Source organism: Mytilus edulis, chromosome 11 (genome assembly GCF_963676685.1).
Source record: "Mytilus edulis chromosome 11, xbMytEdul2.2, whole genome shotgun sequence".
NCBI lineage: Eukaryota > Metazoa > Mollusca > Bivalvia > Mytilida > Mytilidae > Mytilus > Mytilus edulis.
The window spans coordinates 71,815,667-71,887,755 of NC_092354.1; the positions used below are offsets into that span (position 1 = coordinate 71,815,667).

At 32.7% G+C, this 72,089-nt stretch overlaps 7 protein-coding genes across 9 annotated transcripts; 5 read left to right on the plus strand and 2 right to left on the minus strand.

Annotated features, from left to right (window-relative positions):
- Positions 1 to 3,153: 3,153 nt before the first annotated feature.
- LOC139494975 (very low-density lipoprotein receptor-like) lies at positions 3,154 to 6,522 on the minus strand. Its single transcript, XM_071283097.1, has 4 exons — positions 6,243 to 6,522; positions 4,891 to 5,040; positions 4,191 to 4,304; positions 3,154 to 3,492 (listed from the first exon to the last, which is right to left on the minus strand). The coding sequence occupies exons 1-4, from the start codon at positions 6,313 to 6,315 to the stop codon at positions 3,353 to 3,355; spliced, it is 477 nt and encodes a 158-aa protein (XP_071139198.1). The 5' UTR covers positions 6,316 to 6,522; the 3' UTR covers positions 3,154 to 3,352.
- A 1,035-nt stretch (positions 6,523 to 7,557) lies between these two features.
- LOC139496193 (very low-density lipoprotein receptor-like) lies at positions 7,558 to 12,961 on the plus strand. 2 transcript variants are annotated; one of them, XM_071284660.1, is made up of 5 exons: positions 7,558 to 7,705; positions 8,224 to 8,364; positions 9,445 to 9,588; positions 10,262 to 10,396; positions 12,787 to 12,961. In XM_071284660.1, the coding sequence occupies exons 1-5, from the start codon at positions 7,612 to 7,614 to the stop codon at positions 12,909 to 12,911; spliced, it is 639 nt and encodes a 212-aa protein (XP_071140761.1). In that variant the 5' UTR covers positions 7,558 to 7,611; the 3' UTR covers positions 12,912 to 12,961. The 2 variants fall into 2 exon arrangements, with proteins under 2 accessions (XP_071140761.1, XP_071140762.1); XM_071284661.1 differs by lacking the exons at positions 7,558 to 7,705; positions 8,224 to 8,364 and adding an exon at positions 8,710 to 8,847.
- A 1,142-nt stretch (positions 12,962 to 14,103) lies between these two features.
- On the minus strand, positions 14,104 to 16,925 carry LOC139496195 (very low-density lipoprotein receptor-like). The gene is made up of 4 exons (XM_071284662.1): positions 16,699 to 16,925; positions 15,679 to 15,828; positions 15,065 to 15,178; positions 14,104 to 14,368 (listed from the first exon to the last, which is right to left on the minus strand). The coding sequence occupies exons 1-4, from the start codon at positions 16,769 to 16,771 to the stop codon at positions 14,229 to 14,231; spliced, it is 477 nt and encodes a 158-aa protein (XP_071140763.1). The 5' UTR covers positions 16,772 to 16,925; the 3' UTR covers positions 14,104 to 14,228.
- A 1,799-nt stretch (positions 16,926 to 18,724) lies between these two features.
- Positions 18,725 to 35,352, plus strand: LOC139496196 (fibrinogen C domain-containing protein 1-like). The gene is made up of 7 exons (XM_071284663.1): positions 18,725 to 19,187; positions 21,848 to 21,916; positions 23,167 to 23,321; positions 31,239 to 31,335; positions 31,727 to 31,891; positions 33,606 to 33,841; positions 34,442 to 35,352. Exons 1-6 carry the CDS (start codon positions 18,830 to 18,832, stop codon positions 33,839 to 33,841), a joined length of 1,080 nt encoding a protein of 359 aa, XP_071140764.1. The 5' UTR covers positions 18,725 to 18,829; the 3' UTR covers positions 34,442 to 35,352.
- A 3,328-nt stretch (positions 35,353 to 38,680) lies between these two features.
- Positions 38,681 to 39,052, plus strand: LOC139494561 (uncharacterized). Its single transcript, XM_071282721.1, has one exon. The coding sequence runs from the start codon at positions 38,681 to 38,683 to the stop codon at positions 39,050 to 39,052; it is 372 nt and encodes a 123-aa protein (XP_071138822.1).
- Positions 39,053 to 40,757: 1,705 nt separating this feature from the next.
- Positions 40,758 to 42,128, plus strand: LOC139494562 (DNA-directed RNA polymerase subunit beta-like). The gene has a single exon (XM_071282722.1). It carries the CDS (start codon positions 40,758 to 40,760, stop codon positions 42,126 to 42,128), a length of 1,371 nt encoding a protein of 456 aa, XP_071138823.1.
- Positions 42,129 to 54,028: 11,900 nt separating this feature from the next.
- LOC139496216 (sulfotransferase 1B1-like) lies at positions 54,029 to 67,531 on the plus strand. 2 transcript variants are annotated; one of them, XM_071284692.1, is made up of 6 exons: positions 54,029 to 54,146; positions 56,355 to 56,529; positions 59,055 to 59,375; positions 60,639 to 60,742; positions 61,029 to 61,203; positions 66,749 to 67,531. In XM_071284692.1, the coding sequence occupies exons 2-6, from the start codon at positions 56,355 to 56,357 to the stop codon at positions 66,898 to 66,900; spliced, it is 927 nt and encodes a 308-aa protein (XP_071140793.1). In that variant the 5' UTR covers positions 54,029 to 54,146; the 3' UTR covers positions 66,901 to 67,531. The 2 variants fall into 2 exon arrangements, with proteins under 2 accessions (XP_071140793.1, XP_071140794.1); XM_071284693.1 differs by lacking the exon at positions 54,029 to 54,146 and adding an exon at positions 54,560 to 55,010.
- Positions 67,532 to 72,089: the final 4,558 nt, after the last annotated feature.

Consider the following 72,089-nt stretch of genomic DNA (forward strand, 5'->3'; position numbering starts at 1 on the left):
CAGTTTTTGATTTGCTGAAAAATATGTAAATTTTGCTGGAACTTTTTTTGACGATATTCTGTTGAGGTGCATGGCATATGGCTTATGTGTTATACTGCTTGTAACGACATATAACATATGGGCCTCTATCTAGCAGAGTGACTTTCTGTATCGCTGGTTGAAATCCCAAAAGAAAAAGAAACACCAATAAAAAAAGACGTGTAGTATTTGCCCATGAGACAGCCACCTACGCATAGTATTCTTCAACAAACGCGTGCTTATTCATTCTGTTTTGTTCTTGATTCTTGATTGTGTATAGTACCTTACGATAAACTATCGGAATATATAATTGACGCCCGACAAGCAAAAACGACCCTTATGGCAAAAATTATGAATTATCAGATTTTTTATTAACTAAACAGAAAATACTTATGCCAACTCAATGTAAAAAAATTGAAAACGATCGGTGAAAAATTAGTTAAGAAATTTCAATTTTGGTAACACATGTGTTCTAACGTAAAATTCAACGTAACGTTGGAATCATACACTTTGACGTCGATTTAAGTTTGCAGCAATTTACTACTTTACTTTTCTCCTGGTACTTGACAAAATGTAGCCTGATAATCCTTCCTAGCATATGGACGTTTTTGTTTTAATATAGATGTTCCTACCTAACACGTGCAGTTCTGGCTGCAGGAATAACTACAGGACGAGCCAACTTATCGAACTATTATAAAGGACGATGAAGAGTATCTATTTCTTTTTTTTTTTCTTTTTTTTTTTGTAAAATTAATTTCTGATTTATCATGAGCAACGATGAAATAATGGTACTTTCTGATACCATAGAATAGGTTTAATCAAAACAGATAAAATTGGTTTCTAATCTCTCCATTGCTAAGTAGTTTCATCGTTCTCTTGCTTACAATATTAACCGACTTATCTTATTGATGATGATTTTTGGAAGAATTCTGCCACATGCAATACAGTATCACAGTTTGATCGTCAATATTTTCTTTAGCTTGACAAAATCTACCAAACGTTTAGTATGACCAAAGGCTTATTTTTCTAATATTGTCCAGTTACATGTAGCACACACAAAGCAAGATAGTCAGTCATATACCGATTTTTTTTCTCCTACAATAACAGAACAATAAAGACTTTCATTTGTTGGATTTCAAATATAAAAGAATTCTTTTTATTTTGGTAGCGGTTTCAGTGTTATCTTAAATGTAATAAAACAAAAACACACTGAAGTGTGAACTCCTGATTCTTCCAGGGCACTATCTGTTTTTCATGGGGTTCGTGTTGCTCAATATTTAAATTTCTGTGTTATTTTTTGTTTCACTCGTTTGATTTTAAGACATGGTCATCTGAGTTTTCTGTTTATGATTTATGATTTCACGTGTGGTGTCTGTTTGTATTTATTTGATATTAAGGATCAACTTGACTAATTTTTACTCTTATTTGATATTTCTAAGGTTCAGTTTGAATCAATTCACATTGCCAGTTAAAACAGTTTGGCCATTCAAAATCAAATTGACAATAAAATTAGAAATGAAATATTGATTAAAGGAGCTTAATGTGGGAATTTGTCGTGGAAGGTCAGTGTTTTGAACATTTAATCTAAAGGAGCGGAATATATTTTGCCAATAGGGCGTTACAGCCGATTCTATTGAGTGTGAAGGCAAAGGTAATATCTTTGGTTAGCTTGATTCGCAGCTAGCTTAACCGTGAAGTCATTTTTAATTCAGGTAAACTACACTTCTTTAAAAGTAGACTCATCCGACATGTAACCAATCTATCTGTCTGTAAGACCAGGCTACTCCGAAAGGATGGTCGTATACCTTAGCTAACCAAAGATATTACCTTTGCCTACACACTCAATGGAATCGGCTGTAATTAATTTAATTGTTTCAAATTTTTCATATCGGGGTCTTTTATAGCCGATGATACGGTATGTTTTATCTCAATGTTGAAGGCCTATAACTACGACCTGGGACTATTGTAATAGTATAAGAGTCCCATCTACGACACACATCAGAATATATAAATGCAAATATTATGTGCGGACAGCAAAGCGACCAGACATTTGTCCATTATGTTCAGTGGACACATCTAGTCTATAGATGCTCCGTGTTGAAGACCGTACTTTGACCTATAAGGGTTTCGTTTTTAAAATTATGACATGGATGGTGAGTTTTTTCATTGGCACTCATACTCATCTTCTTACATCTACATCCAGTTCCATTTGTCTGAAATGCTGATACATATGTGTCAAAACCCGACTATTTTGATTCACAAGAAGATAACACAACCTGAGGTTCAGAGTCATGTCTGTTATGAGGTACTGTTTGTGGTAAACCATGCAGACTAGAATAATTTTTCAAATATTGTACCAATGAAAATGTATTTTTTGGACGTCTATTAAAATTTTGATATTTTCTTGGTATTTCTTTTACTGTTGATGTGTTTAATCAAAGATTTTAAACGGGACTCTCGAATACTATAGGTTACAGAAATGTATCTCGACAAACTTACCTGTCGTCGAAAGTTTATGTAAAATTTTGTTCGCTTTCGCTCTCCGTATCTAGAACGGGATTTATCTACGCCGTTTTATTTTAATTTACCCAATAAATACATATCTTTGCCTTCTTTGAATAGTTCATTTCTACATGTATTATCTTCAATGTTATCGTTAAATGAGAACTGCAGCTGCAATTTCATTCGTTTCAGATATATTTCTTGCAATAAATATATATGCATGTCAATGTTTACAAAACGAACTAAAATGCACGTAAAAATAAAAATAAAAGTGATTTAAACGAAAAATAACATTTGAAAACTTTATCAAATAACATTAAAAATAATAATATATAATAAAAAAACTAACATTAATAGTAAGCTCAAAGTACATAAGATATATCTTGTTGGTCTTCACTCTAATATCGGTTGCTGAACCTGATTGATTTATATAAAATCGAAAGGTCTTTCGTTAAAAGATTTTAAGTTAGTTGTAATCAATCCAGTTGAAATCTTTTGGCTCTATTGACTAGTCATCAATCCAACAAGAACAGTACACAAACCATTACCAAAAACAAAATACCAAAAAAGCAAGTGCTGCTGTAATGGTATACACCAATTGCCAATCGCAAAATATAAATCAATACTTAAAGCAGAACTAGCTATATTTATTTTTTCGTGGTATTATTCACATCATGTATAATGGTATGAATATGATAATGCTATAATTATCCAAATAATATATAAGAACATTTACTAATACAAACTTAAAAAAATGCAAGTAGTTGTACTTCCAAATCAATGTATTTTAAGACAGTGTTCTTCAATGATATAAGTATTCATTAAAGCATCTTCATGAATTTGCGCATTCTTCTTCATCTGACTGATCACCAGTCCCGCAATCAAACTCTTCATCACATTTCCATTTCAATATTATACACCTTCCACTTGCTGTACACCGGAAGTGATTATCTGGATCAAGATCACAGTAGTCTGCAAATATGAAAAATAAAACTATAAAATATAACATACTTAATGCTATAACGATTTATGGATAAAGGACTTAATGGTCGGCAATGATCATACCAAAACAAACAAGTTCCCACAGCGTTCAACTACCAACACTGCGGGTGGTATGAGTGCCAATGAGACAACTCTCCATCCAAATAACAATTTATAAAAGTAAACCAGTTTGCTATACCATGACTATCGATGTTGCAGTAACGTATTCGACTTGGTACAATAATTAGAATCATAATTGCGGTCATCCAGTAATAAACTTAAAATTTATAAATATTTTTTAGAAATGAAAATAGATAACATGAATAAGTTACAAAACGTTTGTACCCGAAACGAATTTTGGGATTAAGATTCAACAGGAATGTTTCACAAAGTTTAAACCAATTATATGTAACTAAATAAATGCTCCAGAGGGTAAGCAGATCCTGCTCTACCTGTGTCACAGATCGCACTGTACATGTTCAAACAAACAAAATCCCAGTAATGAATCGATTTCGTTAATGTCACAGTCGGGAGATGATAACAATTTCGAGTAGATAAAAGAGCACACAATGATACATGAGCTATGATAGATTCACACTTTCGTTTAAAAAATCAAGTTTTTATATTTGAGTAATATTTTATTTGTTAACACTATTAAACTAAAGATATATTGTTAACTTATACCTTACCTTTGCCTTCACATTGGATCTCGTCAGAGTTATCAGAGCAGTCTGGAACTCCATCACACAACCATCTTTGAGGAATGCACCTCCCACATTCACACCTAAATCCGGAGCATTGACCTATAGATGATAAATGGATGAATAATGTTTGCCATTGCTTTAATATAGAAAAACATGTTTTATAAAGTAACTACATTATTACTAAACTTTCTTATTTTAAACACAATCTCAAAATATTTAATACTAATGAAATTTCGAATACGAATTATATAAACCATCTCTGTGGTTGATCCAAGGTATCGGGTCGGGCAATTGGTTCCGGGAGTTAGATCAACCTTTTATTTTAAAATCAATTTTGGATGGGGACATTTGGTTTTAGAATTGCGGGATTTGGCACTGGATCTTTTATGTTTGGTAATACATATCTATCAGTTCCCCGTAGAGTATATTTTAGACAAGTTTCCTTTTGACCAAAAACAATAGTCTGTAACTAACATTACAATTTAAACTAAATGCAGAAGATAGTAGGAAAGAACATTATAGATGTCAAAGGATTGGTACATGAACCGGCTAATGTATTTGGTCTACACAATCAAGAATAAAGTTCCTCTAGAAAGTTTAAAGAAGCAACTAAATAATCAGTACGCACGATATACCATCCCTACTAAATTATATAGAGTATATCATTATTAATAAACAAAATTACCACAGAGATGCCTATTGTCCTCGTCTGAAGTATCATCTAAGCCGCAGTCTTTATCACCGTCACATCGCCAACTCGATGGTATACATCTACAGTTTGTGCATTGAAAATATCCACTTGGACATGATGTACATATCGTTTCGTCTGTTATGTCTGCAAACATATACATACAGTTGTTTTATTTTAAATTCTTACCTCTGCTGCCCCATCAACTTTCGAACATATATTCAATATATCAGTGATAAAAATTATTAAGAGGAACTCAAAAACAAATATGTCAATAGACAGAAAGAGACAGAAAAACAAAGAATATGTCAATAGACAGAAAGAGACAGAAGAACGAACATAAAAAAACTGTTCACAGAAAACTAAAGATTGAGACGCAAGGACCCCATCCAAGATGAGGGACAACATTAATGTTCATATTATCATGATCACAGAAAACTAAAGATTGAGACGCAAGGACCCCATCAATGATGAGGGACAACATCAATGTTCATATTATCATGATCACGGAAAACTAAAGATTCAGACGCAAGGACCCCATCCAAGATGAGGGACAACATCAATGTTCATTTTATCATGATCACGGAAAACTAGAAATTCAGACGCAAGGACCCCATCCAAGATGAGGGACAACATCAATGTTCATATTATCATGATTACAGAAAACTAAAGATTAGGACACAAGGACCCCATCCAAGATGAGGGACAACATCAATGTTCATCATGATCACAGAAAACCAACATTAGTTGATAATGACAATGAAAAGGAAACAGGGCTCTGGTAAAAGAACATATGCATGGTAATCAGGTAATCCATATTGGTCATCAAAATCATGTCGGCATCACCAGTAGTGTATAACCATGTATAATGTATGTATAATGAGCCGAGCTCTATTTGTCCTTGATCAAATGACGTTGGTTATAAATCTTCTAAAACAATACTGATTTTGCAGTGCATCACATCATCTGAATTCCTTATTGCCAAAGATATCAAGTCATACACGAATATTTGAACATCGTAATGTCCGACGGGGTATATAATCTTGCACAGGCACATTCAGATGTTTACATTTTAAGACGTCAGGATTAAATGAGGCCGAAATCCATCTGCAAAATTAAAGTTCCAATTAAAGTTAACCCTCTGTTTTTTCTAGTTCAGATGGAAAGTAAATGTCACAAGTTTTTGCTCAGCTGAGTTTATTCGGGTACATGGTCGGCCTTTATAATTTGCATCATTTAAAAGAAGTGGGCTGCATGATTTGTTCAAGCCCAAGTCTTATGAGTAACGCTTGCTGTTATTGTGTAGGTTTTTTCTTACGAAATACGAATTAAAGTTAAGAATCACTTACCTTGCATCACAACTGAACAATGAAGCGGTATGCCAAAATGGAATACTAAAATGAAAATCGAATGATAGTTCATTTCTCATTTACTTTATAACTATGTGTAGTTAAAAACAGTATCAAAACTGTCTCCATGACAAATTCATTGTTTATTATCACATGTTGGTTACTATTTAGCTTGGCGTACAATATTAATCAATGTTTAATCTGAAAAAGCTACTTTCAGAATCCAAATTAAAACGTTGAAATATTTTTTCACCTTATCATATGTAAATATTATTCACTTAAATGGGAGAAAATGTCAATTCTAACATTGTTATTGACTATTCTTCTAATGTACATTTAGTTACATCCATATTATTTATATAATGGTAGTAGGTAATAATAACAATATAAATAAGTGGAAGTGGTTTGACATTTCATGTTGAAGAATCTTTGTTTAGAATTATTGCTAAAATGTCAATTATTGCCGTCCCAATATTAGATACAGCAAACAATTTCAAAACCGATTAAACTTTAACATGTCTAAAAAAATTAATGGTGATAGACATGAAAGAGACAATGAAGATACGTAGGAGATAATCAAATTCGTTCTTATGGTGTACTGTTATACCACTGTATGAACTGATTTTGACATAAATACATACTTTTTTCTGCAAGATAGCAATGTGCATTTAATATATTAAAGATGTAAATTATAAAATTAAGAAAATAATAATTGTTATATGCATATTCCAAAATATACAATACTTAACGTTAAACACGCGTCACGTCGAAATGAAATAGTCGACGAAGTCTGATATATCAAAGTTGATATTGGTATTCAAAATATTTTGTTGACATGCGCTAAAATAAACTTTCAAAAAATGATAGTATCGCCCTTTACCAAAATTTTGTTGTTTTGTCATTGATAAAGCATGGTGGAAAATGAGCAAGACGGAAAAATAGTGAAATACAGTGTGCCTCTATCTGCAGATACATAAGATTGTAAGGCTTTATAAAGAATTTAGGACTAAACTCCTGGTCTTTGAAGTTTTTGTTTTTTAACATTGTTGAGCTGGAGTATGTCATGGTATTACTTTACTTTGAGCATTTTCCTTTTATATATTGATTAGTATGTAATGCAAATTTCAAATGTCGTGGAGTAAATATTCAGCAATAAATTCTCCTTAATGCCCGTTATCAAAATCTAAAATTGTGATTTTATTCGAATTATTGCTCATCAAGACTAATGATGCATAGACAGAATTGATAGGATAGATGATTTGTATCATTTAACCTTTATGAAAATTGTATGAGATGATCTGAATTGGTCATTTAACAACAAAATAGAGTAATTGAAATTTGACTTTAATGTTAGTATTTTATCATATCAATGCGCTGGATAACTCGTTGGACAGATTCGAAAATCATGTTGAATATTTGGTACCTATTGGTTTGCATTGGTTTGCAGTTTGGGATAGGAAAAGGTATAGATACTTAATAAGGTTTTATTTCTGTTTTTGAACTTTCACTTATACTTCATGTTATATTTAACAAGTGTTTAATATATACATCCTAAAGGTCATTCTCCTGTCGTTTACCATACAGTAGGGAAAGAAGACATTGATAATTTTCTCGATGTTAAATATAATAAGTATATGAACTTATCGTTTCAATGAGAATCATTTAAAAATGAAATATAGTTTTACGGGTTGGCAAAGTAATCGATGGGTAGTACCGACATGTTTACACGATAGTTGCTATATACATTTTAATGCATATTATAAACAAATTAAACATTTTCGAAGTTAACCTACAAGTTCAGTTATTGTACTGAAAAACGTATTTCAATGACTCAGGTAAAAGTAGAGCTTAAAAATACAAAGACTGACACTTGTTGTTGGAAAATGTATATTCACTTCTTGATGTTTTTATTAGTTGGAGTCTATTTTTTTTGCTATGACGTATATCCATTATCCTTTTATTCATTTTGATTTGCACTAAGGTGAGGAATGTCCTACACGTGGTACGACAAAACAGATGCGATGTAAGAATGGTAACTGTATACCAATAGAGTGGAAATGTGACGGAGAACGAGACTGTGGACCACATGATAATACGGATGAAGCTAATTGTAAACTTTTAGGTGAGTTAATATAACCTACTTGGAACACTTTTCCCTAATCCCGAATTTCTAGCTTAGTAAGATCGTTTAATCAAATGAACCTACTAAAACTATTGTAAGACAAAACATCGAGAAGGTTACCTTACAGTTCAGTTTCTATACTGCAATTATGACAACGTTTAAACATTATTTCTCGACTTTTCAAGGCTCGGGTTGATTTAGAGCTTGAAATATTGCGTTGAATTACACCTGTTGTTGTAGAATGTATATTGTCTTCCATATGTATTTATTGTTAGTGTTGATTTCGTTGCTGTCTCATTCACGTATACCCTATATCATTTAATCATTTTGATTTGCACTAAGGTGAGGAATGTCCTACACGTGGTACGACAAAACAGATGCGATGTAAGAATCGTAACTGTATACCAATAGAGTGGACATGTGACGGAGAACGAGACTGTGGACCACATGATAATACGGATGAAGCAAATTGTAAACTTTTAGGTGAGTTAATATTACCTATTTGGAACACTTTTCCCTAATCCGAATTTCTAGCTTAGTAAGATCATTTAATCAAACTATTGTTAGACAAAACATCAAGAAGCGGTATTTTTGCAGTTAACATTTTGTCATACGAATGTTTGCAATTAAATTGAACTCCGAGTCATACATTGTCGTGAGCAACCCAAGCTTGAATTGTAATGAGCTTTATTTTGAAAATTCTTTCATACCCATTACTTAACAATTCAAATCAGATGAAACAAAATAACAGTTTTGAATTAATTAAACCATGGTATCCGGACGAACAGGCACAGTAAAACAACACAATAACATGCATATGTATGCCGACTGATTAAAACGTTCTGATACATTTCTAATTGTATTGCTTATGGTTAAGTTGTACATGTTAAGAACTAGAACCTGGTTAGTTATTTGCCATTCTTTAGGTTTTTTATCTTGGGATTGATATACAAACGGTTACTAGACAATAGGCTCAATAAAACATATACTAGTTGTAAGTAAATGTCAACTCCAGGAAATCACTGCTGTATTATGTTTGATACGTGGCACATACTTATAACTTTCATATATCTCATCCAGATGATAACTGTGCAAAGAATCCCGGTAGATATTTTCGGTGTGAGCTATCTGGTTCCTGTATTCCTAAGCAATGGCGATGTGATGGAAACAGTGACTGTGGACCAGGTGATAGCACAGATGAAAACAGTTGTAGTGAATTATTAGGTAGGAGTTGGTTCAAATTTGCTCTTTCAGCCTATTGTACCAAAGCTTGACATATGACGCCGATTCATATGCATATCAGTTCTTACATAAATACTGTCGTTTGGTGTGTTTGAGCTTTTGATTTTGCCAACTTTGGCAGTTAGGTATTTTTGTTATAAATTTTGATGAACACGACTGTTTCGTTGAAGGTAAGCATGTTACTATTGCATCAATACACGTTCGATCGGAAATATGACAGAGAAAATGTACGTATCATGCACTACGGAATCAACTTTTCGTAACCAAATATTACGTAAAATATAGAGATGAAATGGGGAATATGTCAAACAGTCAAAAACCCTACAAAATAGCAGATAACAGCCGAAGATTACATATATAAGGAAATGAAACTAAAAATCACACAAGATAAACAAATGACAGAGGATTTGGCTTCGGACAGGAGTGAAAATGCTGCGGGGTTAACATGTTTATTGAGATCTCAACCCTCACCCTATACCTCTTTATAATTTCGGATTTTTTTTAACAATAGACACAAGTAGCTGATAAATTATTTTGATAATCAGAAATGATTTCTATATCTTAGTTACCCTGGACTTGTGAGATATAACACATCAACATTCATGTTGCTCATATCGAATATAAAAAGTAACTTACAAGTTGGTTTCATTCATAGCGAAAGATGCGTGCGACGCTAAAACCAGCTTCCGTTGTTCTGTCAGTAATGATTGCATATACAAAGGATGGAAGTGTGATGGTGAATTTGATTGTGGAGCAGACGATACGTCAGATGAGAATGATTGTGATGCAGGTTAGATTCACAACAGCATTTCAAATTCAAAGTTTCATTCTATGTTATCATTTCAAAAGTATACAAAACGTTATGAATGATTTAAAAGAGGGACGAAATATACCAAAGGGAGAGTCAAACTCATAGATAGAAAATAAACTGACAACGCCATTGCTAAAAATAAAAAAGACAAACAGAAAAATAATAGTACAGAAGACACAACATAGAAAACTGAAGAATAAGCAACACAAACCACCAAAATCTTGGGGGGATTTCATGTGCTCCGGAAAACGTACTAAACAATGGACTTTCCACCAATGACGTAACGTTATTTTCATCATGGTGTAGGATCATTGAGAATACCCATATTTTTTATATTATAAAAAATGCGAGTTGAATTTTCAACCCTTATCTCCTTTTATAAACCTAAAGGAAAGAAAATACCAAACTATTGTGTGGTTTAAATATTTGAAATTTGAAAAGATTCTTTTAAAAAGCTGACAGTAGTTATTCACAACTACTTTTCAAATGCGATCTAGAAATATAACGGCAATTGTAAGGTTATTTTTTGCCTTAATGACATTTTTTTTTAGGGTGACAGAAGAACTGACGATTCTCTGTTTTTAAATCAGTCATCTGTATCTATTGTCCATTCCATATCAGTTTGACAAGTAGTTAAATTGTCTTCCATTTGTGAATAGATACGAACACAATAGAATAGACTATCGAAAAACATCAGTAGCAATAGATGACACCCAAACTCTTTTTACACAAAAATTAGTAGATTATAGTCTTTATATCAGTTCATATGCCTATTTCAAAATCAATTTACACTTAAGCTTGTTTGAACTAAAAGTATTTTTTAACACATACATTTCAAAAGCAAGGGTCCATTTTGATATTAATAAAATAACAAAAAAAATTGATATCAACTTTTAACTTTGAATCAGGGATTTTATAAAATTTTTAGCACTTATTTCAGTGAATTTATAACATCCTAACCTATTTGAGGGCTTTTACTACATCCATGAGATTTAAATTTCACTGTTGTATACACCAGTACAAAATCACTATAACTGTTAGTGATTTTACAAAACCGCTAATTATTCCAGGGAATTTTACATAATCACTGGTTTACAAATTCATCGTAAAATGTACACATATGTTAAAGGGCCACTAGCTACGAGATATATACAAAATCTAAAGTGTTTTTTTTTGTTCAATCAATAATGAATGTGAAATAGTGAAATAACAATTCGCTTTTTGCAGTCAAAAAGGTTCAATCTTGTCAAATTACGCTAAGAAACATTGATAATTAGTTATTACCTTGCAAGTGAATGAGTCAACCTCTTTAAATCCGTATTCATGTGAAATTCAATTTAACCCCTAGCTAGAGATTGACAACGCATGCATTGTACGTGTACTGATTATTTAAAGATAAAGAATGTCATCAATGAAAGTGAAACTACAGTAATTCATTTGATTACTAGTTCGATGCACATAAAATCATTCTTATACGGTTAAAAGCAATGAGAAACATCAATTTTTAATATATAAAATAAAATCAAACAGACCTATAAAAATCCAATTCCACGTGCTGGTTTAATATCTTTATTTAGGTTTACATCGCCTATATGGTCATTAGAGGACAAATCGATAGTTAATTAGATGGCGTCTGGACTAAAAAACACACGAAACGAACCTATATAGTATCTACCCCATGCTCTGTACACTGTTTATTTTAGACTTCGGATAGTTTTGATAAATGTTTTACATAGTTATAAATGAAATATGAGAATTTGAGTCAAATCGGTGACCATGAATTTGACAGTTAGTGCCCCTTTAATAAATTATTAAAACGTAACACACAAGTTTATATTCGTCTAAACAAAACCATGAATGTATTCGCTGTAATTCGAATAACTCAAATCTGAACACATTCTCAGAAAAGACATGACCAGTGAGAGGTCTATCAAGTAATAAAAGCAGGATTTATTCACATGTTTATACATGACGAATGTATGTTTCAAGCCAAGAGTTCGCCAGCTGTTTTAAATTAAAATGCTCTAGACTAAAAGTTTTTTTTATTTTCCATTTTTCTTAAACGACTTTTCTATTTTTATTTTTATTGAGTTTCGGTATTTTATAAATATGCGTTTTTTAATCATTGCTTTTTTGAACAAATTGAATATTTTTTTGATACAATAAGATTATTACAAATGTATGAACCAAACAAGAGTGTTTTATAGCAATATATTGCAATAAACATTTTGTTAGCCTGTATCAGTTAAAACCTGAAGGCCGATATATGGGAGTCTCAGGATGATACCAGGGTCAATATGGAAAAGGGCATGTTGAAATCTATACGTATATGTTATGCACTTGATATATTATTTGTTTTTCATTGGTAGATTTTTGCAGTTATAAAGAATATGAATGTAAGTCTGGAGAATGCATTCCTTTAAATTGGACATGTGATAAGGAATACGACTGTTCTGATGGGTCAGATGAAAGCAAGGCTATCTGCACACTCTAAATTGACTCTTTTCTTACACATAATTTAATAAAAAGGAATATAATGTAGTACATGTATAATTGATATTCAATATTGATTTGTGACATAATAGCCTTATTCATCAAGTTTAGTATAGACAATGAAATAAAACTATGATTAAGTGAAACTCATTATTCCCATTGCGAAACACCTATATTTAGTGTCCTTAAAAGAACATATCCACTTGGTACGATTGAAAAAGCATGCCCTCTGTTCTTCGAAAAACTAGTCCCTGAGTGATATAAGTAGTCAAAATACATAATAAGCGCCAAAGTTTGATGCTTTCCTACTAAAGTTCAGTGTTTATCTACAGGCAATCTGGCCTTCTACTTACAAAACGAACAACATGACAACGAATGTAGTAAATGCATGCAATCTATACTTGAAGTACTACACATGTGGTGTTAAATTGACTATACATTTTTTGATTTGCTGAAAAATATGTAATTTTGCTGGATCTGTTTTTGTCGATATTCTGTGGAGGTGCATGGCATATGGTTTATGTGTTATACTGCTTGTAACGACACATAACATATGGGCCTCTATCTAGCAGAGTGACTTTCTGTATCGCTGGTTGAAACACCAAAAGAAAAAGAAACACCAATAAAAAAAGACGTGTAGTATTTGCCCGTAAGACAGCCACCTACAGGCACATAGTATTCTTCAACAAACGCGTGCTTATTCATTCTGTTTTGTTCTTGATTCTTGATTGTGTATAGTACCTTACGGTAAACTATCGGAATATATATAATATATAACAAAAAACTAATATTAATAGTAAGCTCAAAGTACATAGTATGTTCTAGATATATCTTGTTGGTCTGCACTCTAATATCGGTTGTTGAACCTGATTGATTTATATAAAATCGAAAGGTCTTTCGTTAAAAGATTTCGAGTTGTAATCAATCCAGTTGAAATCTTTTGGGTCTAATGACTAGTCATCAATCCAACAAGAACAGTACACAAACCATTACCAAAAACAAAATACAAAAAAAAAAGCAAGTGCTGCTGTAATGGTATTAGATATAATTTCTTTTGCCGTTATGTTTAGTTCTTATACACCAATTGTTAATCGCAAAACATAAATCAATACTTAAAGCAGAACTAGCTATATTTATTTTTTCGTGGTATTATTCACATCATGTATAATGGTATGAATATGATAATGCTATAATTATCCAAATAATATATTAGAACATTTACTAATACAAACTTAAAAAAAGGCAAGTAGTTGTACTTCCAAAGAAATGTATTTTATGACAGTGTTCTTCAATGATATAAGTATTCATTAAAGCATCTTCATGAATTTGAGCATCCTTCTTCATCTGACTGATCACCAGCCCCGCAATCTAACTCTCCATCACATTTCCATTTCAATATTATACACCTTCCACTTGCTGTACACCGGAAGTGATTATCTGGATCAAGATCACAGTAGTCTGCAAATATGAAAAATAAAACTATAAAATATAACATACTTAATGCTATAACGATTTATGGATAAAGGACTTAATGGTCGGTAATGATCATACCAAAAAGCAAGTTCCCACAGTGTTCAACTACCAACACTGCGGGTGGTATGAGTGCCAATGAGACAACTCTCCATCCAAATAACAATTTATAAAAGTAAACCAGTTTGCTATACCATGACTATCGATGTTGCAGTAACGTATTCGACTTGGTACAATAATTAGAATCATAATTGCGGTCATCCAGTAATAAACATAAAATTTATAAATATTTTTTAGAAATGAAAATAGATAACATGAATAAGTTACAAAACGTTAGTACCTGAAACGAATTTCGGGATTAAGATTCAACAGGAATGTTTCACAAAGTTTAAACCAATTATATGTAACTAAATAAATGCTCCAGAGGGTAAGCAGATCCTGCTCTACCTGTGTCACAGATCGCACTGTACATGTTCAAACAAACAAAATCGCAGTAATGAATCGCTTTCGTTAATGTCACAGTCAGGAGATGATAACAATTTCGAGTAGATAAAAGAGCACACAATGATACATGAGCTATGATAGATTCACACTTTCGTTTAAAACATCAAGTTTTTATATTTGAGTAATATTTTATTTGTTAACACTATAAATCTAAAGATATATTGTTAACTTGTACCTTACCTTTGCCTTCACATTGGATCTCGTCAGAGTTATCAGAGCAGTCTGGAACTCCATCACACAACCATCTTTGAGGAATGCACCTCCCACATTCACACCTAAATCCGGAGCATTGACCTATAGATGATAAATTGATGAATAATGTATGTCATTGCTATAATATGGATAAACATGGATTATAAAGTAACTACACTATTACTAAACTTTCTTATTTTATACAAAATCTCAAAATATTTCATACTAATGAAATTTAGAATACGAATTTTGTAAACCATCTCTGTGGTGGATCCAAGATATCGGGTCAAGCAATTGGTTCTTCAATCAATTTTGGATTGGGACACTCGTTTTTAAAATTGCTGGATTTGGCACTGGATCTTTTATGTTTGGTAATACATATCTATCAGTTCATCGTAGAGTATATTTTAAACAAGTTTCCTTTTGACAAAAAAAATAGTCTGTAACTAACATTACAATTTAAACCAAATGCAGAAGATAGTAGATAGAACATTATAGATGTAAAAGGATCGGTTTAAACAAACAACTAAATAATCAGTACGCACGATATGCCATCCCTACTACATTATATAGAATAAATCATTATTAATGAACAAAATTACCACAGAGATGTCTATTGTCCTCGTCTGAAGTATCATCTAAGCCGCAGTCTTTATCACCGTCACATCTCCAACTCGATGGTATACATCTACAGTTTTTGCATTGAAAATACCCACTTGGACATGATGTACATATAGTTTCGTCTGTTATGTCTGCAAACATATACATATACATACATTTTTTTTTTAAATTCTGACCTCTGCTGTCCAACAGCTTTCGAACATTTATTCAATATATTAGTGATACAAATTATTAAGAGGAACACAAAAACAAATATGCCAATAGACAGAAAGAGACAGAAAAACAAACATAAACAAAAGTGTTCAAAGAAAACTACAGATTAAGACGCAAGGACCCCATCCAAGATGAGGGACAACATAAATGTTCATATTATCATGATCACGGAAAACAAACATTCGTTGATACTTACAATGAAAAGGGAACAGGACTCTGGTAAAAGAACATATGCATGGTTATCAGGTAATCCATATTGGTCATCAAAATCATGTTGGTATCACCAGTAGTGTATAACCATATATAATGTATGTATAATGAGCCGAGCTCTATATTGTCCTTGTTCAAGTGAAGTTGGTTATAAATCTTCTAAAACAATACTGATTTTGCAGTGCATCACATCATCTGAATTCCTTATTGCCAAAGATATCAACTCATACACGAAGATTTGATCATCGTAATGTCCGACGGGGTATATAGTCTTGCACAGGCACATTCAGATGTTTACATTTTAAGACGTCAGGATTGAATGAGGCAGAAATCCATCTGCAAAATTAAACTTTCAATTAAAGTTACCCCTCCGTTTTTTCTAGTTCAGATGGAAAGTAAATGTCACAAGTTTTTGATCAGTTGAGTTTATTCGGGTACATGGTCGGCCTTTATAATTTGCATCAATTAAAAGAAGTGGGCTGCATGATTTGTTCAAGCCCAAGTCTTATGAGTAACGCTTGCTATTATTGTTTAGGTTTTTTCTGACGAAATACGAATTAAAGTTAAGAATCACTTACCTTGCACCACAACTGAACAATGAAGCGGTATGCCAAAATGGAATACTAAAATGAAAATCGAATGATAGTTCATTTCTCATATACTTTGTAACTACGTGTAGTTAAAAACAGTATCAAAACTTTCTCCATGACAAATTCATTGTTTATTATCACATGCTGGTTACTAGTTAGCTTGGCGTACACTATTAATCAATGTTTAATTTGAAAAGCTACTTTCAGAATTCAAAATAAAACGTTGAATTATTTGTTCACCTTATCATATGTAAATGTTATTCACTTAAATGGGAGAAAATGTCAATTCTAACATTGTTATTGACTATTCTTCTAATGTACATTTAGTAACATCCATATTATTAATATAATGGTAGTAGGTAATAATAACAATATAAATATGTGGAAGTGGTTTGACATTTCATGTTGAAGAATCTTTGTTTAGAATTATTGCTAAAATGTCAATTATTGCCGTCCCAATATTAGATACAGCAAACAATTTCAAAACCCATTAAACTTTAACATGTTTAAAATAATTGATGACCTGAAAGAGACAATGAAGATAGCGTTTATAGCATCAGTGATAGTTGAGGTAATATGGGTCGCTGTTTATAAAAAAAATAAAAAAATTGATTATTATGTTCAATATTACTTTGATATATAACTAGTATATTACTTTTATATATTATTGTTATAGAAAAAAAACCATCCTCAATTAATGTTGGATGCACTCGGTTATTCTAATAAATTTGTATAATATATGCCATTTATCAATAAAATGTTATCATGATTGGAAATCCTTTTGGTTATCCTAAAGTAACTGTATACTGTGTTTTGGTCTTAAGAGTGTCCATAACTTAACACTAACTCTGTTATTGTCTCAACCAAACATTCAATTCTTTAAGTGGACTGTTTTGAACACATATTTTATACCACAATTTAGTCAGCATGAAATGAATTTGTTTGTAATTGACAATTATAATTCATTTGATTACTTTGTTTAAATATTTGTGCAACTTCATGCAAATGTAAACACTATTTTGATTATTTCTCAATCAAAGCAAAAATGCGTCAACTACTAAAAGCAAGTTTTTTCCCAAATGAAGCAAGTTAACTATATCTTTTCGTTTATCATGTTTATAGTCTTTTCATGAAAAGAATGCTAAATGTGAACAAAGATGTATTAAAAAAAAGTAATGGCCATTTGTAATCAGATAATAAACTTGTGACATTGTTCCATATATATATATATATATATATATATATATATATCACATTTGTTTCAGCTCTGTCGATTTACAAGACAACTCTTGAACGTGTACCGAAAACGTACTAAATAGTCTGCATTAAAACAATTTAAACTCTGAATTGCTGAGTTGTGCTCAGTTTTCCATATTTTGCGGAGTCCTGTATGGAATTCGCTTGAATATGATTTAATAGGTATATGCCTTGGTAAAATATAACCAAATACATTGAGAATATATATCACTTTTTTATTATTGTTAATATTTGTACGTTATGTAATTTATTTTTGTACATTATATATTGAACTATATTCGGTTAATCATATCGATGCACTTTACTAGCCAGCAAAATGCCGCCTAATTAAATCTATGTCTATATTTCAATTATATCAAGGTCAATTACTAATAACCTTATAAACATATTTGATAGACTTCACCTCGTTTTTGCTAACAAAACAGTTATACTCTACAAAAATTAAGGCGTGATATATCAGCTACACAGCATTTATGTTTAAGTGATAGCAGATTTTGGTATTTACAAATGTACCTAGATAATTTTGTCAATTTAGTTTCAGCAGCTATACGTTTGATCGATAACTTGTACTCTTTACATCGCCATAAAACATGACATCACCATTTTAATAAAAGGTTTTCTCAGTAAGAAACATGTAAATAGAGGAAAATATTTAGACATCAAGGGAATAGTAGTACTGCAATAAGTGTTATGATATATTTTCCTAAGATCATTATCAAAATATGTAACTTTTATTCTTACAACATAACTTTGTAAACCATTCGTTACCTATTTGAATGATTTGCTACAAGAGTAAAGGGAACCTGAAGCTGATAAAGTTTACATCCAGTGCATCGTGAATGAATAGGTGTTGAGTTTTAACATGCTTTTCTTAGGATTTATTTGTTTTGTGCTATTGTCAGGAGTAAAATCAAGAAATATCGGTGATGCTATGGTAGAAACGCCAATGGTCGATAACCAAAATGCCCCTTTAAGTGCAATGTTTGACATGACAAACGTAAATGAACGCATCAAGACATACATATCAGAGTATTTTGATAGTAAAATGTCAAAATTGGTTAATATGAAGTTAGAAGAGGTTTTGTTGTCATCAAAAATAGATGAGGACTTGAAGCAGAACATTGAAAAGATGAAGGAAAATTTAACACTGAAATTTGAAAAGGAAATTAAAGGATATGTTGATGGCGTGCACCAGAATTTGACCGATGCTTTATCTGAAGGTAACTACATTGTTTTATTCATTTAAGAGCGGTCCTACTTATTATAGTCAATATTAATATTATTATCATTATAGTTATTTTAATGGCATAGCAATATAGAAAAACAAAATTAAAAAAGACAAGTGCATTTTTTCTCGATTTGTAGTTGACATTTTCATTAAAATCTTTGACACAGTCCATTGTCCTTACCTTGACCTTAAATGACACTTTTTGGACAGCCATTGATTTTTACCTCATACCATGAAAAAATGAACTACTCACACATGTCATAGATACTCCTTTCTCAATCAATAATGTTGAAATCAGTTAGACTACATGAATGAAAAGCATAAGTTGAAAAAGATCTAGCGTTCATATGTGCTTTTAAAAGTTTTTGTTGGTTTTCTACTAAATGTACTGTAAAGTCTTCAAACTACGTTAGTTTCAAATTCTTTATTAGTATGCTTCATCGTTGCAGATAAACTCATAACACATATAGTAAAAAGCTACAAATAGAAAAAATAAAAATCATAAACTAAAATGCCGTATTTCACCAAAAAATTACAAGAAAATAAACAATTGTCAAAATGACACTCATTGACCTCTATACATTTATTTTTAAGTATAAAAATTCCTTTAAATAATTATAAGTTCAAAACATAAACAAACATGAACTAAAAAGCGAAATTAACGTAAACAAACTTTGGCATTAATTGCATTCCATAAAGTAAAAAATTATAAGCATAGAAATACAGGTGTAAATATGGCACTAACGGCGTTCCATAGTCCCCGATAGCACTCTGTACTTCAAAAAAGTTAATAATCTTAAATTTAATAAGAAAATTAAACAATTGCAAGAATAATATTTTAACCTAAACGCTAAAATAATTAATTATTCTAAAATAAACGGTGTACATAATGCAAAACAAACAAAATGCTGATGTAAACAAACACGACCTGTGTGCACGTTAAGGTTCATCATAACATATGGACAGATATGGCCGTATTTTCATCTCAAAAACTACTCTGTGTACAGACTTACCTGTGCTGTTTGGAAAGTTTTAATGCCTAGCGTCTACTAGATATATAAAAGTTAAATTCATTTTGTGTTTAACATGTTTAAGAAAGATCTTTCTTGGTTTTTGATGGGCATTTTTTTTCCTTTCTGCAGAAGGTGTAAAAATAAATAAACACCTGAATTACTTTGATACTGTCAACTCACTGACTCAGATAAACTCTTTAACTCACTTATAGTTGTAAAGATACCTCTTGTCCATGTCAATTAAGGACAATCAAAACAATAAAAACAGTTTTTTTACCCGAGGGAGCATCTCATAGTTGTACCACAACTTAGTTAATTTTCACACCATTTTGCATGAAGGAAAAAAAAATGCCCATCAAAATCCAAAAGAGATTTTATCTTTCTGAAACACAAAATGCATTTAACATGACTTTTTGTTTAACTTTACAAAAATGTATTTTATCTAGTGGATGCCAGGCATTAAAACTTTTCCAACTTCGCAGGTAAGTCTGTACTCAGAGTAATTTTTGGCATGTAAATACAGCCATATTTGTCCGTTTGTTATGATGAACCTTAATCGGCAGTTCAAACAAAGAAAACGTAGATAATTAATTGCTTAAACTTATCAAAAATATGAAATATTTACTTTAAGTTATAAAATAAAATAATATAAAAATTAACTCACAGTGTAGTTTACCGATTGCACGAAAATCGAAAAAATTCAAAGCGAAACACAATCTTTCTTCACAATGCCATATGGGAATCTCAATGAAACTGATAAGAAATAGCACGTGTTTCAAACAGTAAAAGCACGTGCAAAAATGCGGGAATTTGAATTTATTTATCAAAAATAAGTATATCAATAAAATGTTGTGGTCACATGACATGTACCTGTTAGTAAATGCGGATACTCACCGATCTATACCTTTTTTTTGCGCTTTATTTTCAGTGATGTGATTTTGTTATAATATGTCTTTCTGCTTGGTATCGATGTGATAAGTTAAGCCCTCTCACTGTTTTTTTATAGGTAGTTTTCATGTAGTACTGTAACACCACTGTCTCAGGTTAGGGGAGAGTTTACGGCTTGAAACTACTTAAACCCCACCACATTACAAATCTCCAAAGTCAGGACCCTTTTATTTGATTAGTTACATTGAAATTGAAATCGGTACACTCCAGTATATTGTATTTGTTATTCGGGCTTCAAATGAGATATAAACACACATTCACTGTCAGTTCTCGATATTTCCATAGGTAATTGACCAGTTGACATAAACAACTGAGAAATATTAGGAGCCCATATCCTTTTGAACATCTGGATTAACATATGTATTCACCTTCAATGGTGCAATAGGAACGCAATTAGTCTAACTAAAGAGTGTTGAACTATACAGAGCTACCAAACAAATCAATAAAACTATGCTGATACACATTTTATAAGGTGTAATTATACAACATAATTATATGTCAGCTATAAAAATGATAAAAAATGTATGATATTCTTACTCTTAAAATATATACTAAATCGATACAGATAGTAAAGGAAATTTAAACAATTGGCGTGGAATTCTGTCATGATAGTATGCTTTGTCTTTCAATATAAGATTTGAGTCTATAGTTATAACTTAACATTTTATATTTTTCTTCAATATGTTTTCAGAGATGAACTCCTTTAAGACATCACTGGAAGATAGCAAACTAACCACAAAGAATCAAAATAAGGCAAATGGCAAGTCAATTCATAATATGAAATCTTATTTTTCTCGCATGTTTTCAAACATGTTGCAAAAGTATAAATTATTCTAAATAATAGGGATATTCTTTTACCCTGCCATGGCCGTTTTTGGCACAACTTTTTAAATTTTGGTCCTCAATGCTGTTCAACTTTGTACTTGTTTCGGCTTTCAAATTTTTGTATCTGGGCGTCACTAGTACATTTAAGTATTGTGTGGACAAAATGCACTTCTGGCGTATTAAAATTTTAAACTTGTTACCTTTCGTTAGCTATTATTCGTGTGTTTCTTTGTCTATTGTGTTCTCCTATTTATTTATATTGTAGTCCTGTACTGTTGTGTTGTCATTTTAATGTTATATTTCACATGGCCATAAAAGAGGGAGGTTTGGCATGCCACAAAACCAGGTTCAACCCACCATTTTTTCCTTTAAAAATGTCCTGTACCAAGTCAGAAATATGGCCATTGTTATATTATAGTTCGTTTCTGTGTGTGTTACATTTTAACGTTGTTTCCGTTGTGTCGTTTGTTTTCTCTTATATTTGAGTGTGATTCACATTATCATAAGACGTCTCACGGTACTTATCTATCCCAAATTAATGTATTTGTTTTTGATGTTATATTTGTTATTCTCATAGAATTTTGTCTAATGCTTAGTCCGTTTCTGTGTGTGTTACATTTTAATGTTGTGTCGTTGTTCTTCTTTTATATTTAATGCGTTTCCCTCAGCTTTAGTTTGTTACCCCGATTTTGTTTTTTGTCCATGAATTTATGAGTTTTGAACAGCGGTATACTACTATTGTCGTTATTTATGATGACACTCTTGCGTATTTAACATTGTTAATGTTTATTGTTTTAATGAATTTTCCAACAATTAGTGGCGGCTTGATGTGGGCATGTGGAGTGCAAGTTATATAAAAGGCAACAGTAGTATACTGTTGTTCGAAATTCATAAATCGATTGAGAGAAAAACAAATCCGGGTGTTACAAACTAACACTAAGGGAAACACATCAAATGACTTGGTACAGATAAGCCTTTATTGCATAAATTTTATTTAAATTTTCACCATGCTCCTTATTACGTTACGGACATTTACGCCTCTTTGTTCAAAAACTCATATTTGGTTAACAGTTAGTCAATATTATGTGTATATGTGTAATAGAAAATATTTTTATAGGTTAATTTTGTATTTCAATTAGCGTGAGTTTGTTTCAATCTGTAACACATATATTAAACTTATTCAAGGCGACAAACCACCGAACACATGTGGAGGAGTATTACATGGTTGTGAGGATTTGAAAGGAACAATCTGTGGAAATGGTTTATACAGTCTTAATCCAAAAAGTTTACCACAGTTTCGTGGTTACTGTAATATGTGTTTTGCTGGTGGAGGCTGGACTGTAAGTTCATGAGTATTGATTTGAACGTAATACCTTTAAGCGGGTTATTTTCGTGGAGTGTACATCTTCGCTTATTTTCGCGGAGAGAAAAAAATCGCCAAAATAATTCCCACCAATTTAAAGTGTACTTGCAAAGGTATTGATAAAAGTTTTGAATCCGCCAAAATAATAATCGCCAAAATATCTTGTATACCTTTTTCAGGGAAAATCGCGAAAGCATACACCCGCCAAAATAACCCGCTATACGGTATTACATTCTTTATTTTTGTTGCTTTTTCAAATTTTTGAACGGGGTGAGAAAAGTACTTCTCCTCAACAGTGACATTTAAGTTCTCTACAAATAAATCTTCTTAATTTCATTATGATATCAAATTCCCTTTGTTTCTTCTGAATTTCCTATGGAGTTTTCATGCAAAATGTGACCATGTATGATTACGTCACATAAAAATAACACACCTTTCTGCAAGTCTTTCAAAAGGAAGGATTTAAACCACTAAAAAAATAAAATCCACAACAATAACTCGTGTATTACGATATTAAGCAACTCTCAACAGTTTCATTTGTTTTAATTAAAATATCAGCAAGCCTCGTACTTTAAATATCAAACTTTAACTGTCTCGAGTGGAGAAATATAGTAACAATTGTTTCAGTTTGGGTTCTATATTGTTATTAATAATATTTAATAGAACATGTATTGTATGTGTACTAAAAAATATTTATTTGTAGTAGTCAGGTTCTTTTGTATCACCTGAAAACGATATATCTATATTATAAAAATCTTGTTGATATTTTTCAATTTGCAATGGCAAATAACGGCAATACAGCAAATAAATTTAAATACGGTTATGCAAATTTGAACCATATGGAATATCAATTCATGAAACGAAATTAGTACGCGCATATAAAAAACAAAAATACAAGTTGAACATTACTAAAAATAATACCGCTCTTATTGCCATTTGTTGTTTAATGGAATACGATACATACAACCTATATATGTTTTACCGAGACAATTCAAATACGTATTCAATATGTACATATACCTTCATGTGCTGCTTTTAGAGATAACTTGGGTCAAATTTTTAAACAATTACTCACAATTTGGGTTTTCTGGACATTTCTATTATTTGGATCAGCAGTCTTTTAAGCTACTATATATTTATAAGTCTTAAGATTTGCACAGAGATACTATTATAGTTACATAGTGTGTTAATGATCCCCATATGGAATTTACTGACCCCATATATATCGTACTAGGTCACTAGCACACTAGGTAACAAATTTATCTTACAGACTATCTTGACATGTGGTATTTAGACTAGTGGCCTTTAAAACTGATCAAGTCCTTAATATCGTTTGTATTAGGAACATTCTTCCATTGGTCTATACAAAACAAATGGCAAAAATAACAACTTGTTAGTTTTAAATGTGTTTTATGAATTTATTTTAATCGTTCATTACGTATTTCATTGTCTGTTGGAACCTTTAAGATTTTCCCTCAACACTGCATTGTTTGTATAAAGGAACATAATACTACTACTAACAGTGTATTGAAATAATATGGAATATACATGGTCTCCACGCGGTTGCTTTTAACCAATAATTTTCTTAAAAATGTGTAGGGGGTAGGAATATCCGAGGAAGATAATATAAAATCGTGTTGGCATATATTTCGGCTAAACATATAGCCTTAGTCGGTGTCAATGTGTTGATTTTATCTTAATTTTTTCCCCCATAAATATAGCCTTAAAAATACATTAATGTCATATGAAACCTCAAATTAAAAAAAGAAAGATGCATATGTTTTTAATAACAAAATAGATAGTTTTCATTATGAAAATTATGTACATATACTTTTTTCCGAAGAAAATTCTTTAATTTGTCCACATTAAGAAGAAGTTCACTTTTTTGATTGCTTGCTTCCAGGAAGCAATTTGCCGACATATTTCCCGTATTCAAAGTGACCTTAGCGTGACCCTCTCGTAAAAATCCGGTGATCGCAATACGCATGGATCTGTCACTGAAATAAACTATTATCTGATTGTACTAGTTTAACACGTGCTCAATATCCATGCTTCTTTGTTGATTGTTTACTATAAGGTGACAATCGGTAAACTTCGGCTTCAAACACGACAAGTAATGAGCAGCCATATTTTCACATCATAACAATCAGGGAGAGGAAAAAAATGACGATTATACGATACATTTGCGTAATGAATGATAAAATTGTGCACAAAAGACTAAGTTAATGATATATACAAATGTACATGCATTGGTTCAAGAATTGGATAAAAATTATTTTTCACTCGTTTCATAAGACTTTAATAATCGATTTTTTTTTATAGAAGTTGTTAATACCATACTTATGTCTTTCAAGGTTAAACATGTAACATGTTAATATCATACTGATGTCTTTCATGGTTAAACATGTAACATGTTAATATCATACTTATATGTGCTGGTGGTTGTACCACAGGATTGTGCATGCGTCTAGTGTGGTAGAGCCATATGCTTTTTATCACCGCTGGCTAGCCTGCTTCCAGGTGAAAAAGAAAGCCGAGTGAGTAAGTCTTTCTGCCAGTACATAGCCTCTGCACTATTCATGACTTCTGCAATGCCTCCACGCGACGGCACACGGTAACTAGGGTCTAGTACCCTAGGCATAATTGTATAGGATCTCGGAGCAGCAAGGGCCCCAGAGATGCAGTGTGTAGGCCCACCGGCCCCAGCTATGGGTAAATAGTTGGTTAGATGAAGATCATAGCTCTGTTAAAGCAGTTCATCTAAGAGAAGGACAACTTGATACAAAACCAATGGCTAGATGGGAGTCATAAGCTCTGGTTAGCAGCTTATCTAGAGGAAGGAAACCTTGATTAATAAATCCCTGGCCCTCCTGGTAAGGGGGTTTGGCGTCAGGCTAATCACTTTGCCCTGTAAAAAAAGCTGATTACAGAAACTAATACAGTCGATAAACATGCGTGCCCTTCTAGGGTTGGAGCAGAAGTTGTTTTTAATGCAACTGACCGCCATGCGATGCAGAGAATGACGTCTAATAAACCGATACCACTGTTTTCGCCCAAAAAAGTCACCAAAGTTGCGCAATGGAATGTACGCACAATGTATGAATGTGGAAAATGTGCTCAGATAGCAAAGGAGATGAGAAATTATGATATAAACATACTTGGCATAAGTGAGGCAAGATGGAACCAAAGTGGAGTTTTGACACTGGTAACAGGTGAGGAGATTCTATACTCGGGAAACCCAAATAAAAATGATTACCACACCAAAGGAGTAGCAATAATGCTTTCAAACACATCAAAGAAGAGCCTGATGGAATGGGAACCAGTAAGTGAGAGAATAATGTGGGTGAGACTAAAAGCTTAATGCCAAAACATAACTATCATACAGTGTTATGCACCAACCAATGATGCAGAAGATGATGTAAAGGAATGTTTTTATGAACAACTACAACATGTTTGGGACAACATCCCCAAAAGAGACATCAAAATAGTCATGGGTGATATGAATGCTGAGATTGGAAAAGAGAACAAGGACAGAGAGAAAACACTAGAAAAACATGGTCTAGGAGAAATAAATGAGAATGGAGAAAAGCTAGTTGAATTCTGTGAGATGAATGAGCTTGTGATAGGAGGCAGTTTATTTCCACATAAGAACATACACAAGGAGACATGGGAATCACCTGATGGAAAAACAAAAAATCAGATTGACCACATCATGATAAGCCAGAGATGGAGAAGCTCACTACAAGACGTTAGAGTTATGAGAGGAGCAGATATCAGCTCAGACCACCATCTTATCATAGCCAAAGTAAAAACAAAACTTGCAAAAGGGACCAAAGTAGAACAAAAACGTATTAAGTATAATGTGGAGAAGCTCAAAGACCGACGTATACACCTCAAAGATCAATTCCAGATTAAGCTCAGAAACAGATTTGAAGTACTTAAAGATGGGCCAGACCTGGACATAAATAACGAATGGGAAGTGGGAAGAGATATCATCAAGGAAGTGTGTGAAGATGTACTTGGTAGAAAAACTAACAAAAAGAAAGATTGGATGTCACTTGGAACGTGGGATAAAGTAGAAGAGAGGAGGAAAATGAAGGAAAATTTAAACAATGCAAGAACAAGGGCTAAAAAACAAGAAGCACAAAACAAACACCAGCTTCTCAACAAAGAAGTGAAAAACTGTTGTAGGAAAGACAAGAGAGAATATGTAAATGACCTAGCAACTGAAGCAGAATTTGCTGCATATAAGGGCGACATCAAAACCTTGTACAATATCACCAAAACCCTTAGTAGACGTAAAACAGCTAAGTCTAAACCAGTAAAGGATAAAGATGGAAAAGTCCTAACCAGTCTTAATGAACAGATGGAAAGATGGAATGAATACTTTGTCAATGTCCTGAATAGACCAGAACCAGACCAACCAGTAATAGTAGAGCCAGCTGGGGTAGATTTTAATATTAAAATAGATAACATCAAGAAATATGAAGTGAAAAAGGCCATCAAATCACTAAAAAATGGAAAATCTGCAGGCATAAGTGAAATACCACCTGAAGTTTTCAAATCTGGAGGCAATGACATAATCGAATACATGTACAAACTCCTGAATAAGATCTGGCAGGAAGAAAAGATACAAACAGAATGGTTAAAGGGTTTGTTAGTGAAGCTGCCAAAGAAAGGTGATTTAGGGCTATGTGAGAATTGGAGAGGCACAACACTTCTATCAGTAGCTAGTAAAATACTGTGCAGAATTATACTCAGCCGAATTAAAGATGCAATTGATCAGGTACTGAGAGACGAACAAGCAGGTTTCAGATCAAACAGAAGCTGCACTGACCAAATATCAACGCTACGTACCATCATTGAACAATCGGTAGAATGGCAATCATCCCTCTACATCAACTTTGTCGATTTTGAAAGGGCATTCGATATTGTCAACAGAGAAGGGCTGTGGCAACTGCTAAGGCATTATGGCATACCAACAAAAATTGTGAACATGATCAAGGCGTTGTATGAGGATTACACAGTACAGGTGATACATGAATCATCATTCACCAATCCTTTCCATGTAAATAGTGGTGTGAAACAAGGCTGCCTACTCTCCCTTACACTATTCTTGATAGCTATAGACTGGGTAACAAAGCAAGCACTAGACACTACACCAAGAGGTATACAGTGGAACTTCGCACAAAGGCTAGAAGACCTAGATTTTGCAGATGATCTGGCTCTGTTATCTTACCGTTTGAAAGACATGAGAGACAAAACCACCGAACTCCATGAAACAGGAAAGAAACTAGGGCTAAAAATCAACATCAAGAAGACAAAAATTATGAAAGTAAAGACCAGAAAAGGAGGAACAGTGTCAATTGAAGGTGAAAATATTAAAGAAGTAGATCAGTTTACTTATTTAGGAAGCATCATGGATAGAACTGGTGGGACAGATGCAGACATCAGGACAAGAATAAGTAAAGCTCGACAAGCTTTTGCTATGCTGAAGCCAGTTTGGAAATTAACAGCATTTACAGAAAACACCAAAATTCGAATTTTTAACACAAATGTTAAATCAGTCCTTTTTTATAGTGCAGATACCTGGAGACTAACAGCAGGGGTACAACATAAAATCCAGGTTTTTATCAACAAATGCCTGCGCCAAATTTGTAAATTTTGGTGGCCAGAAACCATTAGTCACAAATGCCTATGGGAAAGAACCAACCAGGAACCAGCAACTAAACAGCTAAAGATGAGAACTTGGCAATAGATTGGGCATACTTTGAGGAAACCTGTAGGTACCATCACTAGACAGGCATTAGAATGGAATCCCCAAGGACATCGGAGACCGGGAAGACCATTTCACAGCTGGAGAAGATCAAGGCACAAAGAGCTGGATGAAATTGGATATACCTGGACCGAAGCAAAAAGGATAGCCCAAAATAGAGTAAGACAGAAAGCGACTGTAGCAGCCCTATGTTCCACAAGGAACGAAGAGGATTAAGTAAGTAAGTGAGTATGTCTTTCAAGGTTAAACATGTAACATGTTAATATCAATATCAGAATTTGCTGCATATTAGGGCGACATCAAAACCTTGTACAATGTAACCAAAACCCTTAGTAGACATAAAACAGCTAAGACTAAACCAGTAAAGGATATAGATGGAAAAGTCCTAACCAATCTTAATGAACAGATGGAAAGATGGAATGAATACTTTGTCAATGTCCCGAATAGACCAGAACCAGACCAGCCAATAATAGTAGAGCCAGCTGGGGTAGATTTGAAAATTAGAATAGATAACATAAAGAAATATAAAATGAAAAAGGCCATCAAATCACTCAAAAATGAAAAAAAACTGCAGGCATAGATGAAATACCACCTGAAGTTTTCAAATCTGGAGGCAATGACATAATAGAATAAATGTACAAACTTCTGAATAAGATCTTGCAGGAAGAAAAGATACCAACAGAATGGTTAAAGGGTTTGTAGTGAAGCTGCCAAAGAAAGGTGATTTAGGGCTATGTGAGAATTGGAGAGGCATAACACTTCTATCAGTAGCTAGTAAAATACTGTATAGAATTATTTTCAGCCGAATTAAAGATGCAATTGATCAGGTACTGAGAGACGAACAAGAAGGTTTCAGATCAAACAGAAGCTGCACTGACCAAATATCAACACTACGTACCATCATTGAACAATCGGTAGAATGGCAATCATCCCTCTACATCAACTTTGTCGATTTTGAAAGGGCATTCGATAGTGTCAACAGAGAAGGGCTGTGGCAACTGCTAAGGCATTATGGCATACCAACAAAAATTGTTAACATGATCAATGCGTTGTATGAGAATTTCACAGTACGGGTGATACATAAATCATCATTCACCAATCCTTTCCATGTAAATACTGGTGTGAAACAAGGCTGCGTACTCTCCCCTACACTATTCTTGATAGCTTATAGACTGGGTAACAAAGCAAGCACTAGACACTACACCAAGAGGTACACAGGTGAACTTCGCACAAAGGCTAGAAGACCTAGATTTTGCAGATGATCTGGTTCTGTTATCTCACCGTTTGAAAGACATGAGAGACAAAACCAACGAACTCCATAAAACAGGAAAAAAACTAGGGCTAAAAATCAACATCAAGAAGACAAAAATTATGAAAGTAAAGACCAGAAAAGGAGGAACAGTGTCAATTGAAGGAGAAGATATTGAAGAAGAAGATCAGTTTACTTATTTAAGAAGCATCATGGATAGAACTGGTGGGACAGATGCAGACATCAGGACAAGAATAAGTAAAGCTCGACAAGCTTTTGCTATGCTGAAGCCAGTTTGGAAATTAACAGCATTTACAGAAAACACCAAAATTCGAATTTGTAACACAAATGTTAAATCAGTCCTTTTTTATAGTGCAGATACCTGGAGACTAACAGCAGGGGTACAACATAAAATCCAGGTTTTTATCAACAAATGCCTGCGCCAAATTTGTAAATTTTGGTGGCCAGAAACCATTAGTAACAAATGCTTATGGGAAAGAACCAACCAGGAACCAGCAACTAAACAGCTAAAGAGGAGAACTTGGCAATGGATTGGGCACACTTTGAGGAAACCTGTAGGTACCATCACTAGACAGGCATTATAATGTAATCCCCAAGGACATCAGAGACCGGGAAGACAATTTCACAGCTGGAGAAGATCAAGGCACAAGGAGCTAGAGGAAATTGGATATACCTGGACAGAAGCAAAAAGGATAGCCCAAAATAGAGTAAGATGGAAAGCGACTGTAGCAGCCCTATGTTCCACAAGGAACGAAGAGGATTAAGTCAAGTAAGTCATGTTAATATCATACTTATGTCTTTCAAGGTTAAACATGTAACATGTTAATATCATACTTATGTCTTTCAAGGTTATACAAAGACGAAAGGAAGGGAATACAAATTTTTATCGAGGATGGCAAGACTATAAAATTGGTTTTGGTGACCAAACAGAAGAATTCTGGTTAGGTATATAATTGATACCGCTAATGCTAACATTAACAAATAAGCGGTACTGGTTTTTTTATAATTTAGATTGGAAGTTAAAAGTCATTCAATACTAAGTCAAAACAGTTTGCATGAAGCATTTTCATTATTTACAGACTAACTTACAGTTACTTGAATGGAGAGTTGTCTCATTGGCACTCATACCACATCTTCCTATATCTATATAATAGTAAATAGTTATCAAAGGTACCAGGATTATAATTTAGTACGCCAGACGCGCGTTTCGTCTACATAAGACTCATCAGTGACGCTCATATCAAAATATTTATAAAGCCAAATTTAGTGAATCATAAAATGATTAAAACATTATTCTTTTTTATAGCTTGTGATATATTGTTCAAATGTTTTCTAGGTAACGAGAAGATTCACAAACTAACGACAGGAGAACGATATCAGCTACGAATTGAACTACAGGACTGGAATAATGACACAAAATATGCTTTATATAATACTTTTAATTTGGGAAACGAAGCTTCAGGTTATAAACTGACAATCGGAGGTTACAGTGGTACTGCAGGTATGTAGGGAATTCATGGCAAAATTATTAAATGTAATTGTACTTATTATCAAATTTGATGCGACTATCATATAAGTCAGAGGTTTAGCTAGCTATAAAACCAGGTTTAATCCACCATTTTCTTCATTAAAAAATGCCTGTACCAAGTCAGGAATATGACAGTTGTTATCCATTTAATTAGGGATTTTCCTTTATGAATTTTCAATTGAACAGGAAGACGGGATTAAGTATTAGTGTGATTTTACTTTTTCCAATATTGCAACTTGACATTTACTTAAACGCATCATTATATTAAATAGCATTTATTTCCGTGCTATTTTTGTTTTAGAATCTCTAATACTAAATAAGACCACCTGTTTTAGCGTGTCGCCTTTCCAACCAAAAGATTGAATTACATGATTATTTGCCCTGATGCTATTGTGTACAGTATAATTTGTTATATGTACTTGTATTATCACGAATGAAATTGTTCGACTGTCCTGATTTAATGAGTCGTTTTTCAAGCTTCACCAGTAGTCTGTTTTATTAAGCTTTTCTGTTTGTCACGAATCTGTGTGTTAACTTTTACATACGGGGTAAATATCTCCCAATTGATACTTTATTCCCGTGCTTGTATTTTCTATCATGATTTGCTTGATAAAGTGTTGCTGCTCACAAGGAAGCTATTAAACCAAGAGTTCCAAATGGTGAAGTTGAAATCATCTCTTCGTATATTTTACGGACGCCATCACACATTCACAGTTGATATGTTCCTTACGTCGTAACTACAATCCCCTACCCTTTCATGAATGTGACCTACCGAATTAGACTATTTACCGGATCTGTCATAACATGAGCAACACGAAGGGTGCCCCTTGTGGAGCAGGATCTGCTTACCCTTCCGGAGGCCCTGAGATCACCTCCGGTTTTTGGTGGGGTTTGTGTTGCTTATTCTTTAGTTTTCTATGTTATGTCATCATGTACTATTGTGTGTCTGATTTGTCTTTTTCGTTTTTAGCCATGGCGTTGTGAGTTTATTTTCGATTTATGAGTTTGACTGTCCCTCTGGTATCTTTCGTCCCTCTTTTATTGTAAAGTTAAGATTAAATGAAATATTCTGCCGAACATATTACACCCGTCATGTTGTTTGTGGTAAATAATATTTAATGAAAAAAAAAAACCAGAGGTTTGTTTACGACCATTGGAACATATCCGAAATCGTCTCACCCTGCGACACAGGTAAACCAACTAGTGATGGTTTCAATTTACATTGCTAAGAGATGACTTAAGCTTTGCCGCTTGTACTTCTTAGCTTTATTGATATCAGGAACCCTTTTACACATAGAAATCTCTCTTTTCGTAGGCTGAAATAATCCAGTGTGTTGTGAACTTTTGTTCATGGTCAAACGTGAAGATAAGTAATAATGACAGCATCTTTTCATTCTTCCTTAGAAGCTCCTTGAAGACGCAAACCTCATATGAATAAACGAAATATGGTTTGGCGAGTATCATGTCCTATAAGGTTAAAGTGACGCCATCAATAGGTGGCACGTTATAGAAATTCTGTGTCGCAAAATGTGTACTCACCATTATCAACAAACTTGGTGCCACATGTTGAGCGAAATGAGAGATTTATGGAATGAGTTATTTTTTATTTAAAGCTAAAATCATTATTATTTATTTACTAAATTAACTTTATTCTTGCATTTACATTAACATAATGTGTATTCTTTAGGAGATTCTATGATATACAGCAATGGTGCCACATTCGGTACAAAAGATGAAAATGCTTGTGCAAAATCAAAATTTGGGGCTTGGTGGTACAAAGGCTGCACACACTCTAATCTGAATGGGGAGTATCTTCGCGGGAAGACAACTGGACTCGCCTCATATAGAGGTGTGACATGGTACCACTGGACAGGAGTTAACCATTCACTTAAAAAATCTGAAATGATGATCCGAAAAATTTAGGTATGCCTATTGAAAGCTTTTTGTTGTTTTCTCAATGCAAGTGAAAAATATTTCACATATATTCAGGAGAAGAATACATTAAAAAATATAAAAAACACTTGGAAAACAGTTTCCTTTGCAAATTTAAAATGTCAAATACGGTTTAATTCCCCATGATAAGATACGACTCGTACTTATACACCACCGAAATCAAAACTCTAAAGCACAAACGTGAAGGGGATACAACCTCTTGTCACTGGAGTACCCTCATCTAAATGTCTTTATTATATGGTTGATAATCTAATTTTGAATATACATGTATCAAGTTTCACCTGTTGCAACACCGTATTTACATTACTAAATTGGTTATTTCACAAAAAGTCACCTACAATTAGTAAAAATAACCTTTTTTACATAAAATTACTTGTTGAGTGACTTTAACACTAACACTAATATAATATTTATAATGCACCTATCTGTTTTTATTATCATCAGTTTCCAATAATCTTGCTTAATTCTAACCAAGCATAATATCATAACAAGTCATACAGTTGCTTATATTACGGCCATCTGTGATACGATGTTCCAGAGCTTGCATTTACTTTCATGTTTTTTTTATAGAGGCTTGCTGCTGAAAAGAACGTCTCGTCCTTTTCTAAAAAGGAAGGTACCAAGACTGTCACAGTGATTATCTGCACAAACAATACACGATGGTCTTGAAATATAGATTCTCGGTACGGACGTTGTTTATAATCATAATACCGTGTTATTGTATCCTGTTATTTGTCTTAATGCATATTGCTTTTACTGTTTAGTCTATGTTTGGTGGTATGCATTTGACGTGGCATTGTACTTTTACATCCCGTTATTGTTCTATGACAATTTTTGTCTTTCATTTTTGTCAATATGTCTTTTTGTATTTCTTTGTTATATAAAACGATCGATTTAGATCGATACATGATATCAAATTTAAAAAAATTAGAATAAGCAATAGACACTGTAAATTACCTTTGGAAAAGAGATTATGTCCCCCTCTGTAAAATGGAGGTAAAAGATGAATATAATTTTGCTTTAAAATGTTAAATTTTAGAAGAATGTAGGCAAAAACGTTTTCAGGAAGTAGAGAGTATAGTTCCAGATTTCATTAAAATGTCTGATGAGCAAAAATTTGCAATTATGTTTACATTTAATCAGTATGACGAAACAATAATTATTTTCAAGGTCGTTAATAATTTATATGTTTTAAGAAATAGCGCTAGCCTAGCTGATAAGAAATGTCAACGTAGCAAAGTTATGACAATTTTTTCGTATATTATTTGTTATGGTATATTTTATGACAATTGCATTATGAATGTTTGTACTTGTACTTTCAAATTTGCAAAAGTATCACCTCCTCCAAAACATCTAAATATAGTCTTATAGAATATGAATGTTGTTTAAATTGAGATATTGTATGTTTGTAATGATTGTCATGTTTGTCTTGGTAACAATCCAATATTTGGATTTTACACCAATAAAATGATTTGATTTGATTTATAACGTGTACTGAACTTATATGTCGTGTCATTGTGTTATCTATGATAATATTGGTATTATTGGGGGTGGGGAAGGGGCAGAGTGGGGTTGGGGTTGTTTCATTCTTATGTTTCAGAAAATTGGATAGTACAAGAACCAGTAAAAGGCTTGTTGTTATTGCAAGCCGTTCTCGTCAAAACTATGTTTAAACCCTTTTTTCGAAAAAAATACACACTGAGATTTAAAAACCTAAAATAACACACAGAGAAATCGAAATTACACACTGAGATTTAAAAAAATAAAAAACACACACTGAGAATTCAAAATTACACACTGAGATTTAATAAAACACACTGAGATGAAATAAATTGAAAAACACACACTGAGAATTGTTAATTACACACTGAAATTTCAAAAATACACACTGAGATTAATATGTAAATTACTAATGAATATTCATGAGATGAATAATTCAACAGATTAATATCTTGATCTCAAGAACTCTTGTCATTATAATGAAATGCGATTCCTTCAACCAACATTCGTAATAAATTTCAAGACTTAACATTGTCATATTCATAAGTTTGTTGCCTATAATTCAGATCATTACTACCAGTAATTAAACATGTGTCCCTTTTCTGATTTCGCTAGTTAATCTTTTATATTTTTGTTACGTTTATATGCTATAATAGACACTTGAGTAAAAATTTCACTGCATTTTTTTGCAGATTGTTCCAATGTTTTCTTATAATTTTAATAAAGTTTTTCACCATTTGGTTATATTTTGTAATAAGAGTAAGTGGGTATTTTTCTTGTTCTTGTATTTCTAAAGTTTTTTTATTAATAATTTGGAACTAAATCGAAAGACTAACGAGTTCTGTCCCCTTGTTGTTTTAAGCTTGTAATAGATTCAGATTAAGTATGCTAATTAGATATGTGCGCTTAAAAAGTGCGCACAAATCTCAGTGTGTAATTTTAAATTCTCAGTGTGTAATTTTAAATTCTCAATGTGTAATTTCAAATTCTCAGTGTGTGTTTTCAGTTTATTTATTCTCAGTGTGTCTTTTTGAAATCTCAGTGTGTAATTTTCAATTCTCAGTGTGTTATTTTCCAATTCTCAGTGTGTAATTTTCAATTCTCAGTGTGTAATTTTCAATTCTCAGTGTGCGTTTTTCATTTTTGTAATCTCAGTGCGTCTTTATGAAATCTCAGTGTGTAATTCTCAGTGTGTAATTTTCAATTCTCAGTGTGTAATTTTCAATTCTCAGTGTGCGTTTTGAAGTTTTTAAATCTCAGTGTCCTTTGTTGTAATTCTCAGTGTGTAAATTTTTCGAAAAATAGTTTAAACATAGTTTTGACGAGAACGGCTTGCCATATGTTGTTTAATTATCGCAAAATGTTTGACCTTTGATTTTGATTTCACGGAATATCTTTTACGATCAAGCAAAACAGTAAGAAGGGATTTAAGCTTAAGCTTTCAAATTATATACAATACTGCCGTGTGCTAGATGAGATCATTAAATCCTTAATAAAGAGGCTTTTCGAAAAACGTCACAGTACCCAAATTGCACCTATTTAGATTTTTTTTTATAATATTACACGTTTTTTTCAGAGACTAAACAATTTGTATTTTTATGATGATTATGCACGTCTTTCAACAAACTTTCGCAGTGTATATCAACACATGCATATTCGCTGAAAAAGGTAGAGTCTATTGAAACGTGTCCAAGCGACGCACACAAAAAGTCATCTTTTATAAATGAGCAAATGAAATATGTTACAAGCAATAATTTCTTAAAAAACCAAATAGTAAGCATTGATTAATATCAAATTGTTCTGAAAAGCGATGTTTATGGATTTGAATTTAAGCATGGATGCAATTTGGTCTTCTCCTCATTACAAAATCATGGTTTGTTAAGATGTCGGTTTAAAACCATTTTTCAATTGTTAAGTTTGGATTTTTAAATACAAAGGCGGAATTATATATTAAAAAAGAAATAAAGAAAATAGGTACTATTTGGGTATACCCTCACGTTAGTTACTGTAGTCAATGAACTTGATTTGTGACCAGAAAGAAAGATACCGTCCGATAGGGTTGATGTTTAATACCATAAGCATGATAAGAAAAGTATATTAAATTGTGAAAACACCACCATAGTACTTTATGACAAAGGCACTTTAGTAATCTTTATTTGAGTATAATTTGGGTTTGTTATTTTAATTTATTAGCAGTCGCAGACAAGGACGAGTAAATCAATTCGTTCCAATTAAGAAGATAAGATTTTGATCGATATGCGCATGTGTGAACAGTATGGACGTTATTTTTTTTTGGCTCGTTAAAAATTAACGAAATTAATAGAAATGAACTTTAAAATTATATTGTGAGATTTTATTCTTGTGAATATACGAATGAACTGACTTGTGATACTGTATGAATCAAAAAAAGGATGGATTTGGGACTCGAAAAAGGAAGAATTCGAAGGATCAAAATATCAGCGGTGAGAAACCTCAAAAACAAAAACAAACAAAAAAGAGTAGTACTCACAAAGTTAAAAATGTAAATAAACAATCGGCAGCAGTACAAAACAAAATAGATCCTATATTACCTTCTGCTTCTACTATGACCTCTTATGACTCTTGTCAAATGATACAGGGAAAACAAAACATGCAGCACTTTATTCAGCCTCAACAAAATTTCGCATCTCCAGTTTTTCAACAGATGTCTCCTATGTCAGGATATTATCCCGTACCCTCTCAGAGCCCGAGTCACTCGATGCCCCCGCCAATTATGCAATCCACTTTAAATCAAGGCAGCGAATCCGGTGATAAAATAGACTTTTTGGTTCAGAAAGTTGAAGAAATATTTAAAAAACTGTCAAGTATTGATGAATTAACCAAAAAGATTGGAAATTTTGAGATCAGTGTTAAAAGTTTGACAAAAACTGTTGAGAAAGGTTCAAAACGAATTGATGAAGTTTAAAAAAGTATGGAGTTTATGAACCAAAATTTTGAAAGTAGTAAATCTGAAAGTGAATATCTTAAAACAACAATCACAGAAATTAAAAGTGAACACGGTGAAATGATTAACGGTTTCGATTGTCTGAGGGCTGATATGGACGAATTACATGAGCGACATGTAGACTTACAAATAAGGTCTATGAGGGAAAACCTTGTGTTCTCGGGTATACCAGAACTTTCCGAAAATGAACCATCAGAGCAAACTGAAGACATTATAAAAGACTTTATGAAAACAAATATGAAAATGGATATTGTAATGGACTTTCAGCGCGCACATAGATTTGGAAAAAAAAAATACAAATTAAAATAGACGACAGAGACACTTATATGACCAGACCAATAGTGTGCAGATTTAAAAATTTCAAAGATCGCGAATTAGTCAGATCTTTTGCGCGAAACCTCAAAGATACCAAATTTGGGGTGAATGAACAGTTCCCGAAAGAGGTTAATGACCGCCGCAAACTTCTCTGGCCATATTATAAGGAGGCAAAAAAACAAGGACAGAAGACGCACTTCAAACGAGACAAGCTGTTTATTAACGGCAAAGAAATTGGACCACCTACCGATCGTCACATGGAAACAGACAACAGACAAAAAGAAACAGAAGGCGCACGACAGAAAGAACCATCCCACAGTGGTCCTCAACAGAACAACGACCGTCCCCGTGGAGCCCCTCGTAGACGCGGAAAACATAGCTAGGTAAACCGTGGAGGTTTAACGGACACTTTTATTGACAGTTTAAATCATTCAGATGGAACTAACTCTCACATTAACACTAGTATTAATTATAATCATGTAAATAAAGATATTGTTCATCTATTGTCATTAAATGTTTGTGGATTAAAACGGAAACTACTGTATCAAGAATTTAGAGATTTATTAAAATGTAATGATTTATTATGTCTTACTGAAACAAAATTGGACGATTTAGATGAAATTAATTTTGAAGATTTTACATTTCATTATAAAAACAGGAAAAAAAAAATTTACTAGCTTTAGATCAGGTGGGATAGCTTTAGGCTATAGATCACAGTATGCAAAATTTATTCATTGTATAGAAACCGATTGTCCTTTTGTTTTATGGTTTAGAGTAGATAGAATATTATTTAGAACTGAAGATGATATAATAATGGGTATAGTGTATATGTAACAAAAAATATGTTCCGGCGTGACATTTGTTCCGCTGGAACAAATTTCATAGGAAATATGTTCCGCCGGAACTTATATCACAGAAAATATGTTCCAGCACTGTAAAATTTGTTCCGGAACTAATTTTTTAGACCAAATATGAAATAAGTTCCTGAACAAATATCATAGCTCCATGAATTTTGTTCCAGTTAATATTAAACGTTTTAAATAAGTTCCTGTGATATTAGTTTAAGACCAATATGTGCATATTTCAAAGAAATCAATGAATAAGTTCTTCTCAAACCTATTTTCACTGAAATAAGTACCTTTGCAACGTATTGCACAGCGAAACATTTTCTTGTTACACTTAAATTATAAAGCAAGCTAAATGCTGTACTGAGTGTGCTGGCATGGGATACATGTGCCGTGAATTGTAGGCATGACTACAAAGTTCTACAGGATAAAGTGATGGTAATTTATCATAATTTGTATCTATGTTTTATGTAGTATTCCTCCTTGGTTCCTGTTAACTGTCATGGCCCTGTTTCTAGTCATACATGTACTTGTCATGGAACAGTTTCAAAAGAGTGTGTCTTTTGTTTCTTCATGTCTTTTGGAATCATTAATCAGTTATTTTGTCCTTTTTAAATTAGTTCATATGTTCATGTTCATCTTTGACTTTATTTTTTTCTGAAAGATTTTTCTTATCCTTATACTCTTTTCTGGCTCAAAGTGGGACTGTCATTTTGATATTTTTTTACGTTTATAATTAAACATTTGCTATAGTCCACAAGATTCTTATTGGATGATTTACATTTTTCATTTATTATACATGTATTATCAATATATTATACTTATTTTTATAATGCACTTGAATGATAACTTTAAACTCATTGATGACAAATGTTCAGTATATAAGATAACCTGTTTAACCAGTGGAACATATTTCACAGACTAGGAACTTATTTTACCAGGTGAGGAACAAATTTCACAAACCCAGAACTTATTTCACCAGGTAAGGAACAAATCTCATAAACCTGGAACCTATTTCACTAGGTAAGGAACAAATTTCACCAACCCGGTACTTATTTCACCAGGTAAAGTGTGGAACTTATTTCATAGAGATGGAACAAATTATATTGAAATTATCTATGAAAAAAGTTCTCCCAGAACATATTTCCTGTGATATTAGTTCCACTGGAACTTTTTTCACAGGAACAAATTTTGGCTCACATATATCCCGCCTGAAAATACTCGTTATACGTCTGAAAATGCGATGTCAGAAATTGAAATTGAATTTCTTGAATTACAAAAGAATAGTAACTGTATTTTTCTTCTTGGTGATTTCAATAGTCGTACTGCAAATGAACAAGATTTTTTTAATACATCTGATTTCGAAGAACATTTAACCGAATTTATAGATGTAAATGAGTTTAATGACATTCATGTCTTAGACGATCTTAAGATACCAAGAATACGTAATAGTTCTGATACTGTTGTCAATTCATATGGAAGAAAATTAATTCAATTTTGTAAAAATAATAACATGTATATTTTAAACGGAAGAGTCGGTAAAGACCGAGTACTTGGTAAACCAACAAGTCGAAGTATTAGTGTAGTAGATTATATTTTATGTACTGCTAATATTTTATGTAAAGTAGATGATTTTAAAGTTTCTGATTTTTGTAATTTATTCTCAGATATACACGCTCCTTTGTGCTTGTCTTTAACTGTAAATGGTTGTAATGCTACACAAGGTGAAAGCGAAGTAATTACTGACAAAAATGTACACATTGGTAAATGGAAACACGAAAAGACAATTGAATACAAAAACAACATTGATGTTGATAAAGTAAACGAATTATTGTTAAATGTAATGTCTAAATATGATGATATAAGTTCAGTTGATCAAGCTACTGTAGATAGTATTGTAAGTGATATTACGACTGTATTATTGAGTGCAGCAAAAGACACTTTTGGGGTATTTACTAAAAATTCAAAAAACATTGGCGGGGAAGGGAATTTTTCAAACAAAGATTGGTTTAATAAAGACTGTAAAAAGGTTAGACAAGAATTTCGAAAAAGCAGAAGACTTTATAAACACTATGGCTCGAATTTATTTAAAGAAAGACTTCGACAGTCAGAAAAACATTACAAAAAGGTCATGGACGAGAATATTAAAAAATATAACGAAAACTTGCGCACTAAGATGAGAAATATGCGATTCAAAAACCCCAGGGAATTTTGGAAAATTTGGAATAAAGTCAAACATAAAAACAATTGTAATATCACCACTGAGTCATTGTTTACTTTTTTTAAAGATATAAACAAAAATAAGTATGAAGGAGATACTTATGATATTAACAATGATGTTGGTCAAGAATCTTCAAATTCTATGTTAAATGAAAGTATTACAGCTGAAGAAATATTAAAAGCTATAAAACATATAAAAAATAATAAATCGTCGGGTGACGATATGATTGTTAATGAATACATTTCCTCGTCTATTGATTGTATGATTGATATTTATGTGTATATTTTTAATATTATTTTTGATTCGGGTATTTTACCCGAGGCATGGATTATAGGTAATGTCATACCAGTCTTTAAGAACAAAGGTAGATATAGGAGAGGAATACGAATGTAAGATGGAGGCGTAAAATTTTTCGCTCCTCAGATAAGTCAATTATTTGCTATATATGATGTATAATTATGGATAATTCGTAGATGCTTCAATTTATGCTTAGTTGTGGGACCTTCCGCCCGGATAATTTATCTGATTTAATAATAGAAAATGACATTTTCAGATCTATTTTTTTAAACTTGTGTGATATTATCTTCCATTCATAACATACGTAAAATCTAGAGACCATACCTGTAACCCGGGGGTATTGAATATCAAACTGAACTGTAGTCAAGTGTCGCAAAGCAATTTGAGGCTCTATACGAGTGGATAAAAATGGAAGAAGAAAATGTCAATACCTCCCAAATGTTAAATACCAGCAGAGATGTTCTATACGGGCAACCCGAACAAAGCGTAACTTTAGATAATGTCTATCAATTAATGCTAGGTATAAATGAAAGACTTACAACTATCGAAAAGGGAATGTCACAAGTTAATCAAATGAACAGAACTTTGACAAATTTAGTAACAAAATTCACTGAAATAAACTCAAAAGTTGCAGAAGCTGAAGGGCAAATTAAAAATTTAAAAAGTAGATGTGATAGCAACGATGGAAAAATGTCCCAGATAAAACATGATCACACTGAACTAAATAAAGAAGTTAAAAATATGAAAAAAATCCCAACTGATGCTAATAATAACTTACAGGGAATTAGCGACTTCATGGACGATTTCAAGGTAAATCACGAAAACAACGTAAAAGATGTAAAATCGGCTAAATCATCCATTAGTAAAGTAGCAAATGACCTTGCAGATAACACTTTGGAGCTGAGAAATGAAATTAAAGCAGTCGTCAAAAACGCAAAACAAGAAAATGAAATTCTACAAAGCACCGATATTGACCTTCAATGCAGATCAATGAAGAATAACTTGGTTTTTACTGGTTTGACGGAAACCGAAGGAGAAAACACTGAAGAAGTTATTAGAACATTTATACAACAGTTCTTACATATAACACACAGAATAGAATTCGGCAATGTTCACAGATTTGGATATGGTGCCAAACCAGGCAGACGCGGACGCCCTAGACCGATTGTGGCCAGATTCTTATATTACAAAGATTTGGCACGATCGCTCTCAAATACATACAGGCTTAAAGGAAAACCGTTTGGGGTTAATCAACAGTTCCCTGAAATAATTGAACAAGCACGCAAAAGCCTATACCCAGTCATGAAACAGAAACGCATAGAAGGACACACAGTTAAGCTAGTTAGAGACATTTTGTACGTGGATGGTGAAATGTATAACGACCAAATTTCGGACATAGAACCTACTGACAGTCTCGCATCTCAAATGCGCACACCGGACCACCATCAAAACCGGAAACGACGTCGACGCATATCTTCGACTCCTAACCCAGACAGCTAGGATTCCAATGGAGATTTTAATATGTTGAAGAAACAAGGATGTGCAAATAACAGAAAAACAAGTTATGACAAAAATATCTGTAAAAATGTCAACAGTTCATTAGACTTAAAAATATTGTCGCTCAATTGTTGTGGGATAATGACCAGAATGCAATATCCCGAATTTATAGAACTCGTTAAATGTTATGACTTTATCTGCTTGACAGAAACAAAAACTGATGATTTTGATAATGTTGATATACCAGGTTATACTTTTAAATTGAAAAATAGAAAAACTAAATCAAAAGTCAAATCAGGTGGTATTGCATTTGGATATAAAAATGAATTAGAAAATTATGTGCAAACAATAGAAACAGAGAGTAATTTAGTATTTTGGGTTAAAATTTCAGCCAATTATTTAAAAACAGAACCAGATGTTATGATTGGTACAGTGTATATACCACCCGAAAATTCTACCTATAAGGTACCAGATTCAATAAATATACTTGAACAAGAATTTCTAAAATTTTCAGTAAACCATGAGTCTATTTTGCTTACTGGTGATTTTAACAGCAGAACTGCTGCCAATTTAGACTTCTATGAAATAACAAATACCAATCATGACACATCAGATAATTTTAATATTGATTTTTCAAACAATTTACACAAGTTTCATATGTCACGTTTTAGAAATAGTTGCGACAAGACAAAAAACCACTATGGCAATCTACTTTTAGAAATGTGTAGAAATAACAATCTGTTTATTTTAAACGGTAGGGTTGAAGGTGATAAAGAAGGCTTATTTACATGTCGCCAGTCAAGTGTGGTTGACTATTTTATTTGTACATATAATTTGTTATCATGTGTTGTAAATATGTCTGTACTTGATTTTTCTACTCTTTTTTCCGATGTTCATTCGCCTCTGAACTGTAAGCTAGTCTTCAACTCGATTGATAACATCGTCGAATGCGATGACATTTTAATAAACGATTTTACATGCCATGAAAGAAAGGGCTTAAAAAAATGGGATTGTGAAAAAGAAGCCGAATTTTTGAGAAATATCGATAGAAATAAAATCGATCAATTAAATAATGATTTAACTATGTTGAATACCAGTATACTGGCTCAAGAAAATATTAATAAAATAGTTGAATCTGTAAATGGTTTAATGCTGGATTAAGCCGAAAAGGTGTTTGGATCTTTTACATATAAACGACATGAAAAGAAATGTCGAAAAAAAGTTATTAAACCTTGGTTTGACAAAATATGTTGGGAAAAAAGGCGGTGCTTTCGAATAGCAAAAAGAAGATATAAATACAATAAAACATGTTTAAAAAGAGAGGAGATAAAGAATACAGAACGTGAATATAAGAGGCAAATGAACATTTCTATTAACAAGCATAAAAAAGCCATGAGAAAAAAGATGAATGTTTTAAAAAATAGTAATTCTAAAGAATTTTGGAAGATATTGAACTCGTATAAAGAGAAAAAAAGGAATAATATTCCTGTTGATATACTTTTTGAATTTTTCAAAAATTTAAATTCGTTAGATCCTGACGCTGGTGAAGAAACTATTATAGATGAAAATAACGAACTTAATTCGTTATTAAACAGTTCTATTACGGAAAATGAAATTTTTAAATGCATCAAAAATCTTAAAAATGGCAAAGCTTGTGGCGATGACTTAATCATAAATGAATATATTAAGAGCACCACTCAGATTTTCATGCCAATCTATGTAAAACTGTTCAATATTGTATTTGATACTGGAAAAGTGCCTGAACTTTGGCTTGTTGGTAATGTTATACCTTTTTATAAAAACAAAGGTGACCAGTCAGATCCCCAAAACTACAGACCTATAACTATATTAAGCTGTATGGGTAAACTTTTTACGTCAATTTTGAATTTAAGATTGAGTAATTTTTTGGAAGAATATTTGTTGTTAAATGAAAACCAGTTTGGTTTCAGAAAGGGTTATTCTACTATAGACAGCATATTTACTCTGCATATTTTATTTGAATTACTGAGACAAAAAAAGAAAAAAAACTTTTTTGTGCTTTTATTGATTTTGCTAAAGCTTTCGATACAGTTTGGAGAACTGGTCTTTGGTCAAAACTCATTTTACATACAGTGAATGGGAAGATGTATAACACTATATTTAATATGTATAAAAATGTGAAATCACGAATTTTCAGTGATGGAGAATATTCAGACTACTTTCCATGTAATGTAGGTGTAAGACAGGGAGAAAATTTATCTCCCATACTTTTTTTCTATTTATCTAAATGATTTAGAAAGCTTTTTTCAGAACAAAAATATAAGCGGTTTGAAATCTTTATCAGATCAGATAGAAAATGAGCTAAATATGTATTTAAAACTGTTTGTTGTATTGTACGCAGACGACACTGTACTTATGTCAGAAACACAAGCAGATCTACAAAAACAATTAGACGCTTTAAAGGAATATTGTGATACATGGAAATTAAAAGTCAATATCCCAAAAAGCAAAATAGTAATTTTTTCTAAAGGTAGACCACTACAAAATGTTAGTTTTAAATATGCTGATATTGAGTTAGATATTGTAGAAGAATTTACATATCTTGGTGTATTATTTTCTAGAACAGGAAGTTTCACAAAAGCAAAAAAGGCACAAGCTGATAAAGCAACAAGGGCTATGTACGATATTCTGAAAAAGTGGAGATTACATAATTTAGATATTAAAAGCCAGCTAGAACTATTTGATAAAGTAGTTAAGCCTATATTATTATACGGGTGTGAAGTCTGGGGAATGGGTAACACCTCTGTTATAGACCGTGTTCATCTAAAATTTTGCAAATTACTGCTTAATCTTAAAAAGTCCACGCCTGATTGTATGATATATGGGGAGCTTGGCCGATTCCCATTGGATATTTTTATTAAATTACGTACTATAAGTTATTGGGAAAAGCTTGTAACTGGGGAAAATAAGAAACTTCCTGTTATTCTATACAATCTTGTTACTGGTAGTTATAATGGAAATATAGCTTGGTTCAAGAATGTAAAATCTGTGCTTGATAATTGTGGAATATCAAATATATGGAACACTAAATATTTTATAAGTAAAAACTGGTTGTATGATACTGTTAAATTAAGACTAACTGACCAGTTCAGACAGACATGGTATGCTACTGTACAGAATTCTCCAAAAGCTCTAAATTATAAGTTATTCAAAAATAGTTTAAATTTCGAATTTTACTTTGATATTTTAGATGACAAAAACATTGCTTCTTTTTGTAGATTTAGAACTTTGAACACAAAAATTCCTATCGAAATTGGTAGATGGCAAAACATTCAGAGAGAAAATCGTATTTGTACTTTGTGCAATAACGGTGATATTGGCGACGAGTTCCATTACATTTTAGAATGCTCAGCAATAGACGATAGTAGACAATTGCTACTAAAGAAACCTTTTATAAACATACCAAATATTCTAAAATTTCAAGGTCTCATGAATAGTGGCAACCCGTCTGAACTAAACAATTTGTGCAAGTTTATAAGAATTATTATTAAATGCCTAGAATCTCCTGGGTAATCACTTTATGTCTCTATTTTTACATTTGTATTTAAAATTTATACTATGTTAATTTATTTGTATATGTCTCTGTACCATTGTACTTTGGTTTACGAGAATAAAGATATATATATAATGCCGAACCACAGAATTACCGTCCTATCACTCTTTTGTCATGTCTTGGTAAGATTTTTACTTCTATTTTAAACACTAGATTATGTGATTATCTTGATGAGTACTCTATTTTACTAGAAAATCAAGCAGGTTTCAGACATGGATACTCAACTACTGATCATTTATTTTCAGTATATGCACTATTCGAGTTACTAAGATTAAGAAAGAAGAAACTTTACTGCGCCTTTGTCGACTTTGAAAAGGCCTTTGATTTTATACAGAGAAATTTTTTATTATTTAAACTTTTAGAGAATAATATAAATGGCAAATTTTTCCGTATTATACAAAATATGTACGAAAATGTAAAATCACGCATTGTATTTAATGGTGAGAAATCAGAGTTATTTACTTGTGAAATGGGTGTAAGACAGGGAGAAAATCTTTCCCCTGCTCTGTTTGCAATATTTTTAAATGATTTACAGCACTTTTTTGAAGGCAAAGATGTACTTGGTGTAAATTCTATTAGTGATGACCTCGAACACGAGTTAACAGTATTTTTAAAACTATTTATGTTATTATATGCGGATGACACTGTGATGTTTTCCGAGAGTATTGAAGATTTACAAAACATGTTAAATGAATTTGATGATTATTGTGAAAAATGGCAACTCAAAATAAATGTTAACAAGACAAAAGTTCTTATATTCTCCAAAGGGAGACAACCCAAAAATATCAGATTTGTTATACAGAATAGAGAATTAGAAATTGTAACTGAGTATAAATACCTCGGTATATTTTTTGCTAGAAGTGGTTCTTTTTTAAAGACCCGAAAATATATTTGTGAACAAGCTACAAAAGCAATGTATGGTATTTTAAAAAAGTGTAGACAAAACAGTTTGACTATAGAATGTCAGTTAGACATGTTTGATAAGATAGTTTTACCTATTCTTCTTTATGGTTCGGAAATTTGGGGATTTGAAAATTTTGATTTGATAGAACGTGTACATTTAAAATTTTGTAAGCTTGTTCTACATCTAAAACTGAGTACACCTAGCTGTATTGTTTATGCGGAATTGGGTAGATATCCTGTAATTGTTAATGCTAAAGTTCGTATGGTTAGTTTCTTATGTAGATTACTATGTGGCAAAGAAAGTAAAATTTCATGTCTTTTAAATAAACTTTTGTATATTAATTTTCATAACTATGGTCTTAACTGTAAATGGATATCATTTGTAAAAACTGTTTTTGATACATGTGGAATGTCAAATATCTGGTTGAATCAAATGTTAGATAAATGGGTAATTAGGAGTATTGAGTTGAAACTTAAAGACCAGTTTTTGCAGAATTGCCTAAGCGAAATTAACACTACTCCTAAATGCTTATGTTATAGAATTTTTAAAACTGATATTAAATTAGAAAGCTATTTTTCCAAATTGTCATTATATAATCAATTTTTATTGTGTAAATTTAGATGTGGAAGTCACCGATTACCTATCGAGACGGGAAGGTGGAATAACATATCAAGAAATGATAGGTTGTGCCATCTTTGTGAATCAAGAGACGTAGGTGATGAATATCATTATGTTATGTCATGTAATGCTCTAACTCAAGAAAGAAAGAGGTTGTTACCATACTATTGTACTCTTCGTCCAAATATTTATAAATATCAACAATTAATGAGCTCTAATAATTATATTGTTCTTGAAAAACTTTGTAGATTTATAAAAATTATAAATGTGAGGGTCACTCCTCCTGGTTAGTTTGTAATTTAATGTTTATGTTTGTATTGTTCACATGTGCTTCAATATTTAATGTAATTGTTTATATATTCTCTGTAACTATGTAATTTGTAGTTTATGAGAAATAAAATTCATTCATTCATTCATTCAGAAGTCTTCCTCTTTGCATATCATACAAATTAGAATTGAGTACAACTACATTGTAGAATAAAAACTCTAGTCTACTTTATACTTATTTTATAGAAGTTCTGTCCATTTCTGTACAAATCCTTGACGTTTAATAGACTTGACAAAGTAATTAATTAAGTTTTTAAACATTTAATCACAGATTGTATATACATGTACATGTATAACCAGTGGCGGATCCAGGGGGGGGGGGGGGGGGGTGGTTCCGGGGGTGCGCACCCCCCCCTTTATTTTTGCCGATCAATGCATTTGTATCGGGACATATGTTTTGCACCCCCCCCCCCCCCCCTTTTGCCCTGGGTGCCCTGGGTTAGCACCCCCCCTTTCGAAAATTCCTGCATCCGCCCCTGATAACCATATCTTAATGTTAGCTGCAAACAAAACTACGGAAGTTTAAGACAAATAACGTTGTAAACTATATCTTGATTTTGAAGAACATTCTGCAAATAATATGTTTACGGAATTGTTGATGGTTTACCAGTTCAGAAATTTGTAAGCTATTTTTTTCAGCAAGATAATGGGAATGTAGTCGTAGTCAGACATTGTGGTATTACAGATTTTATGCCATCTTTTAACTCTTGCAACTGCAAAAACATAATGTGTCGATTGGATGATCATAACTTCCATTTGTACTAAAAATTTAGAGGCAACTATTTAGCATAGTTTTATTTTAGGAAACTGCAATATTTATCTTCAAAACAAAGATATTCATTTAAATGTAAAATGTATTCATATTTGTTTGCTTTAATTATATTTTGTAACTAATGTATGGTGTTCTTTTCTTGCAAATCCAAAATTTCAATTGTGGTATCTATGATGAGCTTTTTACTCAAATTGAATTAAGACAAAATGACGTAGTTGTAAGCAAACATAGGTTACCGTGCAACCTTCAAAAATGCTAAAATTCGATATTGTTTGATTGGCTAGACAGTATAAATTTTAAAAATTACGAAGTAATACAGATACATATATTTATTTACTTACATATAAATTAAAATTAAAATTAAATTATGCTACGATGATGGATAATTCATGATGTCTGTTTATAATGATGATTGACTTGTTACGTAGTACAGGTAACATTGAGATTCAGAATGGAAATGGCAAATATGTTATAGAGACAACAGAGACAACAACCCAAGCATAGAGCAGACAACAGACGAAGGCCACCAATGGGTCTTCAACGGTAGTGGGTCCGTTCGCCCTGAGTTCATTCGTCCATAGAGTCCGATCGCCCTACTTCTAAAAAAAATATTGAGGGCATTAAAGTTGAATAAAGATACTTATATTCTTGAAATTTATGAAAACTGTAACATGGAAATATTTAAATGTTGATCGCTTGTTTTGTATCAATTATTGATCAATGACATAACAATTCTCACTGGTGTTGTGATACTAATATTTGATGGATTATGAATGAAAATAACTTTTTTTGATAAACTGGTCAGCTTGAATTAACAAAAACATTGATCTACTATTGTATATCATGAAAAGATTTACTAGTTAATTTACTAGTTTACTAGTGTCAGTGGTCATGTCAGTTATACTGCATAAACTGACTGAATACTTTTTGTGAACAATAATAATAAAAATAGATACATTGTATTCCAGAATCTTCTATGCAAATCAAAGGTTAAATAATAAATTGGTTGCGGCAATACAAATATATGGGTAATTTTTCAACAAACTTTCAACATATTCTGTTCACATAATAAACATTGTGCAGCTAGACAACAATTAGGGAAAGAAAATAAAAATCAGGGCGAATGGACCGTGGGCGAACAGGTATCCGGGCGAACGGACCCGGATTCGTCTTCAACGCAGCGATAAGATACCGCACCCTGAGGTGGTCCTCATTTGGCCCCTAAATAAAATAAAACAAAAATGAACGTTATTCTAAACTCTAAGACATATAAATGAACACATATAAGACTAACATTGCCAGAGGCTCTTGACTTGGGACAGGCGCAAAAATACGGCAGGGTTAACCATGTTTTGTGAGATCTCAACCCTCCCCTATACATCTAGCAAATGTAGAATAACAAAACACATAGCAATACGCACACTAAAGCTCAGTGTAATAGATGTCCGAGTCCGATGTCAGAATAGATAACAAAAGAAACTAAGCAAAATGACAATGATGCATAAATTAACAAGAACTACAAGTATTTAATAACTCGCCAGCTCCAGACCTCAAGTAATCTGACTGAAAGATTATGTATTCATCATATGAAACTAGTAAAGGAGAAGTTAGTGTCACGTGTGCAAACCTGAATTATCTATTCCTATCAAGAAATTTTTAACAGGGTTGCGTTCAATATCGTAGCGGCTACATAGGGCTACGTATATTTCTGACTATTGAACGTGTAGCTAGCCTAGCTGCTACATATATATTGATAGCAGCTAGGCTAGCTACTCGTTCAGTAGACTAAAATCTTCTAGCCGCTATGATATTGAATGCAACCCTGTTTAGAGTTCTCAATCAAACTAACGCTGTACGATTTACCGGTGCGACGGAATCAAATCGGATGGAAAATTGGAAGTAAACGCACTCTAAGATTCATTTTTTTTTTTCTATTAGATGTCAATGGCTTTGAACTTGCTGTCAGTTAAGGCGAGTACTCTCAGATCTGTACTTGATGTCGTTTTGTTGTTGTTGGGATATACAAGTACCCGCCCACGTCCACTTTTTGGTTTTGTTAGATGTATTTGTATTTGTATCCATCTGATGAGTTAAGCCTCCTTCAACTAATTTTTACACCCTATAATAAATAGAGAGTAATGGACCAAAATATGAAATTATACCCCCTCATTTCAAATGGAAACAAAGTTATTAATAACTTAAATTACACGTTTTTTTCTGAAACATTTTTTTTTTTTTATGTTCAAAACATTTTATATTTAAAAAAATACAATGTCCCTACTCCTCATTTTTTGAAAGATTGGTGCCTTATGTTAATCTTGATAAAATTCGGTTTTTATTCCAAATAAGCCTTACTGAATAACATGTATGTGTGTCTTGTTTCTTTTACAGGATATGTATGTAAGACTCAGATCGACGTCCGGTCTCTAATCGCCGTCCGTTCTTCAAATCGACGCCCAATGCTGACGTCACAATAAAATAAGATTACAAATCGACGGCCAATTCTATCACCCTCTAATCGACGTCCAATTTTTTGCTTCTCTAATCGACGTCCAATTTTTAACTTCTCTAATCGACGTCCATTTTAATGGACCTATGGAAAGATCCAAACGCCGAGACGCAGACATTTTTGGCCAACATGCCGTATTATACGGAAATATATCTAAAACAAATGAATAAAACTGTCGAAATTACAGAACTAAAACTTGAATTGTCCGAGAAAGGAGTGAAGACAGTTGTAGGTCAATATTTTTACAACCAAAACATAGTATATGTGACAAATAAAAGGTATTAAAACATGTTTTTTTAAATGTGCTACCGATGTTTACAGGTTGTAATATTATTTTTTTTTGTAATTTAAGAGCTTATTAAAAAAACCAATGAGATATGGTGTGATAGCTAATCGGACAACTATACACCAGAGTTGAAATGAAGTGGATGTAAGCAATTATAAAGCCTTTTACCTTTATAGCTTGCTTTTTGGTGTAAGCCAAGGCTCCGTGTTTAAGGTCGTATTTTAACCTATTATGGTTTTCTTTTATAAAGTGTGACTTGGTTGAGAATTGTCTCATTGCCACTCATACCACATTTTCTTATATCTATAGGTAACCGTACGTCCTTCAACAATGATTAAGTCGGCAATTAAAGGTCACCACGACATGAAACATATTAAACAATTATTATAAAACTAAAAACTGACTTATACCAAAAAAAATCCGAAAAACAAATATGCAAGACATAAACCAACGACAACGGTGAACCACTAGACTAAAGACACATAAAATATTTGGCTGGGTTTAACATGTTTGTGAGCGCTAAACATTCCCTTAACAATGGTATAACAGCATAACATAAAAACATAATGCCAATTTATTTTGTACATTTTTAACTCTAGGTGTAAAACTACTGAATTTGTTGAATACAGAGTTCAAATTATAATACCCTAAAAACAGTTGGTATTTTCTCCTTCATTTTGTCCATTGTTGAAAACTGAGTGTTCATGGCCAATATAAATGTCGTTTTGTTTTCTTTGTCGTTGGGTTCCTATATCTATATACGTATACTCACATGCCATTTATCAATATGCATGTATAAGTGTAAGTGCAGCAATTTTTTTTTTATTATTCATTGATATTGGAAATCAAGAAGACTACAATAGTTATATATTGAAGGTACCAAGATTATAGTTTAGTACTCCAGACCCGCGTTTCGTCTACATAATACTTAGTGACGCTCATATCAAAATATTATAAATCGGACTTCAGATTTGGACTTCGATTTGAGGAACAGACGTCGATTAGAGACCGGACGTTGATCTGAGTCTAACATGTACATACGTACACATGTATGTACACATACATAAGAACAGTTATTTTTTATATTTGGTTCAAAGTGCCCCCACCCCCTCTTTTCCCCTAGTAATAGAGGTTCTGCAACTTACTGGTTTAGTTTAAACATATTTTATTTGCGTAAATGTGCAAAACGGATGAGACACAAGTTAATCAAACTTATAAAGTCTTACTGGTTGTATATATAGGCCTGTTTCGTTTTTAACTAATTTTCTTATACATTTTGCCATACTTTTTGAGATCAATTGATTTCGTGAAAAGATGAAAAAAAGAGTTAGTATTAATGATAAACCACAAAAGGTTAATTGTATTCTGACTAAATTACACCAAATATAAAATGTGTGCAAAATACAACTGCTGTTATATGGACATCGAAACGATTTAACCCGTCAGGAGCCCCATGTATTAGACCGTTCCACTTCAATTTCATCACACGCTAATGACTTTTGAATCGATCATGCGCAGCTGTCTATTTCTATAAAAAGCACACAATAATTTATATATTCCACCCATTTGTTTACAACATACAAGTACGTCACCTATAAAAATCAATAAGGTTTGTGTTTTATTCATTTATACCCAAAGTAAGATACGATTTACATTATGTTTGATGTTACAACCTGTACATTATATTCACGTACTATTTATGTCTTTGTTTTGTTTACTTCCGTTTCTTAATTATAGATTTGAACGACATTCATATGATTTGAACGACTTTCCAGATATAGGTGAATGGCCAAAGGGATCGGCTTGGAATTTATTTATCAAACACGTGTTTTTAAAATAATTTCAATGAAGCATTTTTTATATGAAGTATTTGTTATAAAGACATGCAATTAAGTCAATTACGTGACTTGTATATACTAATATAGATAACAGAAATTGATACATGCATTTAGCTACCTCTTCAATGCTTCATGCATCGACACTTATTTCACGGTTAAATATATATTAATTTAATTTTTCTGTGTTATTTAAATTGATAAAGGAAACAAAAAAAAAACCCCAATAATTCAATTAATTTTTATTTTTATTTAATATAATAGCACGATACTGGTTCCCAAGGATGGAAACAATTTAAAAATACTATTTGAACTAACCATGCTTGAACCATTTATATCTATGCTTGAATGTATCATATTTGAGTAACATGAGTGACGCAATAGTTTATGGAGGAAGGTGTTTAAAATATGAATAGCAATGAATGGAAGACGCTTGTTTGTTTACAAACTTATACCATATATTGATTATATTACAATGTATTATACGGTTATACAGAAAGGATACTTAATTGCAAAATAATTCCATGACCTCGGAGGAATTTCTTATTGAACGTTCGCTAGCAGCTTATAATCTCGGGAGCTATACACTTTATCTTTTAATTTTATCATAATCAAAATGACAGGCGAAAAATGAAACAGTAAGTACAAGTGCCATGACGTAGATATATGAATCCGTATGAATATGAGGAGCCATGAAGGTACATGTAACTTGTGTAACTTCGACAAGAAACCAAGCAGTAGTGAATCCAGAACTATTCATAAATAGAGCGCTGACTGACCTAAAAAGAGGGGAGGTTGACTGACATAAAAAGGGGGGCTCCAGTCATGCTTCAGTATGTATGGGTCAATATAACTAATTAAATGAAAAAAAGGGGAGTCCCTGGGGTCACCCTACCTCCTCCTGTTTGAGAACTTAGAAACCGATGAGATCCCCCCCCTAAACCATATATATTCACGTATGGGACAATATAACAAATCAAATGAAATATAGGGGAAGTTCCTGGGGTCACCCTACCCCTTCCTATTTGAGAACTTAAAAACCCTCGGGATCCCCACCCCTAAACCATATATATTCATGTATGGGACAATATAACAAATCAAATGAAATATAGGGGAAGTCCCTGTAGTCACCCTACCCCTTCCTGTTTGAGAACTTGAAAACCCTTGAGATCCCCACCCCTAAACCATATATATTCATGTATGACAATATAACAAATCATTTACATTTTCTATGGACAGGTCAGTCAGACCTCACCTTTGATGCTTGTAGTAGTGAACATTTGTCTGATTTGTGTCTCATAACTTTTGAACTATAAAATACAAACTCAGTTTTCTTTACAGGGAAACCAGTTCATTTACACTATTACATGTTCGTACCAAGTCAAAACGTACTACTAACAGTCAACTAAAATCAACGTTAACAACATGTACTAACAAGAACAACTGCAATCATTGCGAACTTGTACCACTGCAGACTCACCATAAAAAAATATACATTAATATATATGCATTGCTATTGAAACCTTGATAAATTAAATTATTTGCCTTAATAATTAATTCATTAGATAAACATAAATGTACTTTATATGAATGTTTAATGCCATATCAGAGGCGGATTTAGAGGTTTTTTTTACCCCCTCCCCCCACATTTTGAGGAAAAATTTGGTTGATTATATAGGGAATCACTGAAGCATGATTGGAGCGGGACCACTCTAAGCAGTCAGTGGGCACCCATTTATGAAAATTTCTGGATCCGCCATTGCACATAATTACGTTTGCCTGCTTTTTGGTTAACTGCCTTCATCGCTTACAGCGCTTTGATTTTTTTATTGTCTATTGTTGATAAAGCTTAAAAGTTAGTACATTTCGTTTCATTTTAACTCCAAAATCAGAAGTATAGATGTATGTATCTTTCATAAATGTTACAAAATATATCAACTGTTGAAAGTACATAAGGACGTCTTTACTTGTACCATTTTCAGATGCCGTTTACATATCTAAAAGGCGAGGGCGGAGACACATTAAAGGTCAGAGATATAGACGGTGCCTATACCTTTCCATGGAACAATCTAGAGAACCACGACGAGGAGTTCCGCTCGATACCAAATTGGAAAGCTAGGGATGATGACGTAATGATTTGTGTATATCCAAAATCGGGTAAAATATTTTTAGTCAATATTGGTGAAAGTGGCGTTAAACACCAATCAATCAATCATTCAGTATTATAGAAACTAAGTTTGGTATTCTTTCCCGTGTAAACCACGAAATATCCCGTATTTCTGTCAGTATCAAATATAAGTCATTTTCTGCACTTCAAAAGGATACAGATTGATAAAAAAGGTATTTGTCCTGTCACTGAAAAGTGTATCTTTTATGATACCGAGAATGAAGTTTTACATAACACAGATATTGTGTTCAGATTTTCTGAAAAAAATATTTTGGGAAGAAAAATTAGCAGTTTAATGTGAAAAAACCTTACAAAATCAGCACCGTTGATATGGTTATGATAATACAACTGTTGTTGAATTGATATCTTTTGTTTCCATCTCAACAAAGTTGTGACACTTTGATCATGAAGATAGAAATATTTGTTTGAAACTATTTAAAAGTTTAAGTTTGTTTTTGGGGAAGACGGCTTCAAGCCGTCAATCCCCAATGGGGTTGACCAGAGTGACATTCCCTCACATCATTCATTTTGTTTTTTAGTGTGGAAAACCCCCCAACAAATCTTACTAAGAATGATGAGATGGGGAGACACAAATGAATAAATTGACTTTAAACACTTTTTTACACATTTCCCTTCTGTTTCTCTCGAAATTATCGTATATCGAGCTCTCCTTTACACTATTTACGTTTCTTTTACAATCCGGAAAAATCAGTATGACGAGATATTCTAAATATATCCAACATACATTATATTTTATAGTGACGTCATTGTTGGAATGCCACACTACGCATAAGCAGGGATATCCTTCACTGGTTATTTAAATCATTCTCAAAGATTGTGCACTAATTAAAAAATAGTATTTGTTGAATTTAAACATAATGATGTTTGCTGTAGATGATTTAAACATCAACATGCAATACTTTAATTTGTAGGTCAACAACTTTCAAAGTAAACAGGAAGTCCGAGAGGCTACATGAGATCGGGGAGAGAAACGATCTTTTCCATTTTTTTCTGTAAAACTCTGTTTTGAGAATCTTCCTCCAATTCAGGAGCACCTCAATTTATGAGCTAATTATTCACTAAAATAAACACTTAAAATGTGACATTTAGTATATGATAAGTAGTCTTTCATTAAAACTAAATTTTGTGTACCAACATAATCATTGTAATAGTTACAAAAAAATTACAAATTTTGCATTTTGTAGTTTAAACCTATTTATTCATGAAATTTTACAAATATTTCAAAATGTAGGATTTGGAAACAAGCTTCACACAGTTTACAACAATCATATTGTTATTTTTATTAGTACCTGTATCTCTGTGATGAGAGATATAACTGGGAACTTTATCAATGGAAATTTAAAACTACATAGATTTTTCAGTCCTAACTTTCTTAAGAAAAAAATAAAAAATTTTAAGAGTACTGTCACAAAAAATGGAAAATGGCCCTAGCCTACAGTTCAGTCGTACACTATTAAGATTTCAAAAATAATTGTAGTTGTTGTTAAATGACAGAATTCAACTAGTTGAATTTTAGATAATTAACTATCAACTTTAATTGAATGTTTAGATTTAGAAGATGCAGATCTCTTCCATTGGTCTAAATTGAATCCTAAACTAAAGAAACGAAATTACATTTAACAAAAATTGATTCCAATAGTGTCAACCTTCCACATGTTCTAGCTGTTCTTTTTTTCATTCTTTATATGAAGACTATCAAAAGATAACCCCCCCCCCCCAAACCCCCACCCCAAAAAAATGAAATAGAAACAAGGGCCGTCTTTCCCCTCAGAGCTAAAAAATGGAAAATGGCCCTAGCCTACAGTTCAGTCGTACACTATTAAGATTTAAAAAATAATTGTAGTTGTTGTTAAATGACAGAATTCAACTAGTTGAATTTTAGGTAATTAACTATCAACTTTAATTGAATGTTTAGATTTAGAAGATGCAGATCTCTTCCATTGGTCTAAATTGAATCCTAAACTAAAGAAACGAAATTACATTAAACAACAATTGATTCCAATAGTGTCAACCTTCCACATGTTCTAGCTGTTCTTTTTTTCATTCTTTATATGAAGACTATCAAAAGATAACCCCCCCCCCAACCCCCACCCCAAAAAAATGAAATAGAAACAAGGGCCGTCTTTCCCCTCAGAGCTATTCAGCTCTTTGATTTAAATTGGTAACTATTTATCACAGGGAGAAAAGACAATGGAACCGTAAAATGTATGGCTGTATATAGGGCACTTTGACTGTCCCTCAGGTATCTTTCGTTCCTCTTTTGTAAGATGAGAAGAAAAAAAGTCAAAGAAATCGCGGGATACACAAGAAAAATTAAATTATTCAGTGAATTAAATTTTTGTTCATTGAAAAAAGTAAAATCACAAAAATACTGAACTTAGAGGAAAATCAATTCGGAAAGTCCTTAATCACATGGCAAAATCAAAAAACAAAACGTATCAAAAACGAATGGACAAGAACTGTCATTTCTGAACCTTTTTCTTTTACTTTTCAGGCACTCACTGGGCGTATGAAATCCTCAGTATGCTGCTATCCCAAAAGGCAGAACGTGTAGAGACGTTTAAACAAAGTGGCGTGCTTGACTCTATTAGTCAGGAACAATTTGATAGCATGCCATCCCCGCGAGTTCTCAGCACAAATGCCTTATTTCCTCAACTTCCGGTGGACTTTAGAAACCGGAAGTGTAAAATCGTTCATATCGTTCGGAACCCTAAGGATGTTGCTGTATCGTTTTTTCATCATCACACTGGACTAAAAACCTACGAATTTGACGGGAATTGGGAAACGTACCTCCCACGTTTTATGAAAGGAGATGGTAAGTTTTGTTTTCAATTTTTATTTGTTACCGAACCTTCATTTAGATTGACAGGGGTGAGGGGTTATGTTTTTTTTTTTGCATCAGACAGGGACGTAGCTAGAATGAAACGATGCGCAAGCAACTATCACTGAGCGGACCCTTTTATGCAGAAAAATGTGTTGTTTTTTTTTCGGTTTTCGGACAAATATTGTATTGATTTGTTTTTCTAAGCTATCAATCATTTTTTCTTTTAAATTCAACACTATATAAAGGTAAGGGGAAAATCAGTATTCAGAATATTTTTTGTTGTTATCTGCTTGACCACAATATTTTTTTTTAACACATTGGGGATCAGAATATTTTTAAGGAAACTGCAATACTCCCCTTTCGTAGTTAAATGGTAATTCTTTAAATGATTTTTAAAAACTTAACGAAATCAGTTACAAAGATACAGTAGTTACTTATTTTCCATCCTTTTTTTTATCAATGTTTATAGTAAAGAATGTAAAATTAATAATCATCAATAATAACTGGGATTCTGGTACATCTTTGTACCATCGGACTACTAACACAAGGGTTCCTGGTTCGATTCCCGTTTCGGGAAGAAAATTTCAGGGACTGAATTTTCGGCTCTCTCTTGACACCATTTGCGAGTATGGTCTTGAGGACACGATGAAAATCCGTCGGAAGGGGACGATAAATGGCTGACCCGTGTTACAAGAGAGCCATATCTCTTGCACATAAAAGACACCCTTATAGATTTCGAAAAAGAGTAGGCTAATGCCGCTACAAGGCAGAACTCGCACCCGCAAAGTGGAAAGGGATTAATATAAGTTGCAAAACTTGTTTCCCAAAGCAATCCACTATAAATAATTATGTTTAAACTAATCGTTGTCCCATTAGGCCGATTTCGTACCTTCAAAAACGGCGAATTCACTCGAAGATTGCCGATTGATCGATGTACATGATGGAAACCTTTTTGTTTTGTCTAAAATATATATATATTATTAGATACTGCCATGCTCCAATTATTTCTCCTTACAGGAAATCAGTTGCAGAGACAAAGTATTTTCCATCATTTTCCATCCTTTATCAAACCTATATCATGTATAAAGTAAATCATATGAAATCAGAATGGACATCAGAAAAAACTCCGGATTCTTGTTCACCGAAGTGCATGATAAAAACCTTATTTTGTGTGTCTAAAATATATATTTAGTAGATGCAAATGTCTTAATAATTTCTTTTTATGTTGAAAACATTTCCTTCATATATTTGCAGTTGACGGCAACTCCTGGTTTGACTATACAAATGACTGGGAGAAGACAATAGTAGACAATCCAGATTATCCAATTCATATTATGTACTTCGAGGACATGGTTGAGGTTAGTATGGAATAATAGTTATTATTTACTTGCATGGCTTTCAAATTTGGCATAGTACTTTAGATATTAACGAGAGGGGGGGGGGGTAACATTTTTTCGGAACGTCGGGATTTGGCCTTCATATTTGTAGGGGAATTTGGGGTTTGCTATCTGGACTCATGAATTAATGATTAAGTGGGAACAGTTACAAAAGGGAACGAGTAAGTGTTCCAAGGAAATAACACGACTATTCTAGCATTGAGATTTACGACATTTATTGAATTAAGTTATAAATTTTGTTTTGTAGAATATCCATGCTGAAATATTCAAACTGGCCAATTTTCTTGAAGTATGTACTCATAGTACATTAGATTTTATCAACAGTGTTGCCTCCCTTTGTACGATAGATAAAATGAGAAATGAGAAAGCAACTACTGCCCCGTTATCTTGGAAGGAAGGCAGCGCTGGGGTATATCGAAAAGGTAAGAATAACGTATATAGAATTAAGAATTGAAACGGGGTATGTGTCAAAGAGACAACAACCCAACCAAAGAGCAGAAAACAGACCAATGAATGCCACTAATTTGTTTTCAACACAGTGCTCAATAAAATCACGCACCCGTAATATGTTTACTAATTCATCGTAAATGGACGTCATGCACAAATTAGGATACAGGTGGCTGACAGCTCTTTATCACAGATTGGGATGAAATAATTGTGCAACACATACCCACAGTGGTGTCAAAAGTATGATAATTTATATCCCGTCATGAGTCGACGGTGCTACTAATAAATACTGGAATAACGGCTCACATCCGCTCACCCCAGAGCAGCTAAGTTCAACCAGTTTGGTTTTTTTTTTTGGTTTTTATACGACCGCAAAATTTGAAATTTTTTTCGTCGTATATTGCTATCACGTTGGCGTCGTCGTCTGCGTCGTCGTCGTCGTCGTCGTCCGAATACTTTTAGTTTTCACACTCTAACTTTAGTAAAAGTGAATAGAAATCTATGAAATTTTAACACAAGGTTTATGACCACAAAAAGAAGGTTGGTATTGATTTTGGGAGTTTTGGTCCCAACATTTTAGGAATTAGCGGCCAAAAAGGGCCCAAATAAGCATTTTCTTGGTTTTCGCACTATAACTTTAGTTTAAGTTAATAGAAATCTATGAAATTTTGACACAAGGTTTATGACCACAAAAGAACGGTTGGGATTGATTTTGGGAGTTTTGGTTTCAACAGTTTAGGAATTAGGGGCCAAAAAAGGGCCCAAATAAGCATTATTCTTGGTTTTCGCACAATAACTTTAGTTTCAGTAAATAGAAATCTATGAAATTTAAACACAAGGTTTATGACCATAAAAGGAAGGTTGGTATTGATTTTGGGAGTTTTGGTCCCAACAGAATAAGGGCCCCAAAGGGTCCAAAATTAAACTTTGTTTGATTTCATCAAAATTGAATAATTGGGGTTCTTTGATATGCCGAATCTAACTGTCATGACTGTGTTTGTAGATTCTTAACTTTTGGTCCCGTTTTCAAATTGGTCTACATTAAGGTCCAAAGGGTCCAAAATTAAACTTAGTTTTATTTTGACAAAAAATGAATCAGTTAGGTTCTTTGATATGCTGAATCTAAAAATGTACTTAGATTCTTGATTATTGGCCCAGTTTTCAAGTTGGTCCAAATCGGGGTCCAAAATTAAACTTTGTTTGATTTCATCAAAAATTGAATAAATGGGGTTCTTTGATATACCAAATCTAACTGTGTATGTAGATTCTTCATTTTTGGTCCTGTTTTCAAATTGGTCTACACTAAAGTCCAAAGGGTCCAAAATTAAACTTAGTCTGATTTTAACAAAAATTGAAATCTTGGGGTTCTTTGATATGCTGAATCCAAAAATGTACTTAGATTTTTTATTATGGGCCCAGTTTTCAAGTTGGTCCAAATCAGGATCTAAAATTATTATATTAAGTATTGTGCATTAGCAAGTCTTTTCAATTGCACAGTATTGCGCAATGGCAAGAAATATCTAATTGCACAATATTGTGAAATCGATAAAGGCAGATGTGGTTTGAGTGCCAATGAGACAACTCTCCATCCAAATAACAATTTAAAAAAGTAAACCATTATAGGTTAAAGTACGGCCTTCAACACAGAGCCTTGGCTCACATCGAACAACTAGCTAATTTTTTTTAATTAGAGTTATCTTTCTTTGTCCAGAATAGTAAGCAAGAAATATCTAATTGCAAAATATTGTGCAATAGCAAGATTTTTTTTTAATTGGAGTTATCTTTCTTTGTCCAGAATCAACTTAAATCTTTGTTATATACAATATACAATGTATATTCACTTTTTACTACCAACTGATAAATTAAAATAATCTTTACCATTCAGTGATAACAAGCAGTTTTTTTACATCTTAATATTTAATGATGTATTTAAATGAGTAGTTATTGTTGCAAACTCCATTAGAAATTTTAATTGAGATTAGTTTTGGAATAAGGGAAAGGGGGATGTGATTAAAAAAATTGGGTTCAATTTTTCTCATTTGAAATTTCATAAATAAAAAAGAAAATTTCTTCAAACATTTTTTTGAGAGGATTAATATTCAACAGCATAGTGAATTGCTCTAAGAGAAAACAAAAATTTTAAGTTCATTAGAACACATTCATTCTGTGTCAGAAACCTATGCTGTGTCAACTATTTAATCACAATCCAAATTTAGAGCTGAATCCAGCTTGAATGTTGTGTCCATACTTGCCCCAACCGTTCAGGGTTCAACCTCTGCGGTCGTATAAAGCTACGCCCTGTGGAGCATCTGGTTTTTTTTTGGGGTGAGGGTTATTGCTCAATCTTTTAAGGATATCGTTTGTCTTCTCTTCTTATTGATTTTTTTGTAGTGTCAAGTTTTTGTAGATTGTTTGCTTTTCTTTGTAATGCCACTGTATTGCCTTTTCTTTGTAATGCCACTGTACTGCCTTTTCTTTGTAATGCCACTGTACTGCCTTTTCTTTGTAATGCCACTGTTCTGCCTTTTCTTTGTAATGCCACTGTATTGCCTGTTTTACTTGACCATGTTGAACTTTGATGATAAATCAATATATTGTCCTCATTTTAATTCAGCAAACTCTTATCCCAATCCATATTAAATAAGAAGATGTGGTAAACTATGATTGCCAACGAGAAAGATACCAAAATACCAAAATCACGTAGATGTTAGGAACTAGTATTGATCGCCGTACGGCCTTCACCAATGAGCAAAATCCATACCGCATTACAAGCTACCAAAGCCTCCGACACAGCTAATTGTCATGATTGTTGAAAAATTTGATTTAAACGAGAAAAACAACAGCCAGATTTATGTACAACCCATCATTAGAATATGACATACAACATCAAACGACAACCGCATCATACATGTAACATCCAGATTATTTTGTTAATATTTTGCTGATTAAATATTGATTAAAATAATCTAAAAGAATCTAGCGCTTCGATCATTTGTATAATATTTGAGACTTAAACGAGACTTACATGTTTCATTAATTGTTCCTCTCGTTTAATATTACAAACATATATATATAGGAACAATCATACCACATCTTCCTATTTTATATTGCAGAAACACTGACAATTCTTGTCAACTTAGACCTGGCCTTGAAGGCATAAAACTTGAAGGCATGGACACATGAAATCCAGCAATTTGATTGGTTGATTTTCGATTCTCAGTACAAAAATCATGCTCGAAAGTTTTGTGACCGTGAGGCCTGAGTTCAATGTACTTTGACACGAGTGGAATCTGTAGAACTACAAATGTAGTTAACTGATCTTTTTAACAATTTTCCTTATGCAGTTGCTGGTCTGGGTAGTTTTTGACTTAAGAGCATATCTCTATTAGTGAAATCGCTGAACTATTTAAATAAGTACTTACTAAGGAAATTTTATGGCGAAATGCATCGATGTCGAAATAATAAAATCAACAAGTCACGTGTTTGATCTTGACAAATGTGTATATATGTCGTGTACAAGTTGCGATTTTGTACAGGTTATAACATGTACAAAAATATTGTACATGTTATAACTTGTATAATGCAAAAATACAAGTTATAACATGTACAAAAGTACCTCATACATGTTATAACCTGTACAAAATATTGCTTAAAAATGGTTTTAACTTGTACAAAATTTAAAATTAAGTAAAATATACATTTAAATTCACCAATGCATAAAGAACAACAATAAATAGGCCAGAACATGTCTTTTTCTGTAGAGGACAATGATCACAAAGTTTCAGAAATATATGTTTCATGACTTATGTTGGCAAAATGTGTTTTCATGTAATTGTATGTTTTATGCAGTCCATCATGGCTTAAATAAGTGTGAAACTATTTACTAAAAGCTTGCATTCCTCAATGACAATTACATTAGATACTAGTAACTAAATTCTTCCAAAAAATTTAAGAACGATTCCTAATAATTTTAGGAAATTATTATACTCCTCCCTCTCGATTCTATAGCATGCAAAGACTAAAACAATGTCTTATATGCTTACTCTGTAAAAGCAAGAGAGAGCTGAAATAGTTTTCATTGGACCACGCTTCATTATCAATATCTTTGGATCTACTCTTCAACATTTTTGGCCTACAACATGACTTATGTAAATTTATAACTCAATTTTTGTTTATAAACTATAAGATCATTGCATGAGGCGAATGTCATTTTGATATGTTTTAAATATATATCCTCTACTTTGAAAGCATGTATTTGTGGCCTTTGGATGTTGTCTGCTCCATGGGCAGGTTGTTTTTTTAGACATGCATACCCCATTTCAATTCCTAATTTTATTTGTAAACACATCTATCCTGGCTATCCTCTTATGTCTTTTAGTGTCAACTAGAATGAAAGTATTTTACTATTGCCTTCAAAGTGGACACTCACAATTATAATTTATCAAATAAAGATATGTCATAAGAGGATCATAAGACATGTCCTAAGATATATCTTATGATAGGTCTCAGGAATGCTTCGTAATACCAACCCCTGGACATTAACTGGGACAACATCCCTAATGCGCCTCGAAATGAGGAACCCAAACGTCATGTGTAAAGAAAAAATCTCTGTGTAGTGATATTGGACATGTTTCTATTTTTTACAAATGACTGAACTTAACCATTTGTGGTGATTAGGAAAGTAGAGGAACATAGAATAAATGTGTAAAAACTATAATGGAGCTATTAAATGTGTTCAAAGTATTAAATTTTCAAAGAACTTATAGTGTTAAAAAGTGGATATTTTACCACAAGGAGCCGCATCACAAAAAAATGTTCGGGATATGCTAATTTACGGAAAAAGTAATCTCACTTTGTACCCCGAAAATTTAACCACATTTGTGAAAATGTCACAGCTTACTAACGAACTATCCAAGTTTACGATATGGACTGAGCTACAGGAAAAAACGTTACCATTACCGCTTATGTAAAAACAATTAAAGATATTGACCTAATTGTAGCAAAAAGGGACAAACACACTAACATGAAGGAATAATAAAAAAGTTATGAAAATGTTATTGAGGTCAATATCATCTGTTGCGATAATAGAAAAATATCCTTATTTTTCTATTTTGTACAAGTTAACCCCATTTTTAAGCAATATTTTGTACAGGTTATAACATGTATGGGGTACTTTTGTACATGTTATAACTTGTATTTTTGCATTATACAAGTTATAACATGTACAATATTTTTGTACATGTTATAACCTGTACAAAATCGCAACTTGTACACGACATATATATTAATCATAACGAACCTAGACAAGGGTGTTCTAATTTTGATATACATTTTGAGATCAACATCAAAAGGTATTGTGAAAAGATTACACTTTTTTGTGGGATCATTCATTTGAGTTTTATTTGATGAATTATGTGTATTAGTTTAAAATGAATCCAGGAACTATATTAGTGCTATATACATGTATGCCCTTGAAGCCTATTATATTTAATGTACGCTATAAGTTTCAATATATTTCAGGAATTGTTGGAGATTGGAAATCAATGTTTAGCGTAACCCAAAACGAGACGTTTGATGAACTTTATCATACACGGATGAATAAATCCAAACTGAATATACGCTTTAGTATACCAGAGAAATTACCAGCCAAGAGCCGATCAGTCTTTCACTAGATACAATAGTTACAATGCAACTGACTTATTGTTTGTTTGTGAGGGACGTCATATCTCAAGCATAGTATAATGTATAAGGAGGGGTTTAAAGCTAGCGTAAAGCTTTTAATATATAACATTTTCAGTGGGTCATTTTACGCTTTCAACTTATCTTGGTGTTGAATATACTGTTTAATGTTATGGGTCAGAATTTTACAATCTATTTGTGGGTTTCCTTAAGGATTTACTATCACATGTGATATGATTTTACTACCATTTAGATCAAATGGTTCCATATGCTACATTAATATGAATAAAAGGAATTGCATATGACCACAAGAACATATACTTATTTGTGATTATAAACTTGTGTTCTACATGAATTTCATATTTTCCAAACTATTGGTTTGCAGAGTTAAATTAAGTTTGGTTTGTGACACATGGTCTTGACTTCATTTTTAAGTTATTAATTCACCATTTATATGATCGGTTACCTTCGAAGAGTGATAAGAAAACTGTGTGCATTTATTATCATGATTGCAATTTTTAAGACACATTGTACTGTTATTGTTATTTAAGATGATATTGTGAACTTTGCCATAGTATGCCTATCTCATATCTTACATATTTGTAATAAAATAGTGATATTCAATTTTTTTTTTGCTCCTATCCCAAGTCAGGAGCCTCTGGCCTTTGTTAGTCTTGTATTATTTTAACTTTTAGTTTCTTGTGTACAATTTGGAGTTTAGTATGGCGTTCATTATCACTGAGCTAGTATATATTTGTTTAGGGGCCAGCTGAAGGACGCCTCCGGGTGCGGGAATTTCTCGTTGCATTGAAGACCTGTTGGTGACCTTCTGCTGTTGTCTGCTCTATGGTCGGGTTGTTGTCTCTTTGGCACATTCCCCATGTCCATTCTCAATTTTAAATATATATATTATAATACTAAAATTACGAGGTCCAATTTGTCAGCCGTCATCACGTAAAAACGACGAGTCACATAATTCAACTTTATATATAACTAATATAGTACAAAGGTGTAGATTAAAAATTACACCACTCTAGGCCCTTTTGTTTTCCACGTAATTAATATTGCCAATAATTAAGAAGTTCCGGGTCGAGTCCGCTACCGATACCAATAGTATATTCACCTGTTACCTATTACCTTATCTGTACGTTCCGCATCTGACAGGCGCACCACCAAACGTTGTATTCGGGATTAATATGCTATATACACGGGTCATAACCACAGGGTTGACACTACTAAATTGTCAAATTGTTACCTATTGTAGTATTTTAATCAATAAGACTTTCTAAGATAACAATACGAATACTAAAAATCTGGACTAAAAATAAGGCGTATAGGTACAGTTTTCAATTTGTTAGTGGGCATGACGTAAAACAGCGAAGCAAAGAATTCAACTTTATTTATAACTTATATAGGACAATGCTGTTGATTAAAAAATACTCCATCCCAGGACCTTTTGTTTTCTAAATAATTAATATTATTGTTTCAGTTCGACGGGTTCAAACAGAAAGACTTGAAAGCAGAGAAAAACTGTATCTTATAATCGGCATGACTTTATCAGATGACAATACTAATATTAAAATAAGGCTTGCGCATAGTTATATACTTTAATTCAGTCACGGACCCGTGATATCACGGGTGTGTTCTTGTACATATTATATTTCCAAACCAGTTACAGGAATGATCTATATTTTCAAACCAGTTACGGGAATTATCTATCTGGGTAATAAGGAGACAGCTTTAAAAATCAATTATGCATTTGTAGTTGACAGTTTTATCCATACATTGTTTAGCATTCTTGGGATGTAGGATTCAGATTATTAAAATACTAAAATCGTTAATGATTTCAGCTTCAAGATAGTGAATTTTACGTTTATATTTTAGCAACATACTAGTAGAATACGGATTATAAATCTCCCATCTGATACAATATTCCAGATCTTGTAAGTCCTATTATTAGTTCCTTAATAGACAGTTGCTGTTTACACGGAAGCTATTAATTAAAAGTTTGAAGCGGTGATGTGGAAGTTAATTCTTCCATCAAGAGTTTATTGACCGTTATGGAATTTATGTTTCACAGATGACCACAGAAGTGTTCTAAATGACGTAATCACAATTCCATCCTCTTTTTTTCTTTTAATGTAATAGGGTCTCGATGACCTACTGGTTTGAGCAGTCGAATTGCTATATTGCTATCCTGTAGCCATTAAAACTGTTAGTTCGAATTCTGCACGTTGCATGTGCGCTCGACTCCAAACTTAATTGACTAGGTTTGTCAGGATTTCTACCGAAGATCTCGACACTGCGGCATTCACCAATAAATATTGACAACCATGAAATACATTGTAACAAAATACGAACTGCCGAAAGTGGCGTTAAATTTCAATCAATAAACTAATCAACTATTGAATGCGGACAACCAAAATAGAAGTATCAATGGTTGCTGTCTAATTTACTAATATGGAAGTACAGCAAATGCCTGGATACGCCCCTGCTTCGGTTGTTCATTTACCAAAACAGGCAGGATCTTCAGAACTGACAGGCAAAATGTACAATCATTCTTTTTTTTTTTTATTAAATGCAATTTTTTTATTATTCAAAATTATATACCAAAATTTCCTAAATAATTAGCATATTTTGAAAGTTACACCCATGCGTAGGAACTATTTTCTGTTAGATATGTACTACTTTCTGTATATGCTTTCTGGCAGAGCCCAGTTGCGGATCAAGAGGGGGGGGGGGGGGGGGTCGTAGAGGGCGTACCCTTTTGCTTGCACTTTTTTTTTAAATGACTAAATCAGACTAGACTTCGTGAACTTTGCCATTTTCCGTGTATTTAATTTCATGCATAAATTCTTTACTTAAGGGGGTAGACCTTGGTTCAGGGAGATAACTCTTTAAATCATCAGTACGTTTGTAAAAGTCAAGTTCATCAATGTATTTTAAGCATTTACCTGAAACAGATTGAAAATAATCTATGAAACCTAGAAGCTTAGAATATATTTTAAAAAATGGTTGACACAAACGTACTGATGATTTTAAGAGTTATTTCCCTTAACCTAGGTCTACCTCCTTAAACAGATATTTTTGCTCGTATTTATTGTAATATATTATTGATAATGGCAAAGTTATGTGATCCGCTACGGCGGAGTTGACCAGTGTGTAGAAACAAACGTCATTCAGTCATTGTGAAATTCAAATTACACATTGCTTAGGCTGCGTATGACAAGCATGACACCTTCAAGGCGACGAATGATTGAACAAGAACGTATTGACTTCTATTTCACAATTCCACCAAACAGAAAGTAAATGTAAGACTTTATATTAAACTCACAGGAAAAAAAAAAGTATACAGCAATACAATTTGCCTACGAAAGCATGTTTAACCCCACACGCCCGAGCCTATTAATAAAATAGCTGAATAATGATCCCTAGTCAGTAAGCTCTAGATAGATATAGGGTGTGGCCTTTATGACTCCATTTGTCGATCGTCATTCATAAATTCGTTGCTATATCAGACTAATAGATAGCCTTTGGTTTTCTTTGAACCGTCACTTGCCTTGTTGGTAGGAATATTTCAACCATACATATGGATAAGAAATATTGTTTGTCTTTCTTACTCGTGACGGTCGTTAATTTCATTTATCATATGTTTAGTAGTAAATACAGTAGTTTTGCATATGTGATAAATAGCCTGCTGTTTAATCCATATCGCGCAACTTTGATGCGCACCCTTTATCGCATACCCTTTATCACACCCCTACCCTTTATCACACCCCTACTTTTTTTTTTTTTTTTTTTTTTTTTACATAGTCAGTTTTGGGTTTTTTTTGCTTAAGAAAAATTTTCCTCAAAATAGGTAAATTATTTGAATGACGTCATTGTTTGGTATGTGACGTCACGAACGTCGAGTTTTCATATTGTATGTGACGTCACGAACGTCAAGTTTTCATATTTTTTGGCACACTAAATGCAACTATGAAAAATACAAAACACACAAATTTAATTTTTAAAACAACAGCACGCAAATTGTAAGGTAACCCAGGTGCTTCGGATAAGTAATTGAGCAGTTCTTTTAAGGCCTTTGAAACAAGACAAAAGTAGAACTGAAGGTAGCCCAGTGCTATGGATAATGGATCAGAAAACAGTTCATATAATATAATACTCTTCTGTTGAAATATATGATAAAGTGTATAATACATGGCAAAATCCGTATCACATGCCGTATCACCCTCGACCAATATCATCCCTCGGGCCTAAAGGCCCTTGGGCTGATATTGATGTCTCGGGATGATACGACATATGATACGGATTTTGCCATGTATTATTCTCTATATAATGCCAGGCGTATATCTTTGTTTACAAAAAAATATGTGAATCTACGCTAACTTAACGTAAAACAGACGAGAATTTTCCATGTCCACTTTTACTTACAAGTCCCACATCAAATATAATATACTAGTACATAGCTTTGGGTCCATCCAATCATTTTATAATCGACAATTATTGGGGAGGATACGGCATCAAAATGCCCAACACTCAATCTAATTAAAATTAAATCCTTTAATTGCTCCCGTTCTGACATGTCGCGCATCAAAATCAAGGCCTTGATGCGCGACATGTCAGAACGGGAGCATTTAAAAGATTTAATTTTAATTAGATTGAGTGTTGGGCATTTTGATAAAAGATTTTAAATAGATTGTCCATATTCCCGGAGAAATCTGATAAGCAAATAGCAATATTTTGTTTATCTCCCTTTGTACAATAGTAAGTATTATAAAAAAACAAACACATGAAACAGGTGCAAAATCAGGATTTTGAAAAAGGGACGCCCTGGTAGGACGTGTTAGGAGTTGGACTTGTATGTGTATGTATTATCCATATATGTACCAACCGGGGGTTGTTCCTCTTACATTTATCTCTATGAAAAGCTAGATATATTTAGATATATGGAAGAATATATGCAAACAGTTTAACGGAGCAGAAAGAAAAAGAGAAAATGTCCCGTTGACTACGTAGACGATTTCCTGTACTCTATTTATAAATGCATATATACATTCAAAAGACATGTGTTCCTTTAAGGTACGCGTTAGCCAAAACCAAAGAGTTGAATTGTACGAATTTTCGTTCTTGCTTTTACTTTTAATTTTCGTAGGAAATAACATGTTTATGTTGCCATTTT

Bases quoted from the DNA above. Each gene is read 5' to 3' on its own strand.
- LOC139494975 (XM_071283097.1), bottom strand. From the start codon at position 6,315: ATGAACTATCATTCGATTTTCATTTTAGTATTCCATTTTGGCATACCG. The intron at 4,305-4,890 runs GTAATTTTGTTT...TATCATCTATAG, and splicing joins GGACAATAGGCATCTCTGTG to GTCAATGCTCCGGATTTAGG. The intron at 3,493-4,190 runs GTAAGGTATAAG...TCATATTTGCAG, and splicing joins GATCCAATGTGAAGGCAAAG to ACTACTGTGATCTTGATCCA.
- LOC139496216 (XM_071284692.1), top strand. From the start codon at position 56,355: ATGCCGTTTACATATCTAAAAGGCGAGGGCGGAGACACATTAAAGGTC. The intron at 56,530-59,054 runs GTAAAATATTTT...TTTACTTTTCAG, and splicing joins TTGTGTATATCCAAAATCGG to GCACTCACTGGGCGTATGAA. The intron at 59,376-60,638 runs GTAAGTTTTGTT...ATATATTTGCAG, and splicing joins ACGTTTTATGAAAGGAGATG to TTGACGGCAACTCCTGGTTT.
- LOC139496196 (XM_071284663.1), top strand. From the start codon at position 18,830: ATGCTTTTCTTAGGATTTATTTGTTTTGTGCTATTGTCAGGAGTAAAA. The intron at 19,188-21,847 runs GTAACTACATTG...ATATGTTTTCAG, and splicing joins GACCGATGCTTTATCTGAAG to AGATGAACTCCTTTAAGACA. The intron at 21,917-23,166 runs GCAAGTCAATTC...AACTTATTCAAG, and splicing joins GAATCAAAATAAGGCAAATG to GCGACAAACCACCGAACACA.
- LOC139496195 (XM_071284662.1), bottom strand. From the start codon at position 16,771: ATGAACTATCATTCGATTTTCATTTTAGTATTCCATTTTGGCATACCG. The intron at 15,829-16,698 runs GTAAGTGATTCT...ATATGTTTGCAG, and splicing joins TTGTTCAGTTGTGGTGCAAG to ACATAACAGACGAAACTATA. The intron at 15,179-15,678 runs GTAATTTTGTTC...TATCATCTATAG, and splicing joins GGACAATAGACATCTCTGTG to GTCAATGCTCCGGATTTAGG.
- LOC139496193 (XM_071284660.1), top strand. From the start codon at position 7,612: ATGCGCTGGATAACTCGTTGGACAGATTCGAAAATCATGTTGAATATT. The intron at 8,365-9,444 runs GTGAGTTAATAT...TATCTCATCCAG, and splicing joins AGCTAATTGTAAACTTTTAG to ATGATAACTGTGCAAAGAAT. The intron at 10,397-12,786 runs GTTAGATTCACA...TTTCATTGGTAG, and splicing joins TGAGAATGATTGTGATGCAG to ATTTTTGCAGTTATAAAGAA.
- LOC139494562 (XM_071282722.1), top strand. From the start codon at position 40,758: ATGTCAGAAATTGAAATTGAATTTCTTGAATTACAAAAGAATAGTAAC.
- LOC139494561 (XM_071282721.1), top strand. From the start codon at position 38,681: ATGACCAGACCAATAGTGTGCAGATTTAAAAATTTCAAAGATCGCGAA.